Here is a 60,948-nt window from a genome sequence, read left to right as displayed (position 1 = left end):
ACGCAGATGTCCAACCAAGGCAAAGTAGAAGGAAGTGAGGTGCCAGATGTCAGAGTAAGCGTATTTAGAGAAAGAAGACAGACACCGCACTAACTCTCCATGGAGAGAATATAGGGTCGGACAGTACAATAGAAACTTCTTGCATAATTATAGGCTTACGAGATGTTCTCCCTACCTAAAGTTAGGGCTTATTTTATTGGATAGGAAAACATGCACACGGAGAACGCTGAGAAATTTGATGGCACCGATAGTGCTCTCGTGACTAGAAGAGACACTGAGGTTCAAGAAAAATCGTGGAAAAAAGGGTATGCATTACGTGCTGCCAGGCACAACCATTAGACCAATGCATTTACAGTGTATTATTAAAATAAATTTGACATGGCATTAATGGAAGTGATGCTAATCTGTAAACGCATGGAACTAGAAGTCATGATGAATTGCGCAAGAATTGAAGGTTAACAATCAACCATCCATGTATATATACATTCCCATTAGCAGTGATCCACGAGGATGGTGTTTTCATGTGACAGAGCATATGCAGCAACCAAAGTTTTAGATTATTCACCAGCATTCCGGCACCCTTTTTCGGTGTATTCCCGACCTGACCCGGCCCAGCTTGATGGATCCGAGTCCAGTCAGTGAAAAAACTGTGTTTTTTTAAATTAAAATAATATTGTGCTGAGCTTTTTTATTCAGAATAGTAAAATCAATCCAGATGAATCCCTCAAGTCCCATTACTATAGCATTAATAATAAATTATGACTAGTGTTCTACAAAATGCTATCTAACAACTACACACACACGCGCGCGCGCACACTGCAAAACCCAGTGTGTGATGTAAATACAAGGACGATTAATTAACAGACATCTGTGTGCATAAATCTCTGTTGTTAGTTGATAAACTTTTGCTCAAGGTGACATCTGTTAACATAATCACCAAACAAGTGGTAGTGTCTGTAAATTCCATGCCTTCAAAAGTAGGGTTCAAATATGAACAGAATGACGAAAGTGGGAAATGCATGCCACTGGTCCCAGTTCCAAATTTGTACATTTTAAGACAACTCAAGTCAAAAGTGGAGATAAAGCTTTTATTCTAGGCAGATACTGCATGAAGGCACAGACAGACAGTACTCCACCACATCACCGTCACTCCCACCAGGCCACCACCAACACTCACCACTAACAAAAACCCAAAACATACATTCCTTTCTATCATCACCAGCTTTACAATGCCTCTATATATAGGGTTACCACCTTAAGCATTCTCAGTCAAGAAGCATCGATCGGTTTCTATATATTGAGTGACAAAAACAGAACCACGCTAATTTCTTCACTAGCTACATTGAGTTGTGAAGTTTGGAAATGGCTAGCTCAAGAGTGATAGGGGCTGCATTCTTGATCTTATTTATTCTAGACCTCACTTTTGCTGCTAGGTCACCCAAGGCAATAGGTGGAGGAGGTGGAGGAGGGAGGGGCGGCGGTGGTGGTTCAGCATCAGGACTTGGATCAGGTTCTGGTCATGGCTCAGGGTATGGGTCTGGTGGTGGTGAGGGATATGGTGGTGATCTTGGAGGAGGAGGGGGTGGGGGTGGGGGTGGGGGTGGAGGCGGCGGTGGAGGCGGTGGTATGGGGTCAGGTAGTGGATATGGTTCTGGCTATGGGTCTGGCAGTGGCTCAGGCTATGGCTCCGGCAGTGGTGTAGGAGGAGGTGGGGGTGGAGGCACTGGGTTAGGAAATGGGTCAGGCTATGGAAGTGGAGGTGGATCAGGATATGGAAGTGGCAATGGTGGTGGTAAGGGTGGTGGAGGAGGAGGAGGAAGTGGTGGTGGTGGTGGTGGTGGTGGTGAAGGAGGAGGAGCATCCGGCTTTGGTTCTGGCTATGGTAGTGGGTCAGGATATGGAAGTGGCAATGGTGGTGGTAAGGGTGGTGGAGGAGGAGGAGGAAGTGGTGGTGGTGGTGGTGGTGGTGTAGGAGGAGGAGCATCCGGCTTTGGTTCTGGCTATGGTAGGGGGTCAGGATATGGAAGTGGCAATGGTGGTGGTAAGGGTGGTGGAGGAGGAGGAGGAAGTGGTGGTGGTGGTGGTGGTGGTGGTGGTGTAGGAGGAGGAGCATCCGGCTTTGGTTCTGGCTATGGTAGTGGGTCAGGGTATGGATCAGGGTATGGAGGGGATGGTGAATATGGTTTGCCATGAACTTGAGGTCATTTGTATGTTAAATAAATTGTAGTAGCATTACCTGTATGCATATTTTCATGTACTAGCTAGCATCAAGCATGTTCGCTAGCGGCTGCAAGTTGCGTGCATGTGACTTATAGTCTGCATGTAATAGTACTAGAGTCAAGAACTATATATATATATATATATATATATATATTCTCAAATTCTAGCATCCTCCCTCCTCCCCAGTTTCAATAAATAAATACAATGATTCATAAAAACAGGCTCTTGTCGCTATAAAAGGGTAATTATAGAAGACAAGAATTCCTCCCCGACAGTTTATCAGACTTTGCATGGAGTGAAAAAAACATGCCAGCAGTGGGAATCAGTGAACCTCAATACATGGCTGCTGAAAATTCCATGACTGCAAATTTGCCAGGAGTGATAAAAATGACAGAAAAACAGATATAAAATTAATAAAGAAATAAATACTGATCATAGATATTATACCCAAAAAAAAACTAATTAGAAATTTTTAATTCTTTTTGTTTGGTTTGGTTTTGGTTTTTTTAAAAAAACTCATTGTAGACTAAAAACCCACTATACATGAAATCAAATTTTATTAAAAGATTAAATTAGATTTATTCAATTTTTAAAACTGTAGAGCCAAAGTGAACTGGTGATCAGTTAATTTGAACTCCTTACACATGAATTCACAAAAATCTAACCTGTAAGATTTTTTTCAGTACTGACCTCTAAACGCCCAGGCTCCAGTTTTTAAGAACTTTTGATGGCTGAACTCTTATCTAGAAGATAATTTGCAACTGCAGCTTCTGCTACATGAACAACTTAATTTGCATTGATCTGGCGTCCAAATTATAGCTTGCAATCGTTGCACTTCAAGCCTCTCCTTTTCCTTTTCTAGAGCATCATGATCAAAACACATTTTTGGACAGGAACAGTTAAGACTTTTTCAAAGTTTCAAATTTGATTTTCCTTCATTTTCTCATCAACCAATTAAGCAGAACTTAAGATTTACAGTTACTCTTCCTTTCAAAAAAATCTAGGGTTAATGTGTCAAAATTAAGTTTATCGCGAAAAGAAACCTTAAAAGTATGTCCTGATCAATTTACGTCAATCTAAATTTTCTTTTTTCAAGTGATATTAAATGTTCTAGAATCAATACCAGCTCTTTCTCGGCCGATGCCATGGAACATATATATTGGATGCTATCAAGAGCAAGTTGACAATATGAAGCAAGAGCTCTTTGCTTGTATAAACCCTAGTTTGTTTTTGGATCAAGCTAGCTAACAAAAACGAATTTGCTACTACGTACGAGACTTCCATAAATTTTTATAGCATGTGCTAAGAAAAATCCAAAACATGATAAGACTGAATACGGGATGAAGGCAAAAGTTATCAGATTGAGTGATGGAGTACCGGAGTCATTGATTTCACAAACTGTTGGTTGTATAGTTAAAACTCCGTTTGAGTAATAGTTTATTAGCTAAATATTCCTTAAAATTTGTGTTTATTTTTATGCTATTGCAGTGACAGAAGATATAAATTTGAGTTAGAAAGTGTTTGGCAGCAGCGTAGTTGTGGTTGTGGTTATGGTTGTTTTTTAAATAATTTTGTACTAAAATGTATGTTAATGATTTTTTAAAAAAAAAAAAATTATTTTTAACATTAGCATATCAAAACGATTTAAAAATTACAAAACATATTAAATTTTAGCAAAAAAAATTTTGAATTTTTTGTGAACACGGTTTGCACCGCGTTCCCAAACATATTCTTTAGTATGTTTAGCAGTGTGGTAGCGGTTGCTTTTCAAATAATTTTTCGTGCCGAAATGCACGCATACGATTTTTTTATTATTTTTTAAAAATTATTTTTGACATCAGCACATCAAAACGATTTAAAACTTACAGAGTATATTAAATTTTAACAAAAAAAAAATTAAATTTTTTAGAAATGCAGTTTGCACCGCATTCCCAAACAGTTTCTTAAATGTTGATTGCTTTCGTCCAATTATGTTTTTAAAAATTTTAAATTAATTTTTTTGGTTTTTTAATCATTTGGATGTTTTAATGTAAAAATAAATTATATATATTATTTTAATACATTTATAGGTAAAAAATAATTTTTATAATAATCTCTGAAATAGGCACGAAAGTCATGGAGGAAAAAACAGATAGCCACAATAGCTACCGCTGCCTATTATTATCCTCTACAGTTATTAAACTTTATCAATAGATTGACCTAATAAAACCCATGAATCAAGACTTGAGTTAAATTTTAATTTAAATTGGTTTTGATTAATTAAAAATCAGGTTAGCCAACGTGTTAATCCATAACATAATTGATTTGGATAAATTGAATCTAATCCAAACTAGATGAAAATCAAGAAACTTTTTTTTAAAAAAAAAAGGAAGAAGCATCATTTTCAACAAAAATGACATATCCCAACTCGTTAATTGACTTGAATTAACTCTACAATCTGTTACTGGATCTTAAATCTAACAACTACATTGCTACCCTCTCTGTGTCGATCCTTTATTAATCAATGGGAAAATATCACTGTTGATGATACTAAGTATTACTAATGAGAGCATGTATATCCATGAAGAATCTTCCGATCACATTCGTTAATGGAGTTGGTAAAACAGAACCGACTAGATAATCAAGGGGCACATGCACACAATTGTTGCCACTTGTAAGAAAATAATGGCTTCCACTTCTTTCCCAGCTGGCATCCTTCACATCACAAAAATTCTCCCTAACCAATTTATCTCCTGGTCAGTACTACCGTGTTAAACAAGCATCCTCTTAAAATCTAATCGCAGATTTGAGAGAAACATAAGGACCTCTAGACCTATTGTTTGTATGAAATACAAGTGCTTAGAGAAGCTGTGATTTGTTCACTGTACTTGAAATGACGATAGCCCATTTCTTATTTCGTCGAGGAAATGATGGCTAGGTAGCTATGATTGAAAGCAAGCATGCTATACAGATGGACACCCTAGGCAGCAAAGTAGAAAACAGCAATGTGCCAGTTGTCAGTATAAGCGTAAATCGAAAGAAAGAAGACAGAGACCACACTTGGCATTCCATGGAGAGATTGGGACCGGGAAATTTTGGTTGGGAAGTTAGTGGGTGTTTGTGGCCTAAGATTTTCGGGATATCCTGAAGAGTAGAATATGGGATTGAGAAGTTCAATGGGAGCTGGAATACGTGTAAGCTTAGAAGGAGTTAATCACACTGTGTCCTTGTGGCTTCTTCTATTGTACAGGAAAACATACGAAGAATACTAAAAAATTTGATAGCATAGAATATATAGTGCTTTCATCAATAGAGGCACCAAAGTTGGAAACTACTAGCATTTGACAATGCCATGTTTTGCTCGAGGAAAATAAATAAATAAAAAAAGGATGTGATGCAAGGCACAGACATTAAAGCAAAGATTATTCCGAATTACATATCACCAATGGCCATGTTTTATTAAGTTTCAGTGATAGTGCTGAAATTCAATTTGTGCAAGAATAGAAGACTACTGTGTATGTATATCAACCATGTACATGGCCTCACATTCCATTGTAGTAATGCAAGGATAGTGCTTTCATGCATCAAAACAGGCACCAAGTTTTAAATTATAAATCAGCATTAAGTACACATCTATTTATATTCAACGATGCCCAGTGTTCTTTTATATGGGAAAAGAAGATGAGTCCTATTCGAAGTCCACCAGCAATAAGAAATTGACTGAACAACCCAGTTCGTCGTGCAAATTTAGACCATTGTGAATAATACTTGAAGAGGTTAAACAGACATCTTTGTGCTTAAATTACTAGTATTAGTGGATGCATTGATGCTTAAGGAGACAATTGTTAGCATAAATCACCACAAGACCGTTAGTGCATGGATATTTCATGTATTAAAATTTGAAAGTGGAGTTCAAATTTGAACAGAATGATAGAGTGGGCGATGCAAGCCATAGGTCCCATTTCCAAAGTTATATATTATAAGACACTTCATGTCAAAAAGTGGGGATAAATCTTTTATTCTATGCAAACATTGCATGAAGACTGAAACAGACAGTCATCCACAATACCACCACCGCCACACCCACCACCAGCACCCTCCACTAAACAACCACCTAAATCACACGTTCCTTTCAATCATCATCAAGACTAGCAAGTGATAGAAGGTACTAGAAATTTAATATTCTTCTCAAAAACAGTGTCTGGTAACTTTGGCAATGCCTATATATAAGGTTCCTACCTCAAGCATTTTCGGTCGACAAAGCATTTTGGTATTTTATATAGTGAGTGACACACAAACATATAGATATATTGTGTTAGTTTCATTTGGAAATGGCTTTGAGGGTGGTAGGGGCTGCGTTTTTGGTCTTGCTTATTGTAGACCTCACCTTTGCTGCTAGGATACTAAAGGCAACTGGAGGTGGAGGTGGAGGTGGAGGGCAGGGAGGAGGTGGTGGTGGTGGTGGTGGTGGTTCAGCATCAGGACTTGGGTCAGGTTATGGTTCCGGGTCTGGGGGTGGTGAGGGATATGGTGGTGGTAGTGGTGGTAGTGGAGGAGGAGGAGGAGGTAAAGGTGGTGGCGGTGGTGGCGGCAGCGGTGGAAAAGGGTATGGTTCTGGCTATGGGTCTGGTAGTGGCTCAGGCTATGGTTCCGGTGGTGGGGTAGGGGGTGGCGGAGGTGGAGGTGGAGGTGGAGGTGGAGGAGGTGGAGGCTCTGGGTCTGGAGGTGGTTCGGGCTATGGTAGTGGAAGTGGTTCTGGATATGGAAGTGGAAGTGGTGGGGGCAAAGGTGGGGGCGGTGGAGGAGGAGGAGGTGGTGGTGGTGGTGGGGTGGGCGGAGGAGGAGGTGGATTTGGTCCTGGTTCAGGCTATGGTAGTGGATCGGGTTATGGGGAGGGCTATGGGTCTGGATATGGCGAAGGGGGATATGGTTTGCCATGAACATGAGGTTACAATTTCGTTTAGATAGCACCATCCAATCAGTCATTTGTATGCTGAAATAAAATTGCAAGAGCTCACCCATGTATGTTGGCGAAGCGACTGCAAAAGTGCATGTATGTCTGTTGACCACCGTTACTAAAATCACTTTTCATATTCCATATATTAAAGAATACAGTTTTTTTATAGATAATCTCTCCCTCTCCCTTAATCAAATGTGAATATATCGTTTCATACAAAAGGGATTTAATCACAAAAATGGACTTCAAAAGAAAGTAAAAGAACAGAGCTTGAACTAGTGAAAATTGAAAACTTCCTCCCAAAACTCTACTGATGGTTGAGACTTTGCATGCAGTATGTTGTAACCCATTTTTGGGTCCCCCATAAAATATATATATATATAAATATATATATATAGCCAAAGGAGGTTAAGAAAAAATAACAGGAGGCAGAAGCGCTCAGAAAATTGTCGGAAAATTGTTCAATGAGGTTAAAAATATGAAGATGGAATTTTTGACAGTATATTATTGAAGGAGGAGAGCCCTGTGGAGAAGGAAAATTTGGATTGGAGGAGAAAAGCCCAAATTTGGATGTTTTTGGATTTAATTGGATTTTTAAATGATTTTATAGGGGATTTGATTGCAAGAAAAATTGATTTTTAAGTCAATTTGGGGCTTTAATTGGAAGAAATTTAAGTTCTGGGGCCAAAATATATTTTTTAGGAATTTATTAAGTCAAATCAGGGGCTTAATTGCATAAATATTGAAGTTTAAGGGCCAATTAGGGACTTAATTGAAGAAATCCGAAACCAGGGACCAAATTGAAGAAGGCGCGTAAGTATAGGGGCTGGAATTAATTGATTCAGGGGCCTAATTGAAGAAATTGGAAGTTATTTGGTCAATTGAGGGCTCAATTGCATAATTCAGAGACCAAGGACCAAAGTGAAAAACGCGGCCAACTATGGGGGCGAAGACCGAAATTCGGCAGGGATGCAATTGAAGGGACAAAAGATGATTGAGGGCTGATTTGGACTTTGGCGCGTTTTGGCGTTTTGCAGGTTTTAAATGAAACGGCGCGTTTTATCCAAAACGACGCCATTTCATCCATTCAAAAAAAAAAAAAAAAAAAAAAAGGAAAGGGGCAGAACGGTGTCGTTTTGAACGACACTGTTCATCTTCCTTCTTTCCCCCCGAACATGCAGCGGGGAAGAAAAGGAAAAAGGGATGCCTTTTGTTTGAATTTTGCCGGCCACTCTCTCGCCTGGAGCCCACCGACCGGGCACAATGGCCGACCACCCACCGCGCACCACCCGCCGAACCTCGGCAGCCGCGTCCATGGCCGACCAGCCGGCTGCCCCCCCCATGTGAGCTGTAAAAAAGGCCATGGCTTTGGCTCTATAAAAAGGACCCGAAAGAGGAGGACCAGAGGGGAGGAGACCCGAAGGAGAAAAAGAGAAAAAACCAAAAGAGGGAGAAGTGACCCGAAAGAAAAAAAGAGGAGAGAAAACGGGAGGGAAAGGAAACGGAACAACCTCACTCTCTGCCACTGGAAACAGCCGCAGCACCGCCGCCCGTGAGCCACCGGCCTCCGCCACAGCCTCGCCAAGACGCCGCCACCAGCCTCCGCGCCAGGTAACCCTCCTTCTCCCTCATCCTTGCGTTTTATTTTCTTTCTTTCTCTGCATGCAGAACGAATAGCGTTCTGCATGCAGGGGTGGGGGGAAAATAATTCCCCCCGCCCGTTTTGGTCTGGGCCAGGTGGATCCTGGCCCAGTTTAGTCTTCTGGGCCGGGCCTGGCCCAGACTAAATAATAGTTTTGGGCCGAGATCGGCCCAAACCGATTTTGGGCCGAAATCGGCCCAGCAACAATTGGGGCTGGGACCGGCCCAACCCAGTTGGTTGGGCCGGACCAGCCCAGCCCATTTAATATTATATATATTATATATTATTTTGTTTTAGATTATTTATATATAGATATATATATATAAAAAAAAAAATTACCAAAATTCTTCAAAAAATTATTTCAGAAAATATGTGATTTTTATGTAATTTTATTATTGTATTTTGATCAATTTTGGTTTGTATTTTTACGTTATAGAAATACAAATTCGGTTTTAAAATACCCGGTTTTCATCAAAACATCAAAGATTTTCAAAATAAAAATGTTTTTTTTACTTTTAAAAATTTCCTAAATATTTTTTAAAAATATTGTTGATTTTTTCTGCATTTTTTATCAAAGTGGATTAATATTTGGTTATATTTTTTATATCGTAAGAATACCAACCCAGTATTAAAATACCCGATTTGCGTCAAAACATCAAAAAAAAATATACATAATTAATTTATTTTTTTTTTTGTTTTAAAATACGGCCTAGTCTCTCCAATATATATATATAAATATTACAACATCATATTTTTTATACAACAAAGAAAATTTCAAAACGATATATGTATTAGCATGCATTCTGGCTTTAATAACCAGTTTATTCAAGCCATGAGAACTAGGCCAATATTTCAAAAATTCTAAAAAATTCTTTTTGTTTTCTTTAGTATTCGGGATTATGAATTTATACACAAAACTTTTTCCTGATATTAAATATGTTTTTTTATCATAGACATTAGCATGGTTAGGTTTTACCCGATAAGATAAGGACCTCCTTATTGAGGAGGACTTTTCTTGAACCATAGATGGACCAACAACTAGGAAACACAACGGGACCTTGATTTTATCAGACAAACAAACAAAGCAGCTTACCTTAGGTAGGGCGTATTTGGGGTGCTAAAACCTTCCCTTTACGCAACCAGTCCCCGTGCCCGATCTCTGAGACCAGTTAGGGTTCCTAGTGACCAAAATACTAGGTGGCGACTCCCACACCATTTTTTATTAAGAGACAAAGAACTCCTTGTCTCTCCATATTTACCAGATAGATATATCCATCCCCCTATACACACCCTGAGGGTGGACGATCGCCGCGACGTCGCGCACCCCGCGACAGAATGGCGACTCCACTGGGGACAAAGTGGACTAAGCTTTGTTTTTTTTTTGTCTGATTTATTTGTGTCTTCATGCGTTATTGTTAATTTACCTTTCCTTTGGTTATTTGCTTATATGCTTTAAATATTTTTACGCAATATTGTTCATACATTTGTATAGAACTGTTTCATGCATTTGTATAGAACTGTCACATGCATCACATATTTTGATTATTGAGAGCACACACAAACTTTAAGTTAAGTGGGGGACTAGCAGCTTACCTTACGACTTTTAGTCAAGGTTTAAGTTTGTGTAAACCCCAACTCTTCGCTGAGTGCTTAGACTGGTAATGGTTGGTACATGTGCCATCTCATTGCCTACAAGCCCCCATATTGCCTCCACGAGGGCAATCACTGGGACAGCAAGAGACCCTTTTTAGAGACTGAATAGCCAACCTACCCTCGTCAAAGCACAAAAAAAAATTTAGAACTGACTATAGGGTGTATGCTCCACAAAATACATTTTGCATAAAACCATCTAAACCATAAAGCATTTGGTTTTCAGGTCTTTTGAAACGAAAAGATGGCCATCATTACCAAATTTTCTACTGTGGAATATGGGCAGAATTCTGAATTGTCACAACTTTCAGAAGGAAACTGCTCTAGATATGATGCAAGGAAGCTTCCAGTAGTCAAAGATCTGAATTGCATAACATATGAGATGAAGAAAATATTAGGCCATAGTCAGAACATTGATGAGGCAGCATTTTTTGGGAAGTATGGGCGATTGTTAGAAATTGCAAGGATAGAAGTATTGAACCCAGCAATCAAAGCCTTGATTAATTTTTGGGATCCCGATTACAGATGTTTTTCCTTTGGAAATGTGGATTTATGTCCCACTATAGAGGAGTATGGAATGTTGATGGAGTTTCCCAAACACCTACACCGGGTTTACTTTCCTTTGAGAAATGACAAGGTGATTCCTGAATTGTCGAAATTATTGAAGATTCCACATATGAGCAGATTTTTAGAGAAGAATGGCAGCGGTTTAAAGTGGAAATTTTTGGAAGTTGAATTAGAAAGGAAAAAAGAACAATACGATTCAGTGCTGGAAAGAGACAGGTTAATCGCTCTGGGGATCTATGGTCTTGTGTTGTTTCCAAGCTTAAAAGGGGTTATAAGTCTAGAAGCTGCTGCTGCATTCGTGGAATATGAAAATACTCATGTCAACCCTACAACTGCCATATTAGCTGAGACTTTACTGACCCTCAACCATTTTAGAAAGACAGGGAAAGGCGCAGTAAGATGTTGTACTCAGTTATTATACATCTGGATGGTGAGCCATGTTGAAACCAAGAAGCCGATCTTTAATAATTTTTGGTGGTTTAACCAAAAACCCTTGAAGATAGTGGAGGAAGAAGAATGGGGAATCCTAGGTGATCAAGGTTGGATGGAAAAACTGCAAGAGTTACCTAGTAGCAGCTTTAGTTGGAAGGCCCCTTGGGTTAAATCAGTTGATGTCATAGTAAGTTGTGGACAAAAATGTTGGGTACCTTTAATTGGGATCACAGGTTATGTCAGCTACGCTCCGGCTCTGGTAATAAGACAGTTAGGTGGCATACAACACATCCCAAGAACTGTGGGACTTGCTGAATTTTGTGGGTTTTTCAAGGATCAATCCGCGAGAGAAGTTCTTGAAACCATCAAACAAGATTGGTGCCATTTGACTATGATTCAAAAGGAGTCAGAAAGTTTGAGAGACCCGAGCTCAAGTGAAGGATATGAAAGGTGGAGGAATTTGACCCCGATTGCCGCTCCGAAAAAGCCATGTCCAGAAGATGGGTCTTCACGAATTGAAGAAGGGACATTGAAAAGAAAAAAGGTCAGTAATGAGGAAGACCTTATGGAGCAATTAGAAAGGCTCCAAATAGAATTGGGAAAGAGCAAGGGAGATAAAGCAGCATTAGAAAGGATGATGATGGAAGGAGATAAAAGCAGAGTGTTTCTAAACGAACAGCTCGAATCCAGAGATGCGAAAATAGGGGTGTTGGAGTTGCAATTGAGCAAAAGAAAGGCTGTAATAGAAGAATCTGAGAAAGAAAAAGGAAAACTGATTTTAGATTGGATGCAAAGCAGCTCTGAATTGGAAGCATTGAAAGCCGACTTCAACGGATATCAAGAGAATGTCGAGGACAAATTCTTGCATGTTCAAGCGGAGTTGTTGGACCGAATTGAGAAGTATGATGAGTTAAACAAGAAATACGTGATGAGAGAGAGTCACCTAGCTGAATTACAAGAGTTCGGAAGAAAGGGGAATGAAGAGGAGGTTTTGAAGGCAGATTTGGCAGCTAAGAAAATTGAAATTAGAACGCTGAAGATGAAGTTTGACAAAGAACGAGAAAAGGTGAAACAGTTGACCAAAAAGTTGGAAGTTTCAGAAAAACATAAAGAACAGATCGACACCAACAACCATACCTTGAATCGTAACAACATGTTGCTTATAGAGAAGATGGCCAAAGTAGATGAGCAAATGGATGAAGCTGCCATTCACGCACGGATTATTAGAGCCAATGCTCGAAGGGTAGGAAGGGACATTTTTCGTTATCGACGAAGCTTGGCTGAGACGGACGCCTTCTTAGAGAAAATTGAGAATCGAGGTCTCGCTTTTCTACCAGTGGCTAGAGATATGAATGAAGAGGAAGATTGATGTATTTTTCTTTTTTATTTTTGTACCATCTTTTTAAGAGATGTATTAGCCAATATTAATGAAAAGGGGCTTTGACCCATCTTTTGTAAAAAAATATAAGCCTACCAAAGCAGCAGCTTGAGCAGAAATTACTCCTGATAAGGAATGCGACAAAAAGAATCCATGCCCATTATACAAGAGGAATGTTGGCCATCAATCGTTTTTTTAAAAAATTTCATATGCATTCATACATTGTTTCTTTATCATACATTCATTTACATTTCTCCATACATCCCAGACCGTGAAACATAGGTCCCACATCCAAAATCCACAACACCCGGTCTCGAGCAAGAATGGAGAACGAAGAGAGAGCTCACTTAGAGTCACATTATCAGACCGAGTTGGAGTCCGTAAAGAATGAAGTTTCTCGGCTAACCGACTTACTGGAGCAACTTCTAAGAGCTAAGAATGGGGAGGGAACATCAGCACAACAGCTTGAAGGAGTACCAGCAGTTCACATTCCTCAAACATCTCAAAATCAGGGGGCAAACTCGGCCAATGGGCAGCAGTTTGTACCTATTACTCCTATTCTACCAACTCATGCTCCAGTCACTGTTGACTTAACAGCGGAAGGAACCCCAGATAATAGGTCTCCCAGTCTGATGGACCAGAACAAGTTATTTGCTTTGGAAGAAAGATTAAGGGCAGTTGAGGGTAATGATTGGTTTGACCCTATGCGAGCAGCTGAAGTGTGTCTGGTACCAAACATCGTGGTACCAAAAGATTTCAGGATACCAGAGTTCATTAAGTACACTGGTTTGGAATGTCCAAACACCCACCTTCGTTCCTACTGCAATAAAATGGCAGAAGTGATCCGCGATGATAAGCTGCTAATCTATTTCTTTCAGGATAGTCTCTCAGGGTCCGCATTGAGTTGGTACATGAGGTTGGATAGTGTCAAGATCAAAAACTGGAGAGACTTGGTGGAGGCTTTCCTCAAACAGTACAAGTTCAACATGGAAATCGCTCCTGATCGAACAAGTCTCATGGCAATGGAGAAAAGGAGCCAGGAGTCGGTAAGGGCTTATGCGCAAAGATGGAGGGATGAGGCCATGCATGTCCAACCCCCTTTGATAGAAACAGAAATGGTGAGCTTGTTTGCCAATACCTTCAAGGCACCTTATTATGAGCACCTAATGGGTAGCTCCTCTCAACATTTTTATGATGCGGTACGCATAGCTGAGAGGATAGAACAAGGGATTAAAGCTGGGCGAATAGCAATGCCAGTAGAAAAGAAGGGTTTTATTGGAAGAAAGAGGGAAGGTGATATTAACCACTTGGAAGGCGGGTATAGGGGCAAGAAAGTAGATTCCCACAATCCACAAGTACCTACCTCTCAATTCTCACACATGAACTTTAACCAACCTTTTTCCCCCAATCGAACGAATAACCAGTCAAACAACCAAAATCACTACCAAAGACCCTATATAAGATACCCTTCAGAACAACTACCGCCACTACCCATGCCTTTGAAGGACATGTACGCCAAACTATTGAGCATTGGGCACATCGCTCCTATCCCTACACTACCATTACAACCACCATTCCCAATTTGGTACAAGCCCGAGTTGACTTGTGAGTATCATGCGGGTAATCCCGGGCATGGGATTGAAACATGTTACGCTTTCAAGAAAAGATTGTTGGAGCTTATTAAGATAGGATGGGTATCCTTTGAAGACAAGCCCAATATTAATTCAAACCCGTTGCCTAAACATGCCTCAAGCAGTAGTGGAATAGGCATGATAGAGGTGGGAAATCAATGCAAGATGTTGAAGGTGTCTATGGAAAAGATGTACGACATGTTAGTACGATCAGGATTTCTAGAGGCGAATGTGGGAAGCCATCCGGCGGGAGGTGATTATTGTGAGTTCCATGGAAGAGATGGACACCATATTGAAGATTGCATCGAGTTTCGTGAAAAGATTGTCAAAATGTTAAAAATGGGGCAATTGAGAATTGAACCCATGGAGAGTAGGGGTGAGGTAAGCATGATGGAAGGTCAAGATGAGATGACAAGAGTATGCAGGATCCAACAAACGGCTAGTGGGCCCCCAAGGCTAATCTTGGTTAAACCATCCTACACCAAAGGGAATCACAATGCCATGCCTTATAATTATGGTTATACCTCCAACGTTCGAGCCCCTCTTCCTTTGTTCCAGACTGAGATAAGTGGTTTGACCAGGAGTGGTCGTTGCTTTACGCCCGAAGATTTGAGGAAGGCAAAGGGCAAAGAAGTGGTAGATCTGGACAAGACACTAGAAGTTAATAAGCCGGTAACGGAAGAGGAGTCGAATGAATTCCTGAAGTTGATCAAGCACAGCGAATATTGCATCGTAGATCAACTAAAGAAGACTCCAGCTAGGATCTCCCTGATGTCCTTAATACTCAGCTCTGAGCCGCATCGAAATGCCTTGCAAAAGGTATTGAATGAGGCATATGTACCCCAAGACATTGAGCATAAAACCATGGAACATCTAGTAGGGAGGATCCATGCAACTAACTACCTCTACTTCACGGCTGATGAACTTGATGCTGAAGGTACCGGACATAACAAGCCCTTATACATTACGGTTAGGTGCAAGGACTGCCTCATAGGAAAAGTACTCATTGATAATGGCTCGGCCCTTAACGTGTTGCCAAAGCACATTCTGGAAGAAATGCCGATCGATGAATCCCATATAAAGCCAAGTACTATGATGGCTAGAGCGTATGATGGCTCGCCTAGGCCAATAATTGGGACTTTAGAAGTGGAGCTATATGTGGGACCACAATTGTTCCTAGTAACACTTCAGGTTATGGATATCCACCCTTCCTATAGTATGTTGTTAGGAAGACCTTGGATTCACGCAGCAGGGGCAGTAGCTTCGTCATTGCACCAATGCCTGAAGTATATCATGAACGGGATGTTGGTAACTGTCAAGGCCGAGGAGACAGTATCCATGATAAAGAATGTGGCTGTGCCTTTTATCGAAGCAGATGATTGCAAGGATAACAATATCCATGCCTTTGAGATTGTGAACACTGACTGGGTGCCGGAGAACACAGTGCTAAGAAGGCCAAGGATCTCAGAAGCAGCAAGGATGGCAAGTCTATGCTTTTTGGACCGCGGGATCCCATTTCAGTATAACCTCATTATCGGGATACCAGAAGGGGTTAGTCCGACAATGATGAAAAATACTGCTCAAAGATTTGGGTTAGGGTATCAACCCAGCCAAGAGGATTATCGGTGGGCTGCTGGTCGAAGAAGGGCAAGAAGGATGGCTAGAATTAAAGGAAGAGAGCCTGAGGAAGAAAAGCTAGAAATCCCTCCTCTTAGCGTGTCATTCCCAAAAGCTGCATACATAATGCAACATGATAGAGAAGCTGAAAGCCTTGATCAAGAGCTGTCAAACATGAGCATAAATACCTTGGGAGAAAACAAGGTGGAAGGAGATAACAAGAAGGCAGTAGCAAGAAAGGGAGATGAAGCACTCCCACAACTAACGGTCTACACCATAGAAGACGTCTCCGCCAAGACCTTTGTGCGCAAGTTGGCTCCGGACGAGAAGTTTCAAAACTGGGTGATCCAAGAAGCTCCAGTAGTTTTTAAAATGTAAACCCACTTTGGTTGTCTTAACATGCTTTTGTCATTGCTTTGTTTGTTTTTTTTCTCTAGTCGACAATCAAGGCTCGATTGTCAGCTAGATTTCGTGTTTGTCATGGAGCCTACCTTTTCTTCAAATAAATTATGAGATCATGCACTTTTCACAAATTGCCTTCTTTTCTTATGCATTTACACCAAACACTTCCCGCTTTCAGGAATCCTGAAAGCGGATCTCCTACAACATCACATACATTTAGCATCAAGAATAAATGGCCAAACTTGAACGAACATGTGATAGCTATGGAAGAGGAAGAGTTGGATGAAAGCAATATCAGTGAATTCACCAGGCTAGTAGAACAACAGGAACAGACTTGGAAACCTGCTGCAGAGGAACTCGAAACCATCAATGTAGGCAGTGATCAGTTCAAGAAGGAGTTAAAAATAGGTACCCTAATTACTTCTGAACAAAGGATAAAAATGATCGCCCTATTACAAGAATATTCAGATGTCTTTGCTTGGTCCTATGAAGATATGCCTGGTTTGGATACAAATATTGTAGTACACAAGATACCGTTGGAGGAAGGTTGTAAGCCAGTCAAACAGAAGCTGAGGAGGGCCCACCCGGATGTCTGGATGAAGGTCAAGACAGAACTCGAGAAGCAATGGGATGCTGGCTTTCTAGAAGTAGTTAGGTATCCACAATGGGTATCTAACATTGTTGTGGTGCCTAAGAAAGAGGGGAAGATTAGAGTGTGCGTGGATTTTCGGAATTTGAATAAAGCTAGCCCCAAGGATGATTTTCCTCTACCACACATAGATGTTTTAGTGGACAACGCTGCCCGGAGTTCGACATATTCCTTTATGGATGGTTTTTCAGGATACAACCAGATAAAAATGGCTCCAGAGGATAAGGCGAAAACAACTTTTGTCACACCTTGGGGTACATTCTGCTACAAGGTCATGCCATTTGGATTGAAGAATGCAGGAGCAACCTATCAAAGAGCAATGGTGACTTTATTCCACGACATGATGCACAAGGAAATTGAGGTGTATGTAGACGACATGATTGCCAAGTCTAAAAGGGGAGAGGATCATGTTGAAATTTTGAGGAAGTTGTTTGAGAGGTTGAGGAAATATGAACTAAGGCTTAATCCTGCAAAATGTTCGTTCGGAGTTAAGTCGGGCAAGCTGTTAGGATTTGTGGTAAGTGACAGAGGAATAGAGGTGGATCCAGATAAAGTAAGGGCCATCCAAGCCATGTCATCACCCAAGACGGAGAAAGAAGTAAGAAGATTCTTGGGAAGGTTAAACTACATTGCTCGGTTTATAGCTCAGCTAACAACAACATGTGAACCTATATTCCGACTACTAAGGAAAAAGAATCCTGGAACCTGGAATGAGGAGTGTGAGGAGGCATTCAATAAAATCAAGCATTATTTACAAAATCCACCTTTACTAATTCCTCCGGTATCAGGAAAGCCTTTAGTATTATATCTCACAGTAACTGAAGCAGCCATGGGATGTGTATTAGGACAGCATGATGAAACTGGAAGGAAGGAAAGAGCCATTTATTACTTAAGCAAGAAATTCACTGAATGTGAGTCTAGATACACGGAGATAGAAAGGCTTTGTTGTGCATTGGTGTGGGCAGCAAAGAGGTTGCGACATTATATGTTATACTATACCACTTGGTTAATTTCAAAAGTGGATCCTCTGAGGTATATTTGCAACAAGCCCTTTCTCTCAAGTCGAATTGCAAGGTGGCAAGTTTTATTGGCAGAATATGACATAGTATATATGACAAGGAAAGCCGTGAAAGGAAGTGCAATCGCGGACCATCTGGCCGATAATGCTGTTGAAGACTACGAACCTTTGGATTTTGACTTCCCTGATGAAGATATATTGTCAATAGAGAAAGAAGAAGAGAAGACAGATTGGTGGATGATGTTTTTTGACGGTGCAGTGAATGTATATGGTAATGGGGCCGGTGCAGTAATAATCTCTCCCGATAAGAAACAGTATCCAGTTTCGGTTAAACTGCATTTCGAGTGCACCAACAATACAGCTGAGTATGAAGCTTGTATCCTCGGTTTAGAAGCAGCATTAGAGTTGAAGATAAAGAAGATAGATGTATATGGAGATTCAATGTTGATTATTTGTCAGGTTAAAGGGGAATGGCAAACCAAGGAGGAAAAGTTGAGGCCGTACCAGGAATACCTATCCATGTTAGCAAAGGAATTTGAAGAAATTAGATTCACCCATTTGGGAAGGGAAGGGAACCATTTTGCGGATGCTTTGGCCACGTTAGCTGCTATGACTACCATTGATCTCAAATGCAAGGTACAACCGGTACACATTGACATTAGAAACGACCCAGCTCATTGTTGCTTAGTTGAAGGAGAGATGGACGGACAACCTTGGTATTATGATATCAAGAACCTTGTGCAAAATCATGAATATCCGGTGGGAGCTTCCAAAACGGATAAGAAAACCTTGAGAAGGTTGGCTATAGACTTCTATTTAGATGGAGAGATTTTGTACAAAAGATCATTTGATGGAACCCTGTTAAGGTGTTTGAATGAGGAAGATGCTAGAAAGGCATTACGGGAGGTCCATGAGGGGATTTGCTCAACCCATGCTAGCGGACATATGATAGCAAGGAAAATCCAAAGGGCTGGTTATTTCTGGATGACACTAGAGAAAGACTGTATCGACTATGTCAGGAAATGTCATAAATGTCAAGTTTACAGTGACAAGGTCAATATGCCGCCAGCTCCTCTATTTAATCTAATATCCCCTTGGCCATTTGCAATGTGGGGAATCGACGTGATCGGTCCTGTTAACCCAAAAGCTAGCAATGGTCATAGATTCATCCTCGTAGCTATTGACTACTTCACAAAGTGGGTGGAAGCCAGTTCATATGCCCACGTAACACAGAACGTAGTGAAAAGGTTTATAGAGAAGGACTTGATTTGTCGATACGGTCCTCCGGAAAAGATAGTGACAGACAATGCACAGAATTTCAATGGCAAAATGATAGCAGAGTTGTGTGCCAAATGGAAAATCAAGCATTCGAATTCTTCACCATACCGACCAAAGATGAATGGAGCAGTAGAAGCCGCCAACAAGAACATCAAGAAGATTATTCAGAAAATGGTAGTCACGTATAGAGATTGGCATGAGATGCTGTCATTTGCTCTTCATGCATACCGCACTACAGTCAGGACCTCGACGGGGACTACCCCATATTCTCTGGTGTACGGTATGGAGGCAGTGATGCCTTTGGAAGTGGAGATCCCGTCGTTAAGAGTGTTGATAGATTCAGAATTAGAGGAGGCCGAGTGGGCCAAAGTAAGATATGAGCAACTAAACTTGATCAGCGAAAAGAGGATAGCTGCAATATGTCATCACCAACTTTACCAGAAACGAATGGCCAAGGCATATGATAAAAGGGTTAGACCGCGGTTGTTTCAAGAAGGGGATCTAGTACTGAAGAAAATATTGTCGTTACCTGGAGACGATCAAAGCAAATGGGCACCAAATTATGAGGGTCCTTACGTAGTAAAGAAGGCATTCTCAGGAGGAGCGCTGAAGTTGGCTAGAATGGATGGAGAAGACCTAGCTCGACCTGTGAATTCTGACTCTGTAAAAAGATATTATGCTTGATGTAAGCTCCTAAATCAATAAAGCAAAGTTTGGCCATTGACTTCTTTCTCTTTTGCATTGATCTCACAACAATCATTTTTGCATTAATCCCAATAGTGCATGTCTTGTTGTTATCACACCTAAAAAGTTTAGCATCGGCTGAACGAATTTCTTCTCCATACAAAAGCCTAGGCTATAATCACACCCCTACACTGGGGGCAATAAGAGATGTTTTCATGAAATTTTTCCGTGTTTAAAATGTACGGAAGCCTATAGATTTGAAAACCAAGCTAAAGCATTTGACAAAAGCATGACAAAGAGGCAATGACAAGTCATACTTTTTAAGAAAAGGACTACTTGAAGAAAGTCAGAGACAACACTAGAGATGAATCCAGCATACGACGTCAAAAGCAAGCGGCCAAGGAGAACAAGAAGAAGAGGATGGGGCCTATGTTTCAAAACCAGGTACGAATGCATGCATGACATCTAATCATAAATCATTGCATATATGCTTTCTGGATCATTACAGGAGGAGTTCTTAATACATTCCAGCAAGATTGGAGACGAAGAAAGAATCATAGTGGGCGATAGCAAAGAATCACGATTTCGAACTATAGTGGATTCTGGGACAACAAGAAGAACAAGACAAAGAGAGAAAATGAAAAGTTTTGAACCCTGCCATCAGGAAGAACGACATCGACATCAGCTTTGGTAATAAGGAATCGCCAGACAGGATTCCAAGTTGTTTGAGATCGCCAGAAGGGATCTCGTATTTCGATATTTGTCAAAGGAGGTCGCTAGAAGGGACCTCGTATGTTAGCTTTGAATAAAAGGAATCGCCATATGGGATTCCAAGATTGCAGGAGATCGCCAGAAGCGATCTTGTGTTTCGCTATTTGGAGGTCGCCAGATGGGACCTTGAAAAAAGAAAAAAGAAAAAAAGAAAGGGAAAGATAAAAGGAATCGCCAGATGGGATTCCAAGATTGAAGGAGATCGCCAGAAGGGATCTTGTGTTTTGCTATTTGGAGGTCGCCAGATGGGACCTCGTATTTCATTTGAATAAAAGGAATCGCCAGGTGGGATTCCAAGTTAAAAGAGATCGCCAGAAGGGATCTCGTGTTTCACTATTTTGAAGGTCGCCAGATGGGACCTCATTTTTGAATAAAAGGAATCGCCAGATGGGATTCCAAGTTAAAGGAGATCGCCAGAAGGGATCTCGTGTTTCGCTATTTGAGGTCGCCAGATGGGACCTCGTATTACATGTTGGTTAAAAGGAATCGCCAGATGGGATTCCAAGTTGAATAAAGGAGATCGCCAGAAGGGATCTCGCATTTCACTATTTGGAGGTCGCCAGATGGGACCCCATTTTTCGTTTGAATAAAAAGGAATCACCAGATGGGATTCCAAGTTGAAGGAGATCGCCAGAAGGGATCTCGTGTTTCATTTATTTAGAGGTCGCCAGATGGGACCTCGTAAAAAGAAAAAAGAAAAAAAAAAAAAGGGAATCGCCAGATGGGATTCCAAGTTGATTAAAAGAGATCGCCAGAAGGGATCTCGTATTTCGATATTCGTCACAGGAGGTCGCCAGATGGGACCTCATATTTCATGTTGGTTACAAGGAATCGCCAGATGGGATTCCAAGTTGGTTAAAGAAGATCGCCAGAAGGGATCTCGTGTTTCACTATTTGGGGGTCGCCAGATGGGACCTCGTATTTTCATGTTGGTAAAAAAAAAAAAAAAAAAAAAAAAAAAAAAAAAAGAGAAGATAAATAAAGGAATCGCCAGGTGGGATTCCAAGTTGAGATTGCTATAAAAGACAAGCATCAGATCAATCAAGCTTCAACCAGATCAGTTCCGGGAGTTCTGTTTTGGGGTTTATCTTTATAAAACTTACTGCGCAAAATCCCTGCTCCGTAAGCATTATAAAGAGGGGGCATCTGTTGTAACCCATTTTTGGGTCCCCCATAAAATATATATATATATAAATATATATATATAGCCAAAGGAGGTTAAGAAAAAATAACAGGAGGCAGAAGCGCTCAGAAAATTGTCGGAAAATTGTTCAATGAGGTTAAAAATATGAAGATGGAATTTTTGACAGTATATTATTGAAGGAGGAGAGCCCTGTGGAGAAGGAAAATTTGGATTGGAGGAGAAAAGCCCAAATTTGGATGTTTTTGGATTTAATTGGATTTTTAAATGATTTTATAGGGGATTTGATTGCAAGAAAAATTGATTTTTAAGTCAATTTGGGGCTTTAATTGGAAGAAATTTAAGTTCTGGGGCCAAAATATATTTTTTAGGAATTTATTAAGTCAAATCAGGGGCTTAATTGCATAAATATTGAAGTTTAAGGGCCAATTAGGGACTTAATTGAAGAAATCCGAAACCAGGGACCAAATTGAAGAAGGCGCGTAAGTATAGGGGCTGGAATTAATTGATTCAGGGGCCTAATTGAAGAAATTGGAAGTTATTTGGTCAATTGAGGGCTCAATTGCATAATTCAGAGACCAAGGACCAAAGTGAAAAACGCGGCCAACTATGGGGGCGAAGACCGAAATTCGGCAGGGATGCAATTGAAGGGACAAAAGATGATTGAGGGCTGATTTGGACTTTGGCGCGTTTTGGCGTTTTGCAGGTTTTAAATGAAACGGCGCGTTTTATCCAAAACGACGCCATTTCATCCATTCAAAAAAAAAAAAAAAAAAAAAAGGAAAGGGGCAGAACGGTGTCGTTTTGAACGACACTGTTCATCTTCCTTCTTTCCCCCCGAACATGCAGCGGGGAAGAAAAGGAAAAAGGGATGCCTTTTGTTTGAATTTTGCCGGCCACTCTCTCGCCTGGAGCCCACCGACCGGGCACAATGGCCGACCACCCACCGCGCACCACCCGCCGAACCTCGGCAGCCGCGTCCATGGCCGACCAGCCGGCTGCCCCCCCCATGTGAGCTGTAAAAAAGGCCATGGCTTTGGCTCTATAAAAAGGACCCGAAAGAGGAGGACCAGAGGGGAGGAGACCCGAAGGAGAAAAAGAGAAAAAACCAAAAGAGGGAGAAGTGACCCGAAAGAAAAAAAGAGGAGAGAAAACGGGAGGGAAAGGAAACGGAACAACCTCACTCTCTGCCACTGGAAACAGCCGCAGCACCGCCGCCCGTGAGCCACCGGCCTCCGCCACAGCCTCGCCAAGACGCCGCCACCAGCCTCCGCGCCAGGTAACCCTCCTTCTCCCTCATCCTTGCGTTTTATTTTCTTTCTTTCTCTGCATGCAGAACGAATAGCGTTCTGCATGCAGGGGTGGGGGGAAAATAATTCCCCCCGCCCGTTTTGGTCTGGGCCAGGTGGATCCTGGCCCAGTTTAGTCTTCTGGGCCGGGCCTGGCCCAGACTAAATAATAGTTTTGGGCCGAGATCGGCCCAAACCGATTTTGGGCCGAAATCGGCCCAGCAACAATTGGGGCTGGGACCGGCCCAACCCAGTTGGTTGGGCCGGACCAGCCCAGCCCATTTAATATTATATATATTATATATTATTTTGTTTTAGATTATTTATATATAGATATATATATATAAAAAAAAAAATTACCAAAATTCTTCAAAAAATTATTTCAGAAAATATGTGATTTTTATGTAATTTTATTATTGTATTTTGATCAATTTTGGTTTGTATTTTTACGTTATAGAAATACAAATTCGGTTTTAAAATACCCGGTTTTCATCAAAACATCAAAGATTTTCAAAATAAAAATGTTTTTTTTACTTTTAAAAATTTCCTAAATATTTTTTAAAAATATTGTTGATTTTTTCTGCATTTTTTATCAAAGTGGATTAATATTTGGTTATATTTTTTATATCGTAAGAATACCAACCCAGTATTAAAATACCCGATTTGCGTCAAAACATCAAAAAAAAATATACATAATTAATTTATTTTTTTTTTTGTTTTAAAATACGGCCTAGTCTCTCCAATATATATATATAAATATTACAACATCATATTTTTTATACAACAAAGAAAATTTCAAAACGATATATGTATTAGCATGCATTCTGGCTTTAATAACCAGTTTATTCAAGCCATGAGAACTAGGCCAATATTTCAAAAATTCTAAAAAATTCTTTTTGTTTTCTTTAGTATTCGGGATTATGAATTTATACACAAAACTTTTTCCTGATATTAAATATGTTTTTTTATCATAGACATTAGCATGGTTAGGTTTTACCCGATAAGATAAGGACCTCCTTATTGAGGAGGACTTTTCTTGAACCATAGATGGACCAACAACTAGGAAACACAACGGGACCTTGATTTTATCAGACAAACAAACAAAGCAGCTTACCTTAGGTAGGGCGTATTTGGGGTGCTAAAACCTTCCCTTTACGCAACCAGTCCCCGTGCCCGATCTCTGAGACCAGTTAGGGTTCCTAGTGACCAAAATACTAGGTGGCGACTCCCACACCATTTTTTATTAAGAGACAAAGAACTCCTTGTCTCTCCATATTTACCAGATAGATATATCCATCCCCCTATACACACCCTGAGGGTGGACGATCGCCGCGACGTCGCGCACCCCGCGACACAGTAGACAAAAAACCATGACAGTGGAGACTTATAATTGCAGTAGAAAAAAAAGTCACAGGGAAAAATTCAGCCTCAATACAAGGCTGCTAAAAAGAATACCCGCGTAAAAATCTGACCTGGTTAATGAAGTCCAGTCATCTTCGGTATTGGAAACTACTACCTCTCTCTACAAAAATGTCACGGTTTAGGATCCTTCACCAGAGGCGGCCAAAATGCCATTAGAAGCTGCAAAATGAACTTTACAACCAAAGGACCACCTTGGGTTCATTCAACAAACATTCTAAAAAGCTAATTAGATAGTCCTAATAGTATTGCATAAAATGGTCATTCTTAGAATCAGTAAAGTCTAAAAAGTGATGCAGAATCAGAAAGGTCTTACAGGTGATAAATAATGACAACCATGTCTGGTATCAGCATTCAAGTTCTAAATATATTGCCAAAAAAAAAATAAGTTTCAGTGCTCAAGCCCATCCATAACAAAGAGATGTAGCAGAAATTGAAATGTCCAAGGAAATGGTTCAGCAAATTTCCATTTTAACTATAGCGAAGTATCCTTTGAAAACATAGCTCAGGCGTAAAACATGTAATAATTTAAAAGTTACAACTGTATCAAGGAGATAAACATGGGTAAATCTAATAATCAGACAAGCTAAAATAGCCTAATCCAACAACTGTTTCCAGAAACAGAATTTGTACCCTGTGAAGGATTTCCTATAGAAACCTGAAGAATCATTCCTTCTTCCTCCTTCCATCACAGATTTTGAATTGCTTACTAAATTCAGGGAACACCAAATAAACAAAGAAATTGCAAGGTCCACAGAAAAATTTGCAACGAGAATAATTCAGAATGCTTGATGGCTAATCTGTCTCCCTCTCAGAAGCATAGGATACCTTCTGCATTATCATGTCCTCAGCAGCACGGATGGCCCTCTGTGATCCAGTGATTGTAATTTTCCTGCAGAATAATGCAGAAAAGAACAGAATTGAAACCCTTGTCACTTCAGAACACACTTTTGAGGAGTAAATTGATTAACTCAAAATCCATTCCCGTACCTATCAGTTGTTCCAGACATGAAATCACCTCTGTCAGATATTTTTAGCCTGGCTCCACTAGTCTGCCAAAACAGAGTACTCTGCATTAGGGGGGAAAGCAACACAAAGAATATATGGATCGTTTGTTGTATAAAAACCTGGCTAATTTCCATTATATTTCTTCCTCCACGACCAACAACCAATCCAATATGCTCATCAGCAACACCAATGGTCACAGAATTGGTAATATCATCCTGTAAAACATCAGAAAGCTTCTATCAATCACAATCAATTTACTCTTTAACAATCCCTATAGCATATGAATATTTTCAGAACAGCACCGAAACATATAGAGATATTAATGATAGAATTCCAATGTGAAGAGGTGGATCAGCTAGAAAAATAATCTATGATGGATATTACAATACCCGATTTAGGATTGGTATCAAACTACCAACTGTAAACCTTACACAACCTGAGAGAAACATATATAAAGGACATGAGCACCGGTATGTGTTGCCACACAGATAGACTTATATGTGTAGAGTAAGCCTTTAAAGGAAAAAAATTTAGAGTATTAACTAAATAGGCCAAAGATGCGTGACAGGATGTCTGTTTGATTACTGAAAAATATTTCTAATCACTTAAACTTTATAAAAACTCAGCAAATATTCAGCAAGGCAGCTCAAATGTTGTGGGGAAACCTAAGGACAAGGAAAGGAAAAGCCAACTTGAACTGAAAAGGCTTATTTCATTTCATGAACATGCAAGAAGATCAGCTAGCAAAGAATAATCATAAGCGAACCAGCATAACTGAAAAAATCTGTTCTGGCATTCCAAAATAGAAGTCGTAACTATCAAATTCTTACTATGGACACTGCATTAACACCAGGATACCCAGTTAAAGCTTAGAGAATTATAGAATAGAATAGGATGAACCTTGTTATGCTGAAACTTTACTGCAGCCCCATTTGGCCCATGGTTCATTGAATTGTACGCTGCTGTAGCAACATAAGGAAGCACACATGCATATTGAATACCGTCAAAACCAGAGAAGAAAACACATTCAAGTTAAAAGAATCTTAAAAGGTATTAAATTTTAAAAGAAAAGGTTTGAATAAAACAAATTTTCAGAAACCTCAAGGAAACCATGCCACGTAACCTTTGCTCCAACAATCAGAAGTTTTTCAAAGATAAAATAAATAGCAACGAATTAATTGTGTCAGATTGATAGAAAAACAAAGTCAACACTTCCTTAATGATGAATGCGGTAAGAAACACATGATCCTGATTTGATAAAAAAAACCTCTAATACTGGACATCAGTGGTACCTTTAGAGTCTGGTAGGTGAGTTAAGACTACGAAGTTGCCTAAATCTCGCCAATTTCCTAAAAGATGCTTATGGAGAAAGAACCCTTTGCACTAGTGAAAGACCACGGCATAATCAGCAAAGCACAGCTACTTGAATACAATTGTGCTTTGAAGTCATAACAATAAAACCCAATGGACATTCAAATCTTTCTCGTAAAATAAGCATCTGAACAAAAAAACAAACTCAAACTCTAAATCAACCCTCCCCTGACACTGATTATCTTTTCCACGGGCACACTGACACAGTTTAGAACATTCCAAAAGCTCTCCCCAGGGTAAAGCAAGGAGGAGCTTTACATCATGATACTGCCATTAATCATTGGGGTAACTAAGTTTATGAATTCATAAAGAACCAATAAAACGTGATAGGAAAAAAAAAATTTAGAGGTGAAGGTAGAGACTAGAAGCTTTTTCTTCCAATAAAAAGAGAAAATTACTGAGTAAGAAGTTAATGGCAATAGTCACACCTGCATATGAAAATGGAGCATGCATAGTCTGCGAGTAATGAGGATCATCGGTTAGCTTAGACAAAATTAAATCAATGGCATGCATTTGCTCCTCTAGAGTTCCTGTTACTGTAACCAGCCTATCAGTCAATCCAAAAAATTTGGTATCCAGAGGAGAAATCTTGATGCCAGCATGGGACTCTTCAATAAATGACCTGCAGTAAAGGCAGATATCAGCATTATACACTTCCTCCCTCTGCTTTGATTTTAAGGTAAACTTCTAGACAATCTTACAGGAAACAAAATAAGAAATTAAAATTCCCCATTTTATGTCTCACAGGAAAAATAGTAGACGGCCATAATACAAGAACATGACCCATAGCCTGACAGAGCATCACAATCAGCAAAGACAGGATGAAAAACAAAATAAAGGACCAAATTTCATGCATTTATAATAAATATGTATGCACTTTATGCATTTAGCTAAAATGAATGATTAAAGTTCCATGTGAGTTACTATAAATTCAACATTCAAGTTAAAAACAACAGAAGTAGCTCAGATGGTGTGGCACATGAATCAGAACGCATAAACTGAGGTCTATGTCCAAATCAACGCAATGCATAATTCTTGGTAATGGACTGATGCATCCATAAGTTTGCCACAGCCCTCAAACAAAGGGGATTGCAGATTCCTTAGTACCAGGAAATATACATCGACATATAAAAATTGTATTTCATTTCAGGGATGGAACTCTGAACACCAAGGAGGGTTCCTACAGTTTCTCATAAAGTTAAATACACTTCCTCACAGACCAACATTAGTGCATTGCTTTGAGACAGTTAGCAACATCTAACTAACTACATCCAAATAAAATTTCCAGGTACAAAATAAATTATATAATTCCTTTTTTTTACTTTTCGAGCCCTCGCCTAAATGTATATTGTAAAAAGAATATAAAGGAATTTTTCGTACTTTATAATGGACCCTCCTTTCCCAATAATGCTACCACAAGCACTATTTGGAACAACCAATCTCACTCTCATTCTTGGTCCAGCTTCATCTCCATCTTCAGCGGGAATCTGACCAACAAAACAAATTAACAGAAGAAAACACACAGCATATCATATAGACCAACCATATGTCACAATAACTACCTCACTGAGCAATTTAGCAATTATAAGTTCCACGGCCTTCAACACATCATCAATTCCTCCTGATACCATAATTATCCTATCAGATGTTCCCGGAAAAAACTCATAATTTCTCGACAACTGAATTCTCGCTCCAGATTGTGACTGAAAATCAGTAATTGTTGCACCACCCTTTCCAATCACAGAACCAGCTGCCGCATTTGACACGAGAAACCTGGTATAAGTCGGCTTCTCTTCTGAATCTGAAAAAAAAAACGCAAATATTAGAACCGCAGGAACCTGAAAGCAGGGAAATTAATTTCAAGGTCGAAATTAGACTTTAAATTTAATTTTCCTTCATTTTCCACAGCTTCCTCGCCAACCAAACAGAACTTAAAACTAAAAATTCCTCTTCTCAGAAATCTAGGGTTAAGTTTTCAATTTCAAGTCAAAAACATCCAAATTTAGCAAAAAATAAATAAAACAACCAACTCCTCATAGCAGCCAATCCTAGCACAAAATGTAACCTAAAAATACAATAACAAAACCGCTATCGCTATTCATTGTGTGGAAAAATAATTTTTTAAATAAAAGCAGAAAAACGCTCGTATTAGATCAGAGAAACCTGAAGGCGGCGATGCAGGCGGTGGAGGAGATCTCTTCTGCAGTTGCTCCGGTGATGAGACGTAAGACGACTCCGTCGATTCCATTTCTCCTTATCTTCTAAAACAGAAACTATCAAATTACTACACAATAGATAAATAAATAAATAATCAATAGCTGGAACTATCTTCTAAAATGCGCGTAGAGGAAAAGGGAAAAGAAAGAGTCACCGCTACCTTTGGTAGAGGTTTTTGAAGGTGCCTGTGCCTAGTGGTATTTGTAGAATGAGAAATGCAGATTTACAACTCTCTCTCTCTCTCTCTCTCTCTCTCACTTATCCATGGTGGTTTCGCTTCTAGATTGGTTTTCGCCTCTTGTGTTTTTTTTTTAATTATTGACCTATTTTTGTTTCTTTTTTTCCACGTAATGGCCCTTGATTTTTTTTGCTCAGCTAGCTATGCACCGCGCATTTCCCCTTTTTTCTGCCATCCGCTACACTTTTTACTTTTTCTACGGATTTTTTACCGTTAGGGTACACATGAAATGCTGTTACTGAATTGTGAGCACTGTACAGCTGTACTTAATTCCAGTATCAGAAAGTGAAATTATGGATGCTACCTTATTTATTTATGTAGCTAAGTACCAAGCCTTTACCTCTTATATACCCATAAACACCCTGTTGCGGCGGCCATAAATCAATTTCTCTGCCCCCTCTTTCCCTTTTTTTTCATGGGACTAGAATAATCTTTAAAAAGTAAGCATTCAGAAATAAATATATAGATAAATAAATAATGTCATTGATTCTAAACTAGTTGCCCAGATGGAATTTTTAAACAATATAACTTATTTATAAGATGGGTTAATTGGATTAGAGAATACACGAAAATTATACTTTTAGTCGTCATCCTTTAAGAAGTATTGTAGCGTAACGTGTTTTTTATTTCAATCATGGATTTAAAGATATTTGATTAATTCATATATACTGAAACTTTGTATAAATTTGTTGAAATTTCATCCTAAAAATTTAATTAAAAAGTAAAAATTATATTTAAAAAAATTTATCTTTTTAAAATCACAATTATAAAAACTACAAAAACATATTTTAAAGTTTTTTTTATTTTTTAATAATCACCTTGGTTAAATATGAACATGTATATGGGTTTATTCAGGACTCAAGGTGCATGCATACATGCAGTTGGGTGGTGCAATTAATGTATATACCGTATATGAATATGTATATAGTTAGTAATATTAATGATTACTGGAAACTTATATTATCATTAATTTTAAAATTTGTAAGAATTAATTATTATACATATAAGTTAATCTAAATATCTTATATAAATAAAAAAATAATAATAATGTGTATATCAAATGGATGCGGAGATGGAGACTATCTGAAAACCATGGGAACTGCAGTTTCGATATTTCCACCATTGAAAACTGTGGTTCCGTGTAGTTCATGAGAACTGAGATTCGTTCTCCTCCTCCCCGTCTCTCCCCCGTCGCCCTGTGCCTAGTTGCCATCGTGATTTTTATTACCGGTGTATAAAAAAGTCTTGCCGTTTTTTCCTGGTCCATAAAGTTTGCTTTAAATCCCATGACAATTCCTTTAATTCATTATTTTGTTCAATTCGATTCATGCATAGTGAGGCATCGTTTACAGTTTGAGACTATGATTTTACCGTATTTTTTATTTTAAAAAAAAATAACTTTAAATTAATAATTTATTATTATTTTAACATGTTATTATTAAAAATTAAAAAAAAATTATTTTAATATACTTTTAAATAAAAAACATTTTAAAAAATATTATCCTGTACTACCTAACTTGCCAAACATACTGGCATACCGCCTAGCTATGTACAGCTTGTTGAAATAAATAAAAGGACTTGATATTTGAGTGGAAAGCAATCGTTTGGATCGAATAACCAGGGTCAATGGTAACGAACTCGTCGCGAGTTTGGGCAAATCTCGCATTGAACGTGGGCAAGTAGCTCAAACCCCGCTATATTTAGTTATAAACTAGCTAGTTGACTTATCGGGTCATAAATTTTTTCTAAAAGAACTTTTAGGTATATAGGCTATTTTTAAAAAAAATCAAAGTATAAATAAAATAATTTATGTAAGTATTTAATTAAATAAATTAATAATTATTTTTGTAAATAAACACAAAAAAAACATCAACCATGTCTAAAAAAAATACTAATAAAAAGATATAAACCAAAATATTTAACATTGCAATACGGGTCATTTACTCGACTATGTCTAATAAATTCATTTATGAAAATCAATTTGTAACAAAAATCGACACACACATAAAATTTATCAAAAAAAATCAAATGAAAAAAATTATATGCAAGATTGCACAAATTAAAAATATTGTTAAAAAATAAATATTTTTTATTTTTAAAAACAAGTTCAATCTATATAAAATATTAAAAAAAACAAAAATTATAGATGAATCACATTAACCTTGTAAAAAATATGAAACATAAAAAATTATAATTAGAAAAATGAGACTGAAAATCAAAATAAAAATAAATTAGAGATCATAAAAAAAAACTAACATTTGATCGGTAAATTGAAAAAATAACAAAACATAAACTTTGGTTGATGGTGAAATTAAAAAAAAAACTTTAATAAAAGAGTCAAGAAAAGAAATCATAAATCAAAAGAATAAAGATTAAATCGCAAACAATAACACATGACAAAGTGTAATTAAATGACGAAATTAAAAACATCAAAAACTTCCCAAAAGGGCAAAGAACTAAAATAAGCAATAAAAAACCTGAAGACGGAAATCAAAAAACGAACAGAAAAGAGGATTGATCCGCTCTTTTGCTAGGAGAGAGAGAAAAACAAGAAGAAAAACAAAGAAATGACCATCAGCGACAAACTATCCACCAAGAACCACCACGCATGGCACCATGAGGAAAAGGGTCAGGCGGTGCTTTTGATGACATGGTGGAATAGCATATCTGGCCACGGGAATAATAACGCGGATGCATCCCCTACATCGACATTTAAACTTCACGCACCATCTATTTTTAAATTAAAAAATCATTTAATCGTAGCAAAATATCCAAAACACCCCTTCGTTATCCCAACATTTAACAAAAAAACACCCACGTGGAGATGACAAGATCAGGTTCTTTCCTTTTTTTTATTGTAAGGGCAAAAATGTCATTTAATAATCTTGAAAAAATGCAAAGACACAAACACCCATTGCTGGCTATTTATTTTTTTTAGCTCGGGAGAAAGTAAGTACCTTATTTTTTAAAAAGGGAAAACATAGTAGTAATCTATGGCTATCCTTTAATGAACAATTGATATCTTGAAAATGACTAAATTACCTCATAACTAAGGCACTCAAAATCTACTTGAAAGGATGAAACTAACATTATCCTGTCAAAATCCACGGTGTAGTGTTTCTATATCCACAATTAATGCTATAGGAAAAGAGTAACACATTTAAAATCTTTGTTAAGCTAATTATATGACCCGTGTTTCACCACGAGTCATATCAATAAAAAATCATTAACGATACTTAAAATTAAAACTTGAAAAAATTAGAATATAGGTGTAAATCAAGATATTTAATATCAAAATTAAGACATTTACTTGGTTGTGTTTGCTAAATATGTTTATTAAATTAAATTTTTTATTTAAGCTTGTAATAATATAAATAGAGACATAAATTAAACCGATCGAATAAAAAAAACATCATGATAGCAAGGCTGCACATATTATATAAAAAAGATGAAAATATTTTTTTTAAAAAAAGTAAAGTTCATCCATACAAAAGATAAAAAAAAATATAGACGGATAAAAAAAACTCTTCAAATTTAAATGCATAACTAAAAAATAATTGTTATTTGAAAGAGACTATCCAGACAAAATGTAAAAAAGAAGGAATACTGATTTAAATATAAATTAAAAAAAATAGAGAAAAAACTATAAAAAATAATCATTAAGTTCTTTAAAAAAACATTAGTTAGAAAAAAAAAGCAAAGGTCAAATGTTGTTGGACTTGTTAGGCCAGCCCACCTAGTCCATTTTATCAAGGCTGCGTGATTGAGCTCTTAATTTTATTTTATTTTTGCAACTGGGGCGGACAACTATGATTTGCCTATATTTAGATTACTGTGGTGGCTGAAAAATTGGAGCTTAAGTTGTTTTACCCAAAAACCGTTTTTTCACCAAAAAAACCTATAAAACATCATAAGAACCATGATAAACCAATTTATGACCTCAAAAAACTGAAACCAACCCAAATCTAAAATTCAACTCGAGTTCATATTGGTTTTTTCATGAATTTTAAAGGTATAAAAACACTCAATATAAACTTCTCTCGTCAAATGGAACCATTTGATATAAATATAGTTAATTTTTGCGGGTCAAATCTGTGTCGATGATACTTTTCTCTCTCCATCGTTAGAATCCGGCACCCAAACTCCCTCATCTCTTGATTAGGGACTAAAGATAACAAAAATATTTTTTTATACCAAAATTGAATTGGAGAAATATTGTGATAGTAAAATTGTATAATTTGCGTGATTTTTAAAATTCAAAAACTAAAGTGCATCTTTTACAAAACTTGTGGCATGCCACCTATATTTAACGCTTATTTATTTCGGTTTCTCTTCTTTCAATCTTATCTTTTTATAAAAAAAATAAAATTAATTAATTTTAATTTAAAATTAAATTGTCAAGAAAATAATTTTAAGAACCAAATTAAAAAATATATATAAAACTTGACACAACTCATCTTTAACAACATGCAATTATAGAACCTTACACACCGAAAAAAAAAACCAAACTGTTTAGAGTGATACTCAACAATGGCGCCGTGCATGTATTGAAACTAGACTCGTGTCAATATCAAAGAGTCGACCACCAAGCTGATTTGATTTTCAGGTTCGATTGTCCTATCAATCGGCCTAGCTAGAATGAACCGACGACCTTGCCAGTCTGAGTAGTCCAACACAGGCAATATGTCATTTTTGTGAACTTGAATATAATATATTAGCCACTAGACCAATTTGGTTCTTGAATTAGGCTATGTTTGTTTCTCGGATTTTATTTTATAAAAAATTATTTTCTAAACTTTCTCATGTTTGTTTACCATTATGAAAGTTGATCAGCGAAAAATACTTTCCAGTCAAAAAAAAATTTGGCTTGGTTTTCAGGAAAGTATTTTCCTGAAAAATTTGGAAGAAAAACACTTTTTGAAAGTTGTGAAAAATTTAGAAATGTCATATTATTTGCTGATTATATCAAATTTGATCATCAAACTTTTGATTGCTATATATATTTTGTTTTGAATATTTATTTTCAACTTCACCTCTTAAAATTTAATTTTGATATTAACTTTAGTCCTCATTTTTATAATTTTTATTTGCTTTTTCCTTATCATTTTTTTATTGAAATTTTTTATATATCAAATTTGGTCCTCATTCTTTTGTTTGTTACTTATTTTATTTGAAATAATTTATGAAATGTTAATTATTATTAATTTAATTTCTTCATCTTTTATTTATTTTTTATTTTTTAGATTTGATCTCTATTATTTTGATTATTATTTATTTTATTTGAGATAATTTATGAAATTATATTTTTTTTTTAATTTTATTCTCATTCAACTTTTTAATTTGTAAGATTTGTTTCTCATTATTTGAATAAACTTGAGAAAAATAAAATATTAATAAATTATTTTTCAGCTCATTTTTCATGACATAACCAAACACTGAAAAAGTATTTTTCAACTTATTTTTCATTACACTACCAAACATTAAAAAATAATTCACTTTCCTGAAATTTATTTTTAAACAAAAATTATTTTCCAGCAAATAAACAGAGCATCACTCACTCAAGCATTATCATCGAGCTAGTGGGCCTCTTGCATACTAGCATAGTATAAAAAAAAATACATGCAAATGCCATTGATTAATATCATATCCAGGATTAGTATAAAAAATACCCAATCTCTCTAGATATTTATTGAGGAATTCCAGACCCTTCATTGCACTCCTAAGCATAGCTATTAAGGTTATTTAACCTGGGTAATGAGTTTCATGAATTAAATCAAATTAATCCAAACTTGGTTTTTAAAAAGAAAAACAAAAACAAAAATGTTCCACTGATTCAACTCGGACTATAATACAAGGTTAACAAGTTGACTTGTCAAACTAGTAAGATTTTGCAACCATGTTTTGAAAGCTAAGTCTTTTAAACATTTGTCCATCAAATATAGTGGATAATGTGATGTAAAGTGTTTTTTCAAATAATTTTTACTTAAAAATATACTAAGATATATATTTTTTTATTTTTTAACACAAACATTTCATAATCATAAAAAAACATTTAAAAAACTTTAATTTTTTATTTTTTCAAAACAAATGTAAAACAATATTTTGAACACAATAACGGAGGCATAAAAAATTCACATACCCTCGGTGTTTTTAGAAAGAACAACTCTTTTACCCATACTAAAAAATATTTTTTCCTGTTATTAAAAAATTCATGTGAAATATCATATTTCTAGATGTCATTATTTTAAATTCTAAACTGTAATTTTTAATTAATCTTGTAGTTTAAAATCATAATATTTATTTAAATATAACATTTATGAACCTTGATATGAATTAAATAATTTTAATTAGCATGACGGTTGATACATGTAACTTCAATTAAATTTTGAAATGATTTAATCTAACTACCTGCTTAGTGAATGAGAAGTCATGAGCTACGTGGTGAAATTTGCAAGTGTTGAATGGTTATAAATACAACACACTTGTAAACTAATTAAAGTTTTTTAAAAATATAACTATGATTGTTTTTTAAAATATTTTGTATTTAAATATATATTAAAATAATTTTTTAATTTTTTAAAATTATTTTTATATCAAAACATAAAAATATAAAAAATATAAAAAATTATTTATTTGTATTTAAAGCACAATACCAAATATCATCTTGACATGATTTACCTAATAAATTCTAGCCACGTTTCATGTCATGGAAGTCGAGTATTTTGAAAGTGATGTTGCAACTTATTATCAGGAATAGAGTTAGTTTTCCGTGATTCAAAGCATGATATATTTAAATATTATTTTTTGAAATGTAACAATTATCTTATTATTTGTAGTAATAATAATATTTAATAACTATCATATCATGTTTTAAAAATGTGATAAGATAAATATATTATTTCATTTATTTTTTAAAAATAATACTATTATACTAATTTTTTAATTGACAGTATCAATCAGTGAATTTCATTAAATTAGACGACGTTATTTCGAACAGTAATTGGACTTGTAGCATGTGGATGGCAAGATCAAATACAGACATTCTTTGTTTATTTATTTAACTCCTCTTTCATCTCTTTTTTTCTAAAAATATAAATTTGGAGTGATTTTTTTCCAAGCCCTCTTCTATGATAGATTTGACCAATGTTTTTTTTTTTAATTTAACGTAGGTGTTCAGACCAGCTTGTAAGCACCTCGACTGATCCCACGGACCCTGAAGTTAACGATCATATAAGTCTTAGTGGTTATCATATGAGAAACTACAAGACTCGAAACTGAAACCACAGAGAAAAAAAATTTCTTGATCCCAAACTCACTTGAAAGTTTGTAACATGTATCATGAAATTGTGATAGCCTTATAAAAAACAAATTAAAAAAAAATTATAAAGCATTGTTTCTAACAAATCAAGTGTAAAAGGATAAAACTGAAAAATGATATGATCATGAGGTAATGATAACTCATCTAAAGTAAATAAAAAAAAATATAAAGTCAAATATGCAACTAACTAAAAGCTGGATGATAAAATTAAAAAAAAATCAATTAGAAAAAATACTAAGAGCGACACAAGTCAACTAGGGTTAGTGGAGTCTTGTTTATTTTTACGTTTAAAAAATATTTTTGAAAAAATTTGAATTTTTTTTATTTGTTTAAAATTAATAATTTTTTATATTTTCATATCATTTTGATGTGCCGATATCAAAAATAATTTTTAAAAAATAATCAAAAACTATCATGATGCATTTTCAAGTGAAAAATACTTTGAAAAGTAATCACACTCTCAAATACATTCTAAGTTAAACCCTCAACTTGAGTTAAATGATCGATATAAAATCATATAAGGCAGGTAAAAAATACTATAAAGTTTTATTTTTAACAAATTCAATGTTGAATATTGAAACCGATAAAAAAAAACTAAATCAATTATTTATAACCCAACACAAAAAAAAAAAATTGTACAGCACAACTCTAAAAAAACAACATGATATCAAAGATTGATTTTAAAAAAATAAAAGAAAATTAATATGCTGAAGGTTTAAACGAAAAAAAACAGATTAATAATATTTTATGGATGTGATTTCAGTAGTTCAGCCATACTCTCTAATGTTTTATTATTCAAATAGATGGTGAATAAAAGTGTTTTTTTTAATAATATAGTTATTTTTATGAGATCCTCTAATCAATTTAACCCACCTTAAAAATAAGTTATAATGTTTAAAAATTCCATCTGGGCAACTAGTTTAGTATCAACGACATTATTTATTTATTTATTCTGAATGCTTACTTTTTTTAAAAATACGTCCCATATTAAAAAAAAAAAAAGAGGAAAGAGGGAGCAGAAAAATTGATTTTTTGCTGCAAGAGGGTGTCCGTGGGGACGTGGGCATACAAAAAGTCAAATGCTTCACTTGACACTTGACGCTTGACAGTGCTGTACTGGAGTTGTTTTTAGTTTTTACATGAACAGCTGACTTGTAAAGTATAAAAATAACTCGGGTTACTCTTAAAAAAAATTATAAAAAGAAAATTAAGAGAAAAAAATGAAATCAACAAGAAAATTAATTTTTCTTGTTCATTTTATGTTTAAAAATTAAATTTTATAAAAGTTATTTTGATATAATTTACTAATCTAACAAATTTAAAAATAACTGGAATGTTTGTTAAAAAATCTGAGGATAAAATATAAAAAAATAAATTTGAAAAGAAATGAAAATAAAATATAATTTATCTGGGTTGAAAAAAGAAATTCATTAACTTTCTCACGTTTTTAGTACAGTAGGGGAATAGATGATGACTACAGGTGTATTTTTCTAATCATTCAGTCCAGTTAATCGTCGTTGTAAATAAATCCTTGTTTGTATGATAAAAAATATTTTTTTAAAATTTTTATTTTTTTTTGTTATTAAAAAAAATTAACTAATAAAAAATATTTTTTAATCAAAAGAGAATTTAGTTTGATTTTAAAGAAAGTATTTTTCTTTATTTTGGATGGAAAACACTTTCTGGAAGTTGTGAAAAATTTAGAAATGTCATATTATTTGCTAATTATATTAAATTTGATCATCAAACTTTTTATTGTTATATATTTTTTTAAAATATATATTTTTTAATTTTATCTTTTAAAATTTGATTTTTATATTAACTTTAGTTCTCATTTTAAGATTATTATTTGTTTTTCTTTTATCATTTTTTAATTGATATTTTTTATTTATCAAATTTTATCCTTGTTATTTTGATTATTACTTATTTTATGTAAAATAATTTATGAAATTGTAATTATTATTGTTTTAGTTTCTTCATCTTTTAATTTTTTTATCTGTTAGATTTGATCTTTATTATTTTGATTATTATTTATTTTATTTGAGATAATTTATGAAATTATATTTTTTTTTCAATTTCATTCTCATTTAATTTTTTAATTTGTAAGATTTGTTTCTCGTTATTTTAATAAATTTAAATAAAATAAAATATTAATAAGTTATTTTTCAATTTATTTTTTATAATATAACTAAATACTATAAATTATTTTCCAATCTACACTATCAAATATCAAAAATTAAATTACTTATTTGAAATTTATTTTCAAAAAAAATTATTTTATAACAAACTAACACGCCTAAGTTATATGGTCGTAGATGCATAAATAAATAAGGTATCATCCATGACCGCTCATTTAAAATCCCCACAAAACCACGTCACCAATCCGCGTAACCCTAAAACCAACCGTTCAACACTCGCCACCTCTCCCAAATGGCACATCACAAGCCCAATACTCATCAAAACTATCAACACACCACCTGTTTACCATTTGTTTACCATGGAAAAATTATTTTAAATATACATTTTACCGCAATTGATGGATTTGAATTCAGCCGTGCTTAATATTTTTTTTATACAAGTTTTTATATAAAATATATATTTATAAAATCAAGAATCAATAAAATATTAAAATAATTAAAAAAATCAAACAGAAACAAATTATATTATTCAATTAATAATTCATAAAAAAATAATTGATGAAATTGAAAACAAGAAGTGAGGAAACAAAAATAAAATCGTAATAGATAGAAATTAAAGAAAAAAAGTCCAATCTCCTAGACTTAAAGGGTCTATGGTGCACGAGCTTCCATAAAAATTCCAGACGTGTGCACCTGCAGTAGCTCATGCAATTAGGCCTTATTTTTTTTATTTTTCCTTAAGGTGCGGATGATTAGTGCCTTGAAAAAAAATAAAATTACAGGCAACGCGTTATCAGCATTGTCTAAATGCTAACGGCCTCTAATCACTAGAATTCGGGCTACTCCATTTCAAACCAAGAGAAACCTATTTTAAGCCATATTACGACATGAAAAAAAAAACACACTACAAAACACACTCAAGACACATGTCTAACAACAAAAAAAAAACCGACTTCAAAACTCATAAATAATTAACCCGGGACAAGAATTATTTTGAGATTTAGACCTGTTATTTCAAGTGAATTTAATAAAAAAAAAAACATCTTATATAAACTTTTTTTATGTAAAAAATCTCATTGACACAAAAACTATTTATTTTCGTTGTTAAAATCAGTCTCAATCGAGATTTTATATTCTCTCTCTCAAACTAAAAACTAGAAAATAAGAAAAATTAAACTTGGGGTCAAAGTTTATTTTTATAAATTGTTGGTGTCTGAAAATTTATAATTTGAAGAGTTGGAAAATCAAAATGCATATTTAACTCCGAGTTTAAAAAAATATATCTTTTCACCACTTTTTCATCTTAACCCTCTATCTCTAAATCTCGTTGTTTCTCGATGAACGTGCTTTAATTGCCAATCACTTTTGGTGTATAAGGGTGTGTTAAAAAAATGACTAAAGGTAGATAAATCATTATTGAAATCCATAATAACTTGTTCATCATTTAAAAGTGGCACGGAGAACAATATTTTTCATGCGTCTTTTAAATATATTTTAATTGGTTTATTTCCTATGTTTTTGTTGTGGCATGAATCAAAATTGTTTTGAATGTAAAAATAATATTTAAACTATAGAAAACTTACTGGTATTGTTATTAAACTTAACATAATAATTTAAACTTGAAAATATCTGCTTCTTACTTACCCAAAGTTTTAAATTAAAATGCATATAGACTGCATTGACATGATATTATTTAATAAGCATGTGCTGAGAAAAAGAGAAAAAAAACTGGATTAATCTTAAATCATGTCATAAACTCCACCTGGCTGAATTTTTATTTTATTATGTTATAAGAAATAACATAATTGTTATATTTTTAATCTAATATTGAAGGAGGTGAATTACAGGGAAAAAACCATGTCAATAACATCACTTGGCACGGTATTCTAAAATTAAATGATCTCTCCAGCTCAAAACCTCAAGAGACGGGCTCGGGGTCTCTTCTTGAAAAACTGGTCTTAACCCATATCACGGGATCACCTGGACAGATACGTCAATCATGTAACCGTGCATTCGAAGTATTTTTCACCGTGTATTGCTGATTTAACATCGAAGGATCTTATATTCTAAACAGTGGTCTTGTTTTACAGTTCCCATCAATCCACTCTCAAAAGGTCACTGTTCCATCAATCTTTCGAGGCCTAAAACGGAGGCCTCGTCAATAACCAATCCCCATAGATATTTGTTGACGATTTTTTAGTCCTCCGGTGCATTTACAAGGATAACTTCTCCAGCATTTGTCGAGAAAGATTTCAATGCTTGCTGGGGAAATCTCAAGACTCCTGATGCTTTTCCAGGCCTAAACCTGTTAGAGATTTGCTTTGAATAACTTACAATTAAAATTTTTTTACCAACTTAATTCGGATAATTCCATTTTTCTTTTCGAATAATGCTCACACTGTAAAATATAGAAAGGAACACGTTTAAAATTTAGAATCTTTCCTCTCCAGGGCTCAGTATTTTCACAAACCCAATTCCAAGCCACTTCCCGCTTCACCCTAACCAGCCCGCGAAACCCAAAAATCAAAACCCAATCTCTATCAGTCCATTTAAGTCCCCACCAATCCTACAACCACGTCACCAATCCGCGTCTTCCCAAAACCAACCAATCAACACTGACCTCCTCTCCCTATATAAGCACATCACAAACCCTTCGTTTTATTAGGTCTTGAGAAAAGCACCAGCTTACCATCTCCTAGCCAAAAAAAACTTTCACTCTCTTTTCCAGGAATTCCAAATGGCTCCCAAGGCCGCGGAGAAGAAGCCGGCTGAGAAAAAGCCAGCGGCGGCAGAGAAAGCCCCAGCGGAGAAGAAGCCAAGGGCAGAGAAGAAGATACCCAAAGAAGGAGCGATTGACAAGAAGAAGAAGAGGGCAAAGAAGAACGTCGAGACCTACAAGATCTATATCTTTAAGGTCCTGAAACAGGTCCATCCTGACATTGGGATCTCCAGCAAGGCAATGGGTATCATGAACAGTTTTATCAACGATATTTTTGAGAAGCTCGCTCAAGAGTCATCGAGGCTTGCAAGGTACAACAAGAAGCCTACCATTACTTCTCGGGAGATCCAGACAGCTGTCAGACTGGTTTTGCCTGGAGAGCTTGCGAAACATGCTGTCTCTGAAGGGACCAAGGCTGTTACCAAGTTTACCAGTTCGTAGGTGGCCATGTCTAGGGTATATGAGAATGTTTTGTGGGTTTTTCTGTATTAGGCTTTCATTTTACATGTAAAGGTTTAGGTTCTGATCTTAGTGGAAATCAGAAGGAGCCCCGTTGAAACAATGAAGCTTTAATTGCCGGCTTAGAATGTTCCTAGTGGAAATAATATTTCAATCTCTTGACTACTTGGCTTGTTATTATCGATTCAAAACCTCACCTTGAAACAACAAGCTGAATGGCCAAGATTTGAATGAACTGGACACATCAATTTCTTAATAAAACGGACTTGATCATAACTTATGCCTTTTTGGGTCATCGAGGCCCTTCCACTGCCAGAGCTACTGTCGATAACTTGGCTGGGACTGCACTCCTATTCAAGTTGGAATTCATCAGTCTAGGCAAGGATTTGATCGCTCTTAAAGGCCGAAACCATCTCCGACGTCCATTAAGTCCCTCGCCAATCCAACCATCCACGCCATCTATCCGCGGCGACCTAAAGCTAACCAATCATGCTCTCCCAAACTCTCTATATAAATAACCGAAACAAGTAGCCCAAACCACTTCACCAACCCTCTGACCGAAAAATTTTCAATTTTTTCTCTTACAATTAACAAAGGTAGTCCCGTCTTCTCTAGAATCTCGAAATGGCTCCTAAGGCAGCTGAGAAGAAGCCAGCAGCAGAGAAAGCCCCAGCGGAGAAGAAGCCAGCAGCAGGGAAAGCCCCAGCGGAGAAGAAGCCAAGAGCCGAGAAGAAGTTGCCTAAAGAAGGAGGAGCGATTGACAAGAAGAAGAAGAAGACAAAGAAGAACGTTGAGACCTACAAGATCTATATCTTCAAGGTTTTGAAACAAGTCCACCCTGATATTGGGATTTCAAGCAAGGCTATGGGTATCATGAACAGTTTCATCAATGATATCTTTGAGAAGCTTGCTCAAGAGGCTTCAAGGCTCGCTAGGTATAACAAGAAGCCCACCATTACTTCTCGGGAGATCCAGACTGCTGTCAGATTGGTTTTGCCTGGAGAGCTTGCGAAACATGCTGTTTCTGAAGGGACCAAGGCTGTCACCAAATTTACCAGCTCATAGGCCGCTCTAGGCTTTGTTGGGTTCTGGATTTGTGTGTTTTGTGGGTGACATGATCCATGAAATAGCTTTTCTGTTGAAGCATAGGTTTAGGTTTTAGTGGATTTGATGCAGGAAGTTTACTCTTCATCAAAGAAACTTGAATCTTGGTCATAATTTTTCTTTGATTATTGGGTTTGAATGATGTTGATTCCTGCTTGTGCTGTCTCATTTTTTATTCAATTCTTGTTTTGATTGATTAGGGTTAGTTTGGGTTTGACGATTTCTGTTTTAGTTTTTCCCTTGTGGTTTTGTGCATTTCTGGTATCTGTAGAATTGTTTTAGATCGTTTTGTAGGTAGTTGTTTGACTGGATCGAGTTTTTGCTCGTTTTCGTTTAAATTTTGTGGAATTACCTGGTAATCTATGATGTCTCTCGAATGGTTTCAATTTCATACGGAGAACCATTGGAAATGTTTGATTTAGATTCTGTTTTTGTACAACGTCGAGCTTCCTTCTAATAACACATTGCTGAAGGCTGGGTAATCGGCCTGATCTGGTTGGGATTAAGAATTTCAACGGAGCTTCGGTGGTGGGGTTTAGAAACCTTCGAAGTAATTCAGCAACCTTTTAGTACTGGTAAAGGTTCCTGATAATCATCAGAGGCTGGGACTGGATCAAGCCTTGTGGAGCTGTTTGTGGGGTGATCCTTCCACACTTGAATCAAGATAGTATTGGGTGGGAAATAAATCTTGGTGGTGAGTATTCTGCAAGAAGTGCTTGGGTTTCATCAGAGTGGGAAAGGCAGAAGGTTGAAGGACAACCTGATTTGGAGCGGTTTTCATATTCCTGTTCACTACGTATTCTCTTGCTCGGTACTTGGCAGTCCTCAATAATCAAGGATTGGTAAAACCAAAAAAGGTAGAATTGTTTATCCTTTGGTGCCCCTTTGAGGTGATGCAAATAAGCATCGTGATCATGTGCTCTTTGATTGTGATCTTGCAAGGAGGGGGCGTGGTTTTCCATTCTGCAAACGTATTGTGTTAAGACTAGTCTAGGTAATTCGATTGCTGAGCTTAGTAGGGCAAATTGTAATTTGCGAAAGAAATGTTTTCGTTCAGAATGCCGCCATACGTGCTCTGTGGAAGAAAGAAACAAGAGAGTTCATGAACTCGCTGGGTCTCGACTCTCCATCTCAAGCTGTCGTTAAGTACAGGATCATGAACTTGTCGATCTCTAATGATAAGTTTTCTGCTGTATATTGTAGCTGATGATTCATGTTAACTTAGCTGTTCAATCTTTGTAGTAGGCTATCTACTTACTCTTTCTTTGATCTATGGAAATCATATATTTTTATATAATATCAGAGAAACAGCAGCAATGAATGGACAAAACCCGAGCAGCAGCTACTCATTCACTTAAAGAACTGACATTGGCCTCTTCAACCTTTGCCACAATTTATTCTGTTTTCAATTGCTCTCATTTCAACTTCCTTACAGTGTGGAGTTTGCTCTGAATTCCGATCACTTCAACAATTGGTCCTCCGCTCATGGACACTCTCCTCCACCACGGACCTACTCATCTGAACATCCGGTACAAGGTGCACATGTGCCCGCGTCTGCAAATAGCTCTCAATTTGAGCAAAATTGTGGATAAAAGAAAAACAGCACATAATGCGATCGACAAACTCCAAAAGGGAAGACTGATATCTTGCAAAAATGGCAAATATTTTAGAGAATCGACTGGACAGTCAACCTAATTGGGTGTCCCTTCACTTGCCTGAGACGTCTCTACACATCCAAACCTTGCAACATATCTTTGAAATCAACAATAATCAAAGATTGAGTAAATGATCGATAACCCTATAAAGAAAACATCGAAAGCTCCCTTTCCCCAGCTGATCTATTTTTAGTGTCTAACCGAGCATTACAACTCCAACTCGAGCTGTATATTCATGCAATCTTCCTTGCCGAAGTCTTGCCATGGCTGTTCACAAATCATCTATCCTCTCCCTTATCTCCCATTTCCCTCCTATTATTTGACTGTTGGGCCGACTTTGCTATTCATAGCCTTCAGTGCTAATGACTAATGCAAATAGCTGGGCCGGGCCTGTCCTCCTCCTCGTGCCTGACATTCGGTCTTCAAAAGTTACCACATCTGACCGTCAATTCAAACCCCCGCAAAACCAACCATCCACGTTATCAATCCGCGTCTCACCAAAATCAACCAATCACCAGTCACTTCCTCTCCCTATATAAACAAACCACATAATCCCTAATTCATCCATCAAATCTTTCGAAACGACCTCCTCAACCACCCTCTCTTAAAGAAACTCTCGCCCAATTTCTTTCTCAAGAATCCCAAATGGCCCCTAAGGCAGAGAAGAAGCCGGCTGAGAAAAAGCCAGCGGCGGCAGAGAAAGCCCCAGCTGAGAAGAAGCCAAGAGCAGAGAAGAAGATACCCAAAGAAGGAGCGATTGACAAGAAGAAGAAGAGGGCAAAGAAGAACGTCGAGACCTACAAGATCTATATCTTTAAGGTCCTGAAACAGGTCCATCCTGACATTGGGATCTCCAGCAAGGCAATGGGTATCATGAACAGTTTTATCAACGATATCTTTGAGAAGCTCGCTCAAGAGTCATCGAGGCTTGCAAGGTACAACAAGAAGCCTACCATTACTTCTCGGGAGATCCAGACAGCTGTCAGACTGGTTTTGCCTGGAGAGCTTGCGAAACATGCTGTCTCTGAAGGGACCAAGGCTGTTACCAAGTTTACAAGCTCTTAGCGGCTAGGGTTTGTTGGGTTTTTTGTGGGTTCTGTTTAATTAGTGCTTCTGTCCTATGTAAAGTCTTTTTAGATTCTGATCTGAATGAATCTGATGTAGGTTTTTTCTTTCATTGAATGGAATTAAAGTTTGTGGTCCTGAAATTTGATTTCCACTTTTTTATCTCTCTCTATTTTTAGATTCAGATTTTGATTAATTTATGGGTTAATAAAAAAGGCTGGCAGGGGAGATGCGTCGGGGTCGCTTTGAACGGATTGTTTTGTGTCGATGAAGATTTAACGCCATGTGCGCTTCTTAGTGAAGCATTGACGTGACTTTTTTTCATCCTACGCCACAAGTAATCTTTGCCAAGCCAAAAAAAAAATTGGCCCACAATCAATGCCATGGCCACCCGCTGGCATTTTCCTGTGCAGCTTAGGAAAATGTAACCACGTGAGTCTAACTTGCGCCTCGTTAGCCGCAGAACCACTCGCCCTCGTATCCATCACCAGCACAGACAACACTTCTATTTTATCTTCTTCTAGCTTGCAATTCTTGAATTTTCATTATTTTCATGGCAACAGTAGGCCTAGGTTCAATTTCTTTCAGATCCAGAAACCCTAGAAATCCCCTCACTTCCAAACAACTCTTTCCAACTGAATATCCAAAATGCACGCTTCGTGCTTCGGCTGATTCCGCCCCGAAAGCGAAATTCATTGCCAGACGTAGAGAGTCCGTTTCGGTCCGGCAAGTCGGGCGCCCTCTAGGTAATGTTAGGATGGATTAATTTCTTAAGCTAAAGATACAAAATGTTTTAATTTTGATTGTTTTGAAACTGAGTTTGTAATGATTTTTTTATGTTGAGGTTGCAGTGGAGTATATGAGTTTGCCAGCGAGTCAGTACTCAGTGCTGGATGCGGAAAGGATAGAGAGGGTAGACGACAACACGTTTAGGTGTTACGTGTATAGGTTCAAGTTTTTTGCGTTTGAGGTTTGTCCTGTTTTGCTTGTTAGAGTTGAAGAGCAGCCTAATGGTTGTTGCATTAAGCTTTTGTCCTGTAAGGTATAATAATAAACTGGTTGTTGTTATTGTTGCATTTGTTGTTTTTGAGTTTGTATATGAAGTTTTGGATTGCATGGTGTTATGCACTGATGTTTGCTTGGTTTGTTGGTTGCGGCAGCTTGAAGGCTCGCCGATTGTCGTTGCGCAGAATGAGAAGTTTGACGGTAAGGGTTTCTATTTGGGTTTTCTGGCAAGCATAACATGGATTGATTTTGGATTTCTTTGTGTGCTAGACCAGGGTTTTGACTCTGTTTTTGTATGATGGGCTTGAAATGTGGTGGTAGTGTAATTGTCATTATTGGCCAATGCTTGCTATGATAGTTGTCTTCTTGAGGTTTGACTTGTTTATTATACCTTGTATAAGTCTGGTGTCGTTATTTTTTTGTGCTATAGGTGTAAGAATGTGTACTAGTGTCATGTTTAATGGGACGTTAGTTTCAATGTATGATTGGATGGATGCTGTAAATCAATGGTTTTCTTTCAGAGATTAGTTTCAAAACCATGGTTTTAGCGAAGGAGTACATGATGCCCTGTCCTTCGTTTTTTTCTCTTTTGCTTGGAATTGGAAGGTAGAAAAAACATCTTTGAAATGTTGCAACACTTGATTTGTTAAAATTTTACTGTACAGAATGAAATGCTCAGCAACTAAATTTCATCATGTGCTTCTCAGAATGTTTTTCATACTTAGCCTGGCCTTGCTGTAAATGGCTACTGTTGACCAGGCTTTTATTTGTAAAATAGCTACAATTCAGGCATAGCGAGAAAATACTGGAAATGCTGTATTATTAAGTTGAGTAGAGGAAGGTGGTTTACCATCTCATAAAAACTGGTTTCTGAGATTTATTTTAACAACCTTCTGTCCTTGGCTATACTCCACTGCTTGTGTGTGTTCTTGGCCTGGACAGTGATTGGCAATAAGGCACCAACATGCCAGCAAAACCATGTCTTTAACTTCTGCAGCTTAGCTGATGAAGTTAGGGAAACTTTAATAATTCAACTGTCATGGTGAAAATAACATCTCTCTGTAAACCTTAACTGCTGTGCGTGACAAAAATCATTATCAGGAACATGCGATCATTTTGGCTGAACCAATGCAAAGGATGAAAGATTTTCTTTCGGAAAAAATCCATGTACAAAGTAGTGTTAGCAATTAAATTTCTAAAATTATTATTCTAAATGCTTTTTTCAGGAGTGCTTTGACACTAATTTGGTGTGGGAATGCAGCTTCTATGGTGAACCAAATTTCATGCAGTAGCAACTCAAGCAACTCTACAATGCAACGACTTACTTCAGATGCAGTCATTGAGGTACTTGACAAAGTTGTCTTTGCTTGTGGCGCAGTGTTTTATAATGATTTCAATATTGTACATGGTCATATATATAAACAATATTAATTTTAAACTCGCTGTGTTTCATTCTAGGTTAGCATCGAGGTTCCTTTTGCATTTAGAGCCATTCCAGCTGACGCGATAGAATCGACTGGTGCCCAAATCCTTCAACAAATACTTGGGCTTATGCTTCCCCGCTTTATGGCACAGGTTTGAGGAAATCAAAATTAAATTATCCTATGAAGAATGAAATAGGCTTCTTACTAGTTGCAGATCTGATATTTGCCCGCCTAGTACCTCATTTTGGTTAAACCCTTGCATGTTCACTATTTGGGTGAGTCTTGAAGTTCCTGGTCCAGGCTGAATTCCACTCGTCTCGCACCATGAAAAATGACTTCATGTAAACCATATGGCTATTAAAAGCAGATATCAATTAGGGGATTAGATGAAAGAACAAATCCCAGCAACATATACTAACAGTTCAAGATCATTTTCAGAATTCTGCACGAAATTCTGTTCTGTCTGATAAATCTTGTTCTTCAATTGGTAAATGAAGTATGATTTAGTGATTCAGTTCTTACAATAATGTAAAACTGCCTCCATAACCTGGATATACCAGTTTGATTCGTCTGCTCCTACATGTTGCCGCCATCATCTAGGATTTATTTATTCCTCCTGTAGGCTTGTATTTGTTCATCAGGAATGGTTAATTTTTCGTGACATCAATTTATTTAATAATTTTGCAGCTTGTAAAGGACTATCAAGCATGGGCCTCTGGTGACACATCAAGGCAGCCTCTTGGAACTGGTGAGATTTGAGATTTATGGAAGGCAGCGCTAGCAGCATTGTAATTAAATGTGTTAGTCTCCTCGACCCAGGTATTGCATGTTTATATTGGAAACAGGCAATGAGAATCCTGGCTGTTCTATGTACGCTTGTGTTCTGTTTTCTTCTTGTTTCAGAGCTAGTCTTAGTTCAGAACAAACCATGCGATTAATTTCATACAAGCAACGATTCTATTTATGTTTTTGTTGTCAAGTGACGGGCTACCATTTCACATCGGAACAGTTTTCTGTTAGCTTGTTTCCTCCATATTCTCATGGTATATTTTATGCCCCAAAAATCGTAGTCACCACAAAGCATTCCAACAGGGAAAATGATACACATCACGCCATCACAAAGACACAGGCTCAGAAAATAAATACCCAGAAACTTGACGAAAACCACACACATTGCCATTGAGGTCTATTCCTTTCTTCTTGTGATAAAACTTTCTTGACATGTAGCATCACTTTTCGAAAACCCATCCTAAAGGGAGCTACAAGACAAAATTTACCATACACATTAAAGTTATGTTGAACATTGAGTATATAGGGAAATGGTCATCTATCAAAACCTTGAACATCGAGTATATGTTTTTTACATTGACACTGTAAAAAATTTTCTTCCATTGATTTCATGAGGACAAGCTGGAGCACCACCAAGTGTCTAAGCACAAGGGGAGAAGAAATATACACAGCTCCCTCCATGTTTTTGTGTCTTCAAGGATTACATAAAGGTAAACATTTAAAAGCAATTATACAAACCATCTCATCGGAGATGATACATCATCTGGAGTATACCTATCGATGAAAGGAGTAATCTTGATGACCAGGCCAGGGAAAACATCATCTGGGTCATGAATGTGTGGATTTTCCTCAACAATATAAGGATCCCCACATTTCTCACTAATAGTGTTTAAAGTCTCACCTTCTCGAACCACGTAAATCTCATCGCATGGCTTGTTCTGAAAAATCCTCGGGTGCCCAACCGTGGACAATTCGGTTTCGCTCACTTCACAGCAGCTCAAAACGAGCATTAGTGCCATCAACAAAGCACAGTACCAAGAGATCTTTTCTGCTATAACAGTTGATGAAGAAACAGAACCCATTTCTTACTTGTCAACAAATCAAACAGAGTCTTGCTAGCTGGTCTTGGCTCAAAGACAGAGCTGGGTATAAATGGTTAAGGTTTCTTGGGGCTGTAATTGTATAAATAGGGAACCAAATTAAATAAGAGAGGCGGTGCACCGTTACTATCTAGAGGTGGTTGAACTAAGCTGGTTTAGTTCTGGCTGGGGTTGAGAGGGCTCCTTCAGTGTGGTAGGTATCTGTCAGCGGGAAGATTTCAAAGAAAGCAATGGAAAGGGTTGGTTTAACTGCTTTTATTTAATGGGTTTGGTTTCATTTCTCGACCTTGTTATTAACTTGCTTCCATAACGTTGACTCTCCTTCATTTATATCAGAAAAACTTAGCCTCAGTACCATATATTGTTAGTACGTAGTTGTATTCGTCAGAAATGAAACAATCAAGTCTATGATTTGATGACAAGAAAGCTTACCATTTCAGCTCAATAACATTTATTAATCAATCCCAAATATTTATGCATAAAAATAATATAAAGCGTTGAGATACTCTCCTATCTATTTCTTTCAAAAACTTATCTGGGATTGGATACCTTGGAATGAATTGCATTACTGGACAGGCATCGGGGTATATGAATGAAGCAAACGTTTTGAAAGCAGCAGGTCTGTGAAGGGTCGAGAAGTAGACAAGCATTGGGATACTCGAACTCCAAGGACTAGCATGAAATGGCCGGTGCATCGCCTCTAGCTGCAATGGTCCATTTGAGGCCTTCAGGGTTCAGAACTGTGAATTTTGAGCTGCCTTAATCCGTGTTTATTTTCGATTCTGTCAGTTTAAGGAGCTCAAAAGTGTGAAAACTGTCTTGTTGTGGTTTTGCGGTCATGAACTGTATTTTTTAAAAAAATTGAGATTTTTTAGCTTTAATATTTTTATGTATTTTTAGATAATTTTAATGAAATGATTTTAAAAATAAATTTAGAAAATAAAAAATATATTATTTTAATATATTTCTTTATATAAAATATTTTAAAAAACTAATATCTACCGCATTACCTTACTAATATGTTGTTGCCGCTGACATTTAACACCCATCTGTCTTCTGGAAGAAAAATGGTGTATTAACCGAAGGCCTTTCAAAAATTTGCATGCCCTTCTCCCGTAGTTTTCTTGACCCTTTTTTTTTTTTTTTTTATGCATCGGTCTAATGAAGTCTATTACAGTCTAGGAATTGTCACTGTAGTTAAAAAATATTGTTTAAAAGTATAGTTATAAAATCTCACTTCAGGTCGATAATTTTATTTTTTAATAAATAACATTATTCTGAAAAAAAGAGAGTAAATAAGTTGATATTAGATCTGAGTTAATTGAGTTACTAGGTAACTGAATAAATTATATATATATATATATATATTATTATTTTCAACCTAAATCAATTCAGATTCTAGATCAGTTGAGTGCAGGTCAACATGTTAGATTCATGCCAGGCTTTATAACTACGATTAAAGGAACATTTGTAGCTTGGCAATTGACAAGTCATGCCATTCTTAAAGAGAAAAAAAAGGGCAGGTGATATCAAGAACGACATGTCACTGCGGCATTTCCCGGATCTGAAAAGGCCCAAGCTCGGCGGGTTAAGCCATGTGAAGATCAGAAGTTAATTAAGCTCATATGTCTTACCCAATGAACAAGGCCCAAGTGGTGGGCTTGTTTGGACTCGAGAAAGCTTTTTCAAGAGAAGCCCGCCCATGTTTTAATTGTTTAAGAGAGTGCCAGTGACCTCCCTCCTGCAATGGAGGAGGAGGAGGAAAGCCTTAAAGAAAATATTAAAAAAAAGCGGGGAGAAGGAGAACAGAAAGCTAGCTACTAGGTTTCCAGTAGAATCATGATAGAGATGGTGAAGTTGCTCCGTGATGTAGGCCATGGATATCTATGTAGAATCCATTGATGTTTCCCACTTCACAAGAAAATGCCAAAACCAAGTACAGCCCCCCAATTGGCCTCAAAAAGAGAACATGTAAGGTTCGGGATCAAGATCAAATTAACACAAAAAATTTAAAAATTCGAGAGAATATAACTGTTTCAGTTTTTTTTCTTTAGTAAAATAACATAATTCGATGTTGTTGACATCCATTAAATATTAAGATTTAGAACCATGATAACTATAGAAATAATACTGTTCAAGAAAAGATTCGATGAAATAAAATAATTTTATCTTGTTGCATTTCAGAAATATAATATCCAATAAATATTATGTTTCAAAACTTGATAATTAATGTTCCAGTTCATCACCACTAACATATATCAAATATTATATTTTTGAATCGTGGTATTCTTAAACTATACTATTTTATCAAGATTTTTCATCATGTATTATTTATTTATATTTTAGATGCTAATTACTACCTAATTTATCATAAATATTTCCCTATTTTCAAGATTAGCATTCGAAAAACAGAACAACCGAAATTGACAAGAACCCACCAAGAAAACGACATGGTCACCTGTGGATCAGTCAGTTCGGAGTGACCCACGAGAGTTGAAATAAGATGTGAACACTACTTGCATGCATACGTGGCCGGGTCTATTTGTGGTGTTATTTGCTAATACAAAAACGATAATCTTGAATTTAGAGACAAGTGGAAGATTTTTCTCAATTATGGAAATTGAGTTGTCCAATCACTTGCTAGATGAACATTTAATGCTGCAACCATGGTTGCCAAGGGTGAGTTTACCTTATTATCCCCTTCAAAAGGGATTTCAAGTTTCAACTCTTGCAATGCAAAGGATGTTTTGGTCACTTTCCAAATTGTCGGTGAAAAGGAATGGACACCGAACGAACCCCCTTCGTTTGTGAACTTGTCGATACCCAGCAACGTTTCTTGCACGATGAAAAGCGGTTTTTCTTTTTAAATTGTTTACTATTCAAAAACTTAATTAACAGAAAATATTTTTTTTAAAATATTTATTCTAATCTCTAGAAAATTATTTTTTTATTTCTAAAAGAAAATATTTTCTAAAATTTTTTAAAAATTCAAATATCTTTTTATTTATTGATTATATCAATTTTGGTTTCTATTCTCTTAATTATTATACATTTTTATTTTATTTTTTTAATTTCATCTTTTAAAATTTGATTTAATTTTATTTTATATTATTTTTTATCCTTATTTTTTATTATTTTTTTAGCTTTTCTTTTATTATTTTTTATATATTATATTTGGTTCTATTTTTTTTATTGCTATTTATTTTTATTTGAAATAATTTATGAAAAAATATATATTTTTTAATTTCATTTTCTTTCAACTTTTTTTATATGTAAACATTATTCTTCATTATTTTAATTTTAATTTTTTATTTAAAATAATTTATAAAATAATTTTTTTAATTTTTTTTATCTACATCCTTGTTTTTTTAATAAACTTGAAAAAAAATTAAAAAATTAATTTTTCAACTAATTTTTCATGGTATAACTAAATATTGAAAAATCATTTTTAATATATTAATTTTTCATAAAACTGCAAAATAAAAAAAATTACTTTTCAAGAATTTATTAAAAAACAAAACACAATCCAACTAAAAATTACTTTTCGGTAAAGAAAAGAAACAAATTATCTAAGATTAAACTTCGATAAAATAATAGCATTGGCAAATCTTTAGCTGCCGTTTCGAGATTTAACTCTTTCGGCCAAGAAAAAAATGATAAAGGCAACTATTATTATAGCAATTCTTCAACAAGAAAATGGAATATTGACGAGAAAAAACCCGAGGAGATAATAATGTTCATCAATTTGAAAATGACTTGTTAAATTGGACAGGACAAGTATATAAATAAATTAGAAGGTGACAGGAGAGTTAGAAGTACAGGAGGGAAATGCTTTTGCATGTGAAAGGAACGTTACATGAAGCCTTTTTGCTATCAATTTTTCAACTTTGATTATTATCCACTTGTTTTATTATCATCAATTTCTTCTCTATAGTAACCAGAATATATGCGTTTCTGTATCATATTCAACGTTACATGAATGAATTCTTTACTGGTAATTCTTTCCACAGCTGAAATGCGATAACCCCAACAATTCCCCCCTCACGTCTCAGGTCTTGGATCAGAGTCATGCCAACCTATTCCTCGTCCTCATTGCAGGGTCCCAGATTTGTTAGCAAACTTAATTAGGCTTTGATATCAGTTATTAGGTGGTCTTGGACATATCTAACTCTAAAAAATAAGTTAGCTTCCGAGGTGAGCCTCTCCCCTCGCATCTTCTACAAACGATGTAGGATAGCCTCAGCATGTTTAAACTCAGTGGTTCAAATAATTACCATCATTAATGGCATCATGTCAATGCCCAAAACATAAATAAATAAATAAAACAAATCTATTTGGCCATGCCCAAATAGAGTGGTCACTAACCACGCACGTGTTCACATATCAACACCCTATGCCGCGTGTGGCCATCATCCATACCATATCATTTGGGCAGGGTTATTAATTTTTAAGCTAATAATCAATAGTACATGCATGAAATTTCTTTTATGCAAATCAAGTATTTATTTTCTCAATCAATAATTATTTTCATCTAATGCATCATTAACAATCTCCTACTTCTCTATCAATAAAATGCAAGACACCACAATCAATAATAAATGTTAATGTTTTTATCGATCATGAAACTCTTCACATCCCGAGATGAACATTTAGGGTCTATAGATATTTTAGGTCAACAAGTAAATAATAGAGGTTGTAATTTTTCTCATACTCTTCATCAAGTCTTGATTATATTTTCTCTCAATTATTTTATGCACTTATTAATTTTAGTATTAAAGAGTTCTTCATTCCACAAATAACTTGTTTTTTTAAATAAATTTTCATACATCGTTGAAGCCCAACATTCAATAAGTATGAACACAAAATCAATGATCAAGCCTACATGTCTTGACTCAAGATTTCAGTCCATAAAAGCTTAATTTTTATATAAAGTATTTTCACGAATTCAACAATAATCAATAAAGCATGGCAACAATCCCTAACAATGTGATAGTTGCAACTTGATCGAAAGCCTATGCTGAATGTACCATGACCGCAATGTCCCCTCAGGCCTGATCACTTGCAAGGAAAACCAAAAAGAACAATCAAGAACATAATGTCCAAATTATCAGCTTTAGACGTAAAGAGAAGTGACATATTCCTTCCAGCAGAACCAGACAGCAGCAACACCTAAGCGATAAAAGTTTCATGGACCCAACCATGCAGTATTTTCAACAACAACATAGGATTCTAATCCAATAACACCACAGCCTTTGAATAAAGCCCAGGACATCCAGCAATGACACTGAAAAATGTAATGTGATTTGATTCCCAATGATAAAAATGCCACCATATCAGGCTAAGATGCATATATTGTCCATGATGCACGGACCAACTCCATGTATCTCTAAAGGGTGCAAAATGTGATGGAGAGTAATAGTTTTTTGGCTTCTTGGAGATGGAGTTTTGCTAAAACCCTAAAGGAATGATCTGAGAGAAGCAGATAGGAGACAACTTGCATGGAGATGGAAAATTGAATGACGGGTGACCTAACATAACTCCACAGTTTTTTCCATCCCAATGCTCTTGTCTGCATGCTAATGGACACATAAATAATTGCCCTTGTAATATGGCTCCTGCGTGAATGATTTAACTATCTAGCCAGGTTGATTCTCGAGTCTTTTTTCCTTTTTGGATAAGTCAAGAGATAAATTATTACTTAAATTAAAGATCTCTCAGGTCCATTTTCATCTTGTAAAAGTTATTAAATGCTGATTTCATGTTTTAAGTTTTCTTTTTTAATTTCATTTTCCAATTTAATTTATCTACAGTATTTGGTAAATTTATGATTATCACCGAAGCATGATGTTGGAACAAAAGGTTAAGAAACCCTAGTAATTGCTTGATTTGTAAATCTAATCAACTATAAATTAATTAAGCCTTTTTATAGATATCAAACTAATTAATTAATAAGTACTACATAAAATTAAATCCCATAGCATTTACTCCAGGGCGTCAAATCCCATGCACCACCAATATTTACATTAATTTTCAACTTCAACTTTTACCGGGGACTTTTGTGGCTTACAAAGTACAAACCATCCAGCATGTTCGTTTCAATTCTAATATGGATTATGTTTCTTGCTTTCTTTATTTCCCCCCCTTTTTTCATCAAAACCATGTGGATTGCAACTGCTCTTTGATCCTGGCTTGGATTTATTGGTTTTTCTTTTTATGTTATTATCTCGATTTAAATTTAATGAGAGATCATAACGTGTAGGGATTTTTTAGGGTTAGTTAGTTCATCTATTCTTTATTATCTTACATGTAATTTTTTTTAAAAAAACTCTCTTTTTATATGCACACATATTATATTTTCTCCTATGTACTTCTTTTGTTGTTTTTAGATGAAAATACCCTGCAATAATTAAAAGAAAATCTAATTCTGAAATTCCTTGAGAAAATTAAATTTTATCTCTAAAGAACAATATGAAAAACCCTGGAAAAAATTGGAAAGAATAAAAATATAAAAAACCTAAAACCTAAAATATAAAGGATAAAAAAAGTGTCATGAAACCTCATAAATAGAAATATATCTATAGCAATGAAATAAGTCTCTAGTACAGTGTTTCCAAAAATTTCATTAGTTACCAATATATATATAGAAACATATTGTTTTAGTTATGATGATGTCGTGCTTTTTTAAAGACAAAGTATGCTATATATGTGGTTCTGACCCACACACGACACAATGTATCTTAGAGAGTGTATATATAGAGGCAAAACAAATATAATGGTTATAAATTTAGTTTCAATCTAGCAAAACAAATATATAGAGGCAGGGCTTGACCTTTATCCACGTTAAAAATTAGTAAATTAAGTTGTTAAAGGAAAAAAAATGTAATGGGAAAATGGGAGTTGATTCCTTTCGAAAAAAATAAATTTTAATTGGTCGAACTTGCGAGTGTTTGTCAAGAATAGAGAGAAAAGGTGACCCAAATTTTCAAGTGGAAATGATTAAATTGACCAGGTGGCTAAGATATCCAGTGATCCCAGCAAATTTTGAGTCATTAATTATACAAGTTCAAACTCTTTGATCAATGGGTCCATGCACTAACAAAAGTTTTTTTTTCCCCATCAAATGTTATGGACATGTGCTAATAATTAATGAAAGAATAACCCCTCGATCGACACAGGTAATTTTTGTGTATAATTTTATGGCTTGAAGATGATCAATGAGCAGCAGTAGTTAATTTAATTACTTGAGCTTTAAATTGCATTTATTTTGGCTTAAAACTTTCTTGGCTTTGCGAGGAAGCAAGTTTAGAGAATCTTAATGTCCTCGAATCACTAGTGAAGTCTTAACTGGTTTCAGGGTTGGTCACTTTCCATGTCATGGCATGAACAAAAGGAGGAAAAGGTGGATTTAATTATTATTAATTTCTTTAAACAATGGTTTCTATTTCAAAAGTATGAATTATTATGGAAAATAAAAGTTTATTTAATCACATGGATGAATAATTCTCACTCGGCAAATGAGAAGGAAAAGAAATAGCTAGATTGACTTGACGGATCTCGACCACGCCCTGTTAAGATCTAATGGAAAAAAAAGGTGAAGCTCTTGAAAGAGTATTTTATTGACAAGTAAAATGAACTATAAAGATATACATTTTTTATTGTATTATTGTGCATAGCAAAATAAAAAACAGCAAAAAAATCCCTAAACAAGATTTTTAGAGTCTTTTCTTAAAAAGGTTTTTGCTTTGATTTTTTAAATTTTGAAAAAAAAAACATAAAACCATGAATTCTATAATTTGTTAATGGCATCATTTTTTTTTATTGATTGAAAGGTTTAATAAATCTTAGACAACCTTAATTTCATAATTAATTCAAAATTAGACCAAGTAAATTGAAAAAAAAAAGGTGCATGGCAGTTGAAAAGAATTCAGTGCTTCTTTTGCCTTAATATATGAAAGCTGAAAGTAGATACATTGTTAAAAAACTTGGCTCCACTTAATAAGTTGATCAAAGATTTAATTAAACTGATATAAGTTTTATAAAAAAAATTACTTCTAATAACCTGATTAAAACCATGTTGACACATGACCTAATTTAAAAAATTTATCAATACTTTTTTAAAATAATATCATTTTAACTTTACTAAATTATTTTGGAATCAATCCAAAGTATAGGTCAAGTTAGTTTAATGAGCACGAGTAGATCACAGAATCCTCAATGCTCTCAACCAATTGACCAGGCGTGCTAAAAATGGAGATATTTTCCATAGCTTCAAGTTTGGTGCAGCACCCAATCAAGATTTGACCCAATTTTTTTTTTTTTTTTAATGTCATGGAAAAAATATACATGCATTTGCAACATCAACGTCATTGAAAAAGGCAGACCAACGTACAAGAATGATGCTCATCACCCAACACCAACACCAACACCCAATTTTGATCACAAATTAAGAGTAAGACAAGGGCCTGATTTCCCTCTTGGCATCTCAAGCTACCACATGCTCCTCCCTCCCTCCCTCCCTCCCTCGCCTGAAGAGGAAAAATATTTCAAAGCTTGTGCTTCCTACCTTTAGGACTCCCTCAAGTAAACTCCATATTCCCTCGAGTGGGCTTCAGTCTACACCTTTAGCCCCTCACCTTTCTGCGCTCCTGCTTTTTTCATTGTTTTAATTTCCCGTTTTTAATTTAATTATTATGCTTCTTGTACCTTTCATGATGAGAGTTGACGCTAAGATCTGTGAAAATAATAATAATTATTATTATAATAACAATAACAGAGTTTTGGGTCATACCATGATCTTAGGCCAGGGCGCAGGTAATTCCATTACATTAATCTTCTTTTCTTCATTTACAGTGAACTCTCCTCTTTCTAAATTTTAACAAAAAACAAAATAAAAAAAAAACACGTGCTTTATCAATTCTACGTAAGAAATGTTGGCTTCTTGTTTTTTATATTTATATATAATTAATAAACAATAACTTGGCCATCTAAAGAGCACACAAACATAAATAATTGTTGACTTGGATAATATTTTAAGCAGTGCATTGTCTGATTTTCAAATAAAATAACAAGTTATAGAATGACATGGCACCAAACTTGGGCAAGGAGATTTTCTTTTATTGGATTTGGCAGCTGGATACATAGTATTTTTTAGCCAAATTTCTTGTGATTATATATAGAAATCGTCCATCCAATCCAGTTAAAAAACCATCCACCCTCTAATTAATTCACTAGCTTCTCAAAACCTTAATTTAACCAAGAAGATATATTAAAGGTTTTAAAAAATGATTTAGTTTAAAAAAAGCTATAAATTATATTTTTTTTCCTTAACTAGGATGTTTTTGATAAAATTCATTTAAAATTATATTTAATATGTTAATTAAGTAAATATTTTTAAATCTATAAATGGAACAGATGGCAGCTACCGAAAACAAAGAAAGCCTAAGTAGACCCGCTGTAATTACACAATTTTAACCTTGAACTCAAATTAATACAATCCCATCTGCAAGCCGTGGTCCTAGGCTGAACAGAATCTTAAAATCCTGAAAAGTGACAGGCTAGCAATATACCTGCTGCCCGGACACTGGGCAGTACCAAAGTCATATTTTCCCTTAAATTGGCAGTTAATTGTCTGCATACCATATAGAAAGAACAGAGTACTCCTTGACTGACAAACCAATCATCATCACAACAGTCTTTGTTAGATCTTGCTCTCATTTTGCTGATCAATCTGTTTATTTTAGTATTAATTTAAAATTAATCTTCAATTTTCTAATCAACTTCATCTATGCTATATAAATTAACATTGTCGCATTTAATTCTTGTTAGGTGTTGAATAGTTTATGAACACTGATTGTTGGCTGTGGTTGATCTAATGTATTTAAATAAATTTCTTTATCATGCTCATTATACTTAATAACATTGATAATAACTTAATTAAGGTTATGATAATACCATAATTTGCTAATTAGTTAATAAACTGATCTAAAGCATTAACAAATAAGTTTTTACAAAGTTTAAAACCCTGAGTTATAAATTGAACAAACTATCTCGTGCTAACATGTTTTGTTTTGAAAGATTTAGCTTTAAAAAATTAAATTAAATTTTAATTGAGCTGATATTACAATACTAAATTATTTTTAAAAAAACCTAGAGCTAAATTAATAAATTTTTGAGTTGATTTTATTAAAGCTAGTTTATTTGTCTCAAAGTGTTTTTTTTTAATACCATAGACTCACGCAAAAACTTGGAATGCAAGTTAATTTTATTTTTCTCTTTTTAAAAAAAAATTTAAACGACATGAAGACTTTATTTTTCTTATTTTTTTAAATTAATTCAACGATTTCCTTTTCTTTTTTAACATCCAACGTTTTACTGTTTAGATAAGGGAAAAAAGACAGATGTTGCTCGTGCAGACCCTTGCCAATTTTATGACGTGGCATTAGGCAATTGACAAATAAAATAAGAATAAAAAACAGCTCAAAATTGAAAACCCATAATCTCCCACGTGTCAATCATCGTTAGCCCGCCGCTCCCTTCAGATCCGCGGTCCTTTCCCGAGCGAAAAAAATAAAAAACAAAACAAAACAAAGAAAATAAAAAACAAATAAACTCTCT

At 35.8% G+C, this 60,948-nt stretch overlaps 8 protein-coding genes across 13 annotated transcripts in view; 6 read left to right on the top strand and 2 right to left on the bottom strand.

Moving 5' to 3' along the window:
* Positions 1-1,362: 1,362 nt before the first annotated feature.
* Positions 1,363-2,193, top strand: LOC133696469 (glycine-rich cell wall structural protein 2-like). The gene is made up of 2 exons (XM_062118660.1): positions 1,363-1,792; positions 2,102-2,193. Exons 1-2 carry the CDS (start codon positions 1,363-1,365, stop codon positions 2,191-2,193), a joined length of 522 nt encoding a protein of 173 aa, XP_061974644.1.
* Positions 2,194-6,530: 4,337 nt separating this feature from the next.
* LOC133696467 (glycine-rich cell wall structural protein 2-like) lies at positions 6,531-7,139 on the top strand. The gene is made up of 2 exons (XM_062118658.1): positions 6,531-6,630; positions 6,694-7,139. Exons 1-2 carry the CDS (start codon positions 6,531-6,533, stop codon positions 7,137-7,139), a joined length of 546 nt encoding a protein of 181 aa, XP_061974642.1.
* An 18,024-nt stretch (positions 7,140-25,163) lies between these two features.
* LOC133697584 (protein BTR1) lies at positions 25,164-29,643 on the bottom strand. 4 transcript variants are annotated; one of them, XM_062120235.1, is made up of 9 exons: positions 29,481-29,643; positions 29,267-29,364; positions 28,666-28,904; positions 28,484-28,590; positions 27,532-27,725; positions 26,633-26,691; positions 25,852-25,947; positions 25,715-25,776; positions 25,164-25,616 (listed from the first exon to the last, which is right to left on the bottom strand). In XM_062120235.1, the coding sequence occupies exons 2-9, from the start codon at positions 29,349-29,351 to the stop codon at positions 25,520-25,522; spliced, it is 939 nt and encodes a 312-aa protein (XP_061976219.1). In that variant the 5' UTR covers positions 29,352-29,364; positions 29,481-29,643; the 3' UTR covers positions 25,164-25,519. The 4 variants fall into 4 exon arrangements, with proteins under 4 accessions (XP_061976219.1, XP_061976218.1, XP_061976216.1 ...); XM_062120234.1 differs by having other exon boundaries at positions 26,633-26,694; positions 29,267-29,387; positions 29,481-29,640; XM_062120232.1 differs by having other exon boundaries at positions 26,633-26,694; positions 29,481-29,640.
* Positions 29,644-41,665: 12,022 nt separating this feature from the next.
* LOC133696250 (histone H2B-like) lies at positions 41,666-43,452 on the top strand. The gene is made up of 2 exons (XM_062118381.1): positions 41,666-42,166; positions 42,833-43,452. Exons 1-2 carry the CDS (start codon positions 41,752-41,754, stop codon positions 43,255-43,257), a joined length of 840 nt encoding a protein of 279 aa, XP_061974365.1. The 5' UTR covers positions 41,666-41,751; the 3' UTR covers positions 43,258-43,452.
* A 2,054-nt stretch (positions 43,453-45,506) lies between these two features.
* LOC133696248 (probable histone H2B.3) lies at positions 45,507-46,159 on the top strand. The gene has a single exon (XM_062118379.1). The coding sequence runs from the start codon at positions 45,597-45,599 to the stop codon at positions 46,014-46,016; it is 420 nt and encodes a 139-aa protein (XP_061974363.1). The 5' UTR covers positions 45,507-45,596; the 3' UTR covers positions 46,017-46,159.
* A 208-nt stretch (positions 46,160-46,367) lies between these two features.
* LOC133696247 (uncharacterized) lies at positions 46,368-49,409 on the top strand. The gene is made up of 6 exons (XM_062118378.1): positions 46,368-46,762; positions 46,868-47,058; positions 47,177-47,222; positions 48,283-48,365; positions 48,480-48,596; positions 49,133-49,409. Exons 1-6 carry the CDS (start codon positions 46,570-46,572, stop codon positions 49,202-49,204), a joined length of 702 nt encoding a protein of 233 aa, XP_061974362.1. The 5' UTR covers positions 46,368-46,569; the 3' UTR covers positions 49,205-49,409.
* A 408-nt stretch (positions 49,410-49,817) lies between these two features.
* LOC133696249 (uncharacterized) lies at positions 49,818-50,411 on the bottom strand. The gene has a single exon (XM_062118380.1). It carries the CDS (start codon positions 50,314-50,316, stop codon positions 49,963-49,965), a length of 354 nt encoding a protein of 117 aa, XP_061974364.1. The 5' UTR covers positions 50,317-50,411; the 3' UTR covers positions 49,818-49,962.
* A 10,520-nt stretch (positions 50,412-60,931) lies between these two features.
* LOC133696226 (uncharacterized) overlaps positions 60,932-60,948 on the top strand; it is a 6,087-nt gene continuing 6,070 nt past the window's right edge. For all 3 annotated transcript variants that reach the window (XM_062118347.1, XM_062118349.1, XM_062118346.1), the window contains exon 1: positions 60,932-60,948. This exon is cut by the window's right edge and continues 299 nt beyond it. The gene's annotated coding sequence lies outside the window, so the exon portion shown is untranslated.

Source organism: Populus nigra, chromosome 6 (assembly GCF_951802175.1).
Source record: "Populus nigra chromosome 6, ddPopNigr1.1, whole genome shotgun sequence".
NCBI classification, from domain to species: domain Eukaryota; kingdom Viridiplantae; phylum Streptophyta; class Magnoliopsida; order Malpighiales; family Salicaceae; genus Populus; species Populus nigra.
Note: the sequence above shows the minus strand (reverse complement) of the source record. Positions and strands in the feature narration are given on the sequence as shown.

Excerpts from the sequence above, each read along its gene's own strand:
- LOC133696467 (XM_062118658.1), top strand. The coding sequence starts at position 6,531 with ATGGCTTTGAGGGTGGTAGGGGCTGCGTTTTTGGTCTTGCTTATTGTA. Across the intron at positions 6,631-6,693 it reads AACTGGAGGTGGAGGTGGAG|GTTATGGTTCCGGGTCTGGG; the intron begins GTGGAGGGCAGG and ends GACTTGGGTCAG.
- LOC133696469 (XM_062118660.1), top strand. The coding sequence starts at position 1,363 with ATGGCTAGCTCAAGAGTGATAGGGGCTGCATTCTTGATCTTATTTATT. Across the intron at positions 1,793-2,101 it reads TGGAAGTGGCAATGGTGGTG|GAGGAGGAGCATCCGGCTTT; the intron begins GTAAGGGTGGTG and ends GTGGTGGTGTAG.
- LOC133696247 (XM_062118378.1), top strand. The coding sequence starts at position 46,570 with ATGGCAACAGTAGGCCTAGGTTCAATTTCTTTCAGATCCAGAAACCCT. Across the intron at positions 46,763-46,867 it reads GCAAGTCGGGCGCCCTCTAG|TGGAGTATATGAGTTTGCCA; the intron begins GTAATGTTAGGA and ends TTGAGGTTGCAG. Across the intron at positions 47,059-47,176 it reads TTAAGCTTTTGTCCTGTAAG|CTTGAAGGCTCGCCGATTGT; the intron begins GTATAATAATAA and ends TGGTTGCGGCAG.
- LOC133697584 (XM_062120234.1), bottom strand. The coding sequence starts at position 29,351 with ATGGAATCGACGGAGTCGTCTTACGTCTCATCACCGGAGCAACTGCAG. Across the intron at positions 28,905-29,266 it reads GCCTGCATCGCCGCCTTCAG|ATTCAGAAGAGAAGCCGACT; the intron begins GTTTCTCTGATC and ends TTTTTTTTTCAG. Across the intron at positions 26,695-27,531 it reads TGCTCCATTTTCATATGCAG|CAGCGTACAATTCAATGAAC; the intron begins GTGTGACTATTG and ends ATGTTGCTACAG.
- LOC133696248 (XM_062118379.1), top strand. The coding sequence starts at position 45,597 with ATGGCCCCTAAGGCAGAGAAGAAGCCGGCTGAGAAAAAGCCAGCGGCG.
- LOC133696249 (XM_062118380.1), bottom strand. The coding sequence starts at position 50,316 with ATGGGTTCTGTTTCTTCATCAACTGTTATAGCAGAAAAGATCTCTTGG.
- LOC133696250 (XM_062118381.1), top strand. The coding sequence starts at position 41,752 with ATGGCTCCCAAGGCCGCGGAGAAGAAGCCGGCTGAGAAAAAGCCAGCG. Across the intron at positions 42,167-42,832 it reads GGCTGTTACCAAGTTTACCA|CTGAGAAGAAGCCAGCAGCA; the intron begins GTTCGTAGGTGG and ends CTCCTAAGGCAG.